General features: G+C 36.6%; 1 protein-coding gene across 1 annotated transcript; it reads left to right on the top strand.

Annotated features, from left to right (window-relative positions):
• The first annotated feature begins 29,141 nt into the window (after positions 1-29,141).
• On the top strand, positions 29,142-67,898 carry LOC145675448 (peptidyl-prolyl cis-trans isomerase B). Its single transcript, XM_081745875.1, has 5 exons — positions 29,142-29,487; positions 33,251-33,458; positions 53,749-53,933; positions 64,527-66,409; positions 66,440-67,898. The coding sequence occupies exons 1-4, from the start codon at positions 29,386-29,388 to the stop codon at positions 64,659-64,661; spliced, it is 630 nt and encodes a 209-aa protein (XP_081602001.1). The 5' UTR covers positions 29,142-29,385; the 3' UTR covers positions 64,662-66,409; positions 66,440-67,898.
• The last annotated feature ends 4,191 nt before the right edge of the window (positions 67,899-72,089 follow it).

Raw genomic sequence — 72,089 nt, 5'->3', positions numbered from 1 at the left:
CACGCAGTACCCAGGTGATTTACATGTAGGACAGAGATGATTTACACGTAGCACATAGATGATTTACATGTACGACAGAGGTTATTTACACGTAGCACACATGTGATTTACACGCAGTATCCAGATGACTTACATGTAGGACACAGGTGATTTTCTCGTAGTGCAAAGGTGATTTTAAAAGCATATTCGAGATGCAACGAAAAAAAGAGTTTATATATTGGGTGCCTTAAGCAGTAACACCATCTACAACACCAAAGACATTGCCTTCAAAGTATATCACAAGTAACTAAGAATTGTCAGTGAGAATTTTACTTTTGGAGTTTATTATTTGCAACGAGTAAAGCTTTAGGTGGTATCTTTGACATGCTTCTCAAGTAAGAAATAATGCAACATATTCTGCTGTAATCGTTCACGAAAATAATTCTGAAAACCTATGAACTGTCTGACAGTAGTTACATCAGTACAGTGCTGCCACCTGTTGACCTTGTATCCTAGCTCAGCGAAGGTTATGGAACTTTTACAATCATTCAGCTGTCATTCGTCGAAAAGTCTATAACACCGCCTGGAGGAAAAACGACACCTACCAAAAATGGAGGTTACTTTATATTGTTGATGAGAATGAAAGTAAAAGTATACACTTGCACGGTATTATGGACGTCTCATACACATGTGCAGTAGCCGTGTAAATGCACATGTGCACACAACGGCTTAAGCACCGGTAATTTAAATGTGCTTTATCCACGCAAATGCACATGTGCACATAACGGCTTAAGCACGGGTTACGTACGTGCACTGCATCCATGGAAATGCACGTGTACATTACGGCTTAAGCACGGGTTATATAAATGTGTGCTTCATCCATCCAAATGCACATGTGCACATAACGGCTTAAGCACGGGTTACGTACGTGCGCTGCATCCATGCAAATGCACATGTGTACACAACGGCTTAAGCACGGGTTATATAAATGTGTGCTTCATCCATGCACACATGTGCACATAACGGCTTAAGTACGGGTTCTGTACGTGCGTTGCATGTACGCAAATGCACATGTGTACACAACGGCTTAAGCACGGGTTACGTACGTGCGCTGCATCCACGCAAATGCACATGTGTATATAACGGCTTAAGCACGAGTTATATAAATGTGTGCTTCATCCATGCAAATACACATGTGAACATAACGGCTTAAGCACGGGTTCTGTACGTGTGCATAACCCACGCAAATGCACATGTGCACATACACGGGTTATGTATGTGTGCTTCATCCACGAAAATTCACGTGTACGGCTTATGCACGGGTTATGTATGTGTCCATCATCCACACAAATGCACATGTACACATGTATGGTTTATGCATTGATAGTGCACATGTGTCGTACACGTACGTGTTGTCTGGGAAGGAATTGCCATTCGAAACTAATGAACAGGTTCTGAAGCAGATATTAGAAGACTCGGTCGCCTCTTAACATCCAAGACGGAGAAAAATATGCAAGTGGTTCAGGAAATGTTCACTCTATATCCTCAGAAAGCACAAACTCCCTGTGACTTCTTCCTCTGGAGTGGGCGACAGAGGAAATTTAATGCACAAAACCAAAAACTCATGATAAATTGGAGAGGCGAAATCGCCAAGTTTTTGGAAACGTACCGCTGGAGTATCTGCAGAAGACTGTCGCAAATAATCCAAAGTGCTTACGAAAACTGGTGAATAATTGTGGTGCTTATGTGGAATTTTAGCAATACATAACAATTCTACCATTGTAAGGAACAAAATACCTTTTGTTTCATGAAAGTTATAAACAATTTTCAATAGGTAATTATTTCCATTACCCTGTAAATTTCATCAGGATATGGTTAGTCTTCAGGACTGTTATTAAATACTTCAATGAGTGCAGTAAACTCGATTAATAGTTTTTTTCTTTAAGTTTTCATTTCTGTAATATTTGTTTTGCGCATCAGAATTTAAAGAATGCCATAAAAGTTAAAACCGGGGCCGGATTTTTTGCGTGGGAATCCGGTTTTGCCGCCACTGCTGATGTGATTGCCCACCTCCCACATAGCACAAGTACGTCCACGGGATGTCCGAGACTGAGCCCGCAACGGACGACGGGACATCCACATGTGCTCCTAGACATCCACAGAATTTCCGCGGGAGACCCAGATGTCCGCTAATATCCCGGGATACGGGATATTCAACGGGACCACGAAGGGATGTCTATTGGTTTTCTCTCGGAACTTCTGTCCCATCTGGAACGTCTCGTGGACATCCTACATGGGAATCCTTCAGGACGTCCATGGGATGTATTCTCATTGTTCCGATAATCCCGGGAACCGAATGGGGTGATTGGGATCAAAATGGGACATCCCAGGGATGTAGTGTACTATGTGGGCTGTAGAACTCTGGAACTGCCACTAGCATTATATAATACTTGGCTGATAATAAATTTCCTATAAGGAATATTTAGTGAATTAGACAAAAATAAGTAGAGCTATTGTTCGTATACCGTGTGGTCATTTGTGATGAATTCAATGTGAGAACAATCTGCCTCGTGGCTAAGCGGTTAGCATGGGAGACTCAGATTCGATTCCTGGCAGGAGCTCATGTGGTTCGGATCCCACGTTAAACTGTAGGTCCACGTCTCATATAGCCTCGCTGATGAACGGGACACTAAACTACAAATCAAATCAAAACCAACGTTTGGACAGTAATGCATTCTAACTTTCCATGTTCATACCATCTTATTATGCATATGGGAGTGAGTTGAAAGCTATCCTAAGTAGGCTACCATATTTTAAAATGCCAAAGCGCAGACACACAACTACAGGCCCGATCTCTTAGAGAGAGTAGAAATTAATACTGAGAGGCAATGACGAACATCAAGGAACACTACAAGACTGTTTATTCATTTATCATATGGATCTGTAACAAAGCTGTTTAGCCTCATTTTAATTTATATTATACACGGCTTATTTTTTAACACACACCCTTCTTCTTCTTTTACACCTTCTAGACCTACCTTCTGAGGTCGGCTCTTCGGATCGCTGTACTCCACGTGTTTCCACAGAGTGACAAGAAGTAACCCAGACGAATGTTTGTTACCATACATTTATTAAACCGAAATAATTTAGCAAAACAACACGTAATACAAAGAGAATGGGTATTTAGGAACAGCATGTTCAGCCGCTTTCGAAGTGGCCGCCCTTGGCGGCGATAGAGAGGTCCAAACGTGCTTTGAAATGTTCGGCAATGGGCCGCAGTTCCTAGGGTGACATTCGATTCCACTTGCGATGTAGGGATTGCTTCAGCCACTCCAATCTTTTGTGGCTTCTAGTTCATGCCCTGGCCTCCAAAATCGATCATACACCGTAGTCTATGGGATTGAGATCCGGCGAGGAAAGCGGCCATTCCGCAGACCAGATGACTTTTTTTCTGCGGCTTTGACCCCTCTTTCAGATCCAGCACCTGAAACTTTTGACCGGAACGGGATATCAACATAGCCATTTATTTATTTTCTTATCTTTACTGGATATCCATGTTTGAAAGCAAAGGTAAAAAGGAAAAAGGAAAAAAGGAAAAAACAAAGGAACCACAGCACAAGAAAAAAAAACAACCAAAAAACAAATAACAATAAACTGTGAAAAATTAACAAAAAATTCCTTGGGAAATACTATTCATCTTAACTATTATCTGCACTTATCCTGAATTATACTACTTAATATTTCTATCCCTAATCCAAAACCTAGGCCTATAATAATATGAAAGACGGTATAAAATACTTAAATAATACATTCTATTGTTATTAATTCTTATCTACTAATCTATCTATAAGGATTATCTAACTAATCTACTCTTCTATTATGTTATTATTTATTTATTTTTATATGTTTCCATATGATTTTCAACCATTTAATTCCTAGTGATCTATTTCTTTTCTTAGTTATTGAGATCTTTTCTAAAGATTGTAGTCTTAATTATTATGTTTTGTTTTACCTAGTTTCTAATTCTTATTTATTTGATTGTACTTATAGTTTCCACCTTCTTATTTAATGGTTTGCTATATTATTTATTACCATATGCATTTATTAGTTAGGTTATTCCTTCTCTTGTTATTCCACATTAGTGTTTAATAATGTTAATTAATTAATTATTTGTTTTGGTTTAGTTTATTAATTAATTAGATGTTTATATTATTTAGTTAAGATTTATTTAGAATAATGTGTTGCTTCATCTTCTTTCTTCGGTTTTCACCGTATGACAATGGTTCCTTTCCTATATGCTGTATGATTGTTTATCAAACTGCACTCCTCCTCACTTTCCACCAGTGCCGTGCTGTGGAGAGGGCGAATGGGGCAACGGCCCCGGGCACCGAAGTAAGGGGGCGCAAAATTCGGGGGGAAGAAAAAAGAAGGAAACACATGTGAACATATATAAAATGGAAGGAGAAAAGTAATAAAAAGTGCTCAAAATCAAGGGAAAGCAGGGTTCATTTTAAAAAAAATTTCTTATGCTTCGTGCCAACCATGGTGTCTTTTCGCGGCTGGTCTGTTGACCTCACTCATATGTACGGGGGTGCCGTTGTATACTCTCGCCCCGGGCGCTGATTTTGCACAGTACGGCACTGATTTTCACAACAAAACAGATCACTACGGTTTTTCACTGTATGATTAGTTCTCTTCTGTGGTCACGGAACACATTTACACTAACATTTCACTTTACTAATAACATCCACTGTTATATGACCTAAATTTTAATGGTTATTCATGAAATATTCTGTGAGTGTTCTCAGTTTCATGTCCATGCCGTATCACAGTCTAGTATGTGCTGACTTGAGGCCCAAGACTCACTCAAAACACTTAGTGCAGGTTCTTGTCCGTAGTGTCCTTCCGCCCGCACACCCAGACTGGGACCGTCATTTCGGCCGAGGTCGACTGAAGCGGTCAGTAAGTTCACTAACTCTGAGACACTTCTCTTCACTTATCGTCCATGACGCAATGAGGTAATCCAAAAACCTAAACCCGGAAACCACGGACACACAAAAGCACACACCCTAGACCATACACATTCGGAGTTCCATCCGGTGTAAACCGGTTATGCGATGATCCACTCCCTCCTTTTCCCCGAGGGGCACGGAATACCAGTGCCGTCCTGAAGATTTTTCTTCGGTCCGGAAGATTTCATTCATTCAAAAATACATCCACTCTAATTCTATTTACATTTATGCAATAGTCCATTATTCATCTTCATTGTAATAAGTTCTTATTATTTCAGAATAGCTGTTTGCAATTCGCTTTAAGATGTTAAAATCATTTTCGTTTTCGATTATTTGTATTAGATTTTTACGTCTGATATTTCCTGTTTCTGGTATTACCGGTACATCTTCTGTCAGAGGACACCAAAAGATGTGGTGCTCTGTTGTTTCTATTTCATCGCATTCACAGATTATATTATTTTTGGCCTTTATTTTATACAAGTAAGTTCCATAAGGGTCATGCCCACTTAGAGAATGGATGACTCCTGGACTTGGATCTTGATGTTCTAACTTTTTCATTTTATAATTGTTGGAACAATATCCTATTCTTTTTGATTTACTTAAGTTTGTCCATTCTAATTTTTATATTTCTTCTATAGTTTCTCCGATCTCCTTTGTTGTTACAGACTTGCCTAGAAGATCCATTAATTTTTCGTTTTCTTTTTTAGCTAGTAGAATGCTGCTCTTTGTAGTATTACTATATGTAGTGGTTTTATATGTAGTAGTATACATAACGCTTCATTTGACACTGTGTTAAAGGCTCCACTTACTCTTATAAGTAAATTTCTTTGAAGTCTATTTATGGAATCCCTGATTTTTTTCTCGAAAATTCTATGTACATATAGATTTCAAGTATAGCTTTAATATTTTATCCGTTTGTTGGCAATTTTATAACTTCTTTCAACTATATACTGTACATATTTCCCAAAGTGTAAATTTTCATCTATTGTTACCCCTAAGTGTTTAAATTCTGCTACTTTCTTATTTTATATTTTTATTTGTAGCTCCCTAGTTTAGTTCCAAAAAGCATAAACTTAGTTTTTTCACTGATAGCATTAATTTATTTTCAAAACACCAAATATATAGACTTTCCACTACTTGGTTAATTTCTGTTTCAACCTTTGTATTTCTCTTCTAGAATTTACAATATCATCAGCAAAGGCTATAATTTTATCTATTGACTCATTCTTTGCCATTTCCTCCAGGAGTCAATCCATTCTAAGTGATCAAGCATGTGCCGCTCGACCATCTCCAAAACATCTAATTTTTTCATGAATATTTATCCTATATCAGGGTACTTCAAAACCACAATGAATTATTTTTTTACAACATCCTATGGCGAAGAAGCGGCTGCCGCCATTTTGCGGTTTTTCGATTTTAGGCGTTTATGTTGTTTTGAATATCTCAGCATGTATTTGTCCTACCAAATTGAAAATTCCTGGACGTCTCCAACTCGTGCAGAGCTAAAACTTTGATCTCTTAACACTTTTGCCTAAAACCTCTTGAAGGGGGTGAAATCAGGGCCCACACTGACATTTTCGGACATTGAAGACATGTTTGGGAAGAGGAGACAATTGACGTAGAGGTCAGAATTTGAGTGTGCATGTAGTCCGGGAACATAAGTTAATACACAAAAATTTACAGACCTATAGCTGCTCCCAAAGGCCTGAAAAAAAATCGTAAAGTTGGGGAATTATGTCAATTTGGCATGTTTCACTGTCCAATATCTCCAATGGGTCTGGATAAAAAAAAAATCTGAAATTTTCGCAATAGTTAGTCCTTTAGTATACCGTAACACACAACAAGCGCGTTTTGTGTTTTTAAGAGGGTCAAAATATTAAGGAATGACGTCAGTAGAGTGTTGTCACTTGGGGCTGTTTTTTTCCTACTGCGCATGCGCAAACCCTTGACGCTGATTGGCTGGTGCAGGTCACGTGACTCCGCCCCCTTGGCCACGCCCCTTGACGCTGATTGGCTGGCCACGCCCCTTGACGCTGATTGGTCAGTGCCAGCCACGCCCCTTCACGCCGATTGGTCACGCTCTTTTACGACCTCCATTTTAGGAGTATCTACTGCGCTGACTGGCTGGCAGCGGACACCCACCGATTGGCTGGCGCAGGACCACGCCGATTGGCTGGCACCGGACCCCGCCCCCTTAACGCCAATTGGCGGACCACGCGCACCGTCTTTTCGGAGTACCGCGCTGATCGGCCGGCGCCGGATCCCCGTCCACGCATATGTCACATAAGATTCGTTCCCTTTTATGAGCACTTTACGAACACATAGCAGATCGATAACACAGCAGAGCTAAAGCAGATATTACACAGAGACTACGAACACATAGCAGAAATTACATAAGACTAGCAGAGCTAATAAAAGACTATGGCTTATTTAACATAACATAGCAAAGATTCGTTCCCTTTTATGAGCACTCTTTTTAAACATAGCAGAGAATAATGGGGGTGTATTCGCCCTCCATTTTGAGACCAATTTTTGACCTACTGCGCATATGCGCAGAAACATAAAATAAGACATAACACCCCCGTTCTCTTTTACGAGCACTTTATAGCAACATAATAGAGCAGACCGCAGATTGTTCCAGTTTAGGAGCAGACTACGGCTATGCGCAGAAACATAAAATAAGACATAACACCCCCGTTTTCTTTTACGAGCACTTTATAGCAACATAATAGAGCAGAGAATAAAAAATAACAACACACACACACACACACACACACATACACACACACACTTGATTGCTTATGCGCAGTAAAATTAAATTTCCAATTACACATTGCACGCATGCGCAGAAAAATTACACTAGACTACAGACTGTTCCAGTTGCAGTGCTGGTTCCGGTTCAATAGAGCAGACTACGTACAACGAGCAGGTCATAAAAGACTATGACCTATTTTTCATCCCCTAAATAACATAGTATACACACACTTGGTTGCGTATGCCAAATCCGATTTAGTACAAATAACACGCATGCGCAGAAACATTTACATTTCCGATTCGACCATGCTGGTAAAGAATACCACACTTATTTCTACATGGGTCTTACAGTTTATGTGGGATACGCCCTTTCTATGACACTTAAAACCTAATAACTCAAAAACGAAGCAACATATTGAGGTGGTGTTTCCACATTTAGTAATGGGCCACCAGCAACTACACGTTCCAAAATAATGACCATCGAGGTCAAAGGTCAAAATACTTAAAACCTAATCACTCGAAAACGGAGCCAAATATTGAGGTCGTGTTTCCACATTTAGTAATCGGTCATCAGGTACTACAAGTTCCAAAATAATGACCATCGAAGTCAAAGGTCAACATACTTAAAACCTAATCACTCGAAAACAGACCCACATATTGAGATGGTGTTTCCACATTTAGGAATTGGTAATCAGGTACTACAAGTTCCAAAATAATGACCATCGAGGTCAAAGGTCAACATACTTAAAACCTAATCACTCGAAAACGGAGCCAAATATTGAGGTCCTGTTTCCACGTTTAGTAATTGGTCATCAGGTACTACAAGTTCCAAAATAATGACCATCGAGGTCAAAGGTCAACATACTTAAAACCTAATCACTCGAAAACGGAGCCACATATTGAGATGGTGTTTCCAAATCCAGTAATCGGTCATCAGATACTACAAGTTCCAAAATAATGACCATCGAGGTCAAAGGTCAAAATACTTAAAACCTAATAACTCGAAAACGGCACCACATATTGAGATGGTGTTTCCAAATCTAGTAATCGGTCATCAGGTACTACAAGTTCCAAAATAATGACCATCGATGTCAAAGGTCAACATACTTAAAACCTAATCACTCGAAAACGGAGCCAAATATTGAGGTCGTGTTTCCACGTTTAGTAATTGGTCATCAGGTACTACAAGTTCCAAAATAATGACCATCGAGGTGAAAGGTCAACATACTTAAAACCTAATCACTTGAAAACGGAGCCAAATATTGAGGTCGTGTTTCCACGTTTAGTAATTGGTCATCAGATACTACAAGTTCCAAAATAATGACCATCGAAGTCAAAAATCAACGTACTTAAAACCTAATCACTCGAAAACGGAGCCAAATATTGAGATGGTATTTCCAAATCTAGTAATCGGTCATCAGGTACTACAAGTTCCAAAATAATGACCATCGAGGTCAAAGGTCAAAATACTTAAAACATAATAACTCGAAAACGGCACCACATATTGAGATGGTGTTTCCAAATCTAGTAATCGGTCATCAGGTACTACAAGTTCCAAAATAATGACCATCGATGTCAAAGGTCAACATACTTAAAACCTAATCACTCGTAAACGGAGCTCATATTGAGATGGTGTTTCCACATTTAGTAATTCGTCATCAGGTACTACAAGTTCCAAAATAATGACTATCGAGGTCAAAGGTCAACATACTTAAAACCTAATCACTCGAAAACGGAGCCAAATATTGAGGTCGTGTTTCCACGTTTAGTAATTGGTCATCAGGTACTACAAGTTCCAAAATAATGACCATCGAGGTCAAAGGTCAACATACTTAAAAGCTAATCACTCGTAAACGGAGCTCATATTGAGATGGTGTTTCCACATTTAGTAATTGGTCATCAGGTACTACAAGTTCCAAAATAATGACCATCGAGGTCAAAGGTCAACATACTTAAAACCTAATCACTCGAAAACGGAGCCAAATATTGAGGTCGTGTTTCCACGTTTAGTAATTGGTCATCAGGTACTACAAGTTCCAAAATAATGACCATCGAAGTCAAAGGTCAACATACTTAAAACCTAATCACTCGAAAACGGAGCCAAATATTGAGATGGTGTTTCCAAATCTGGTAATCGGTCATCAGGTACTACAAGTTCCAAAATAATGACCATCGATGTCAAAGGTCAAAATACTTAAAACCTAATAACTCGAAAACGGCACCACATATTGAGATGGTGTTTCCAAATCTAGTAATCGGTCATCAGGTACTACAAGTTCCAAAATAATGACCATCGATGTCAAAGGTCAACATACTTAAAACCTAATCACTCGTAAACGGAGCTCATATTGAGATGGTGTTTCCACATTTAGGAATTGGTCATCAGGTACTACAAGTTCCAAAATAATGACCATCGAAGTCAAAGGTCAACATACTTAAAACCTAATCACTCGTAAACGGAGCCACATATTGAGATGGTGTTTCCACATTTAGTAATCGGTCATCAGGTACTACAAGTTCCAAAATAATGACCATCGAGGTCAAAGGTCAAAATACTTAAAACCTAATAACTCGAAAACGGAGCCAAATATTGAGATTGTGTTTCCAAATCTGGTAATCGGTCATCAGGTACTACAAGTTCCAAAATAATGACCATCGATGTCAAAGGTCAAAATACTTAAAACCTAATAACTCGAAAACGGCACCACATATTGAGATGGTGTTTCCAAATCTAGTAATCGGTCATCAGGTACTACAAGTTCCAAAATAATGACCATCGATGTCAAAGGTCAACATACTTAAAATCCTAATAACACGAAAACGGAGCCACATATTAAGATGGTGTTTCCAAATCTAGTAATCGGTCATCAGGTACTACAAGTTCCAAAATAATGACCATCGAAGTCAAAGGTCAACATACTTAAAACCTAATCACTCGAAAACGGACCCACATATTGAGATGGTGTTTCCAAATCTAGTAATTGGTCATCAGGTACTACAAGTTCCAAAATAATGACCATCGAAGTCAAAGGTCAACATACTTAAAACCTAATCACTCGAAAACGGACCCACATATTGAGATGGTGTTTCCAAATCTAGTAATTGGTCATCAGGTACTACAAGTTCCAAATAATGACCATCGAGGTCAAAGGTCAACATACTTAAAACCTAATAACTCGTAAACAGCCCCACATATTGAGGTGGTGTTTCCACATTTAGTAATTGGTCTCCAGGAACTACATGCCCCAAGAAAACGGGGAAGGGCCATTTTATTTAATTTTGTAGTACTCAAAATATACAAAGATATAAATCTGTGTGACCCATCCAGTTTTGTACTAAGCAGAAAATTTGTTGGCTTTTTTTCGAAAGACCATTTTATCTTTTGTATTCAGATTTTCCGGCTACTTTTTGTGCTCTACAAATAAACGGAGGAAAAGCAAAGAGAGACCATTTTATGTGCCTTTTGTAACGAAGAAACAAATTTGAAGGAGGTTCATTTTAACTAATCCTGCTGCGAGTAGATCAATTAGTACATAGTAAAAAATAAAACAATATGGTATTATTGGGACTTTCATTTTCGAATACATACGAATTAAGCCACTATGGCAAAAAATTCTACTCTCTCCTTATGCTTATTTGGAGCAGACTTAAGAGGACCAAGCATTAGAAACCCGCTAGTAGGGCGTCGATTCGGTAATCCATTTTGGAGTATACCTTTTATACAACAAACAAGCTTTTTAGTTCCACTCCAGAAATTAGAAAACAAATTCTTTCTTCTACGGTCTTCGGCACGCATTTTAGACCAAGGGCAGCAAGACACTATATTAAATAACACTTCTGCTGGATAGAAATTCGATTCTCTCGATCTTCTGCTTTATCCGGCAACTTTACTTGGAAATTATCCACATCTTAGAATTTATCAGGTTACATCTAGTAAAAGAAAACGAATAGATAATTTTGAGACAGTTCCATATGGGTAAATACAGTATTAGTAGAAACGATAGTTTTTAATTAAGTAGAGATAAGGAGAGAGTGAAAAAACGGAAAATTAAATTTTAAATCATTATTATTATTATTTTAGAGGTCAAAAGGAAGATTAAATGAATTTGAGTGGCATATGTACGGAATTTAGTTTTGTACCGGGCAAAAAAAGAAGTGAAGAATTAATAAAATTTGAATGGAATATTTTATTTTGTACCAGCTGGGAATTTAGTGTTGTACCATTGTATCAATTTAAGTATTTTGTACTATTTAGTACCACCGAGAAGGTGTAGAATATTTAGTTTTGTACCAAGCAGAAATTTGTTGGCTTCTTTATTTTGTATTAACGACTAAAACCTTTAACACATACTTGGTTGTGTGCATTACAATGTCCGCAGTTTTTCATTTCCCTGTGGTACAACGTAATGGTCGCCCCGCTTATTCTAGGTCTACAGTTAGATATTTTCGACTGGATAATGGTATACAGCCATGTTTTGTTGAGCACAATGCCCACTATAACGATGTGGTAGACAATTATTTGATGGATAGATATTTGTTTAATAGTCGCTATAACAAATGGTATATGGTAGAATTTGTTAAGAATTTATCGCAGGTAGATATTAAGACTTTTTGTCGTTGGTTACTCGTTTAACCGCACACAGTTCTCTTCTGCGAAGACCTTTATACGATCCAATTTCTCAGATTTAAACAAAGAAAGACCATATTCTGCTACTCAAACAAAGGAAGGAATAAGCTCAGAATTTCTATACCTTTTTGTGCTATTCAAATAAACGAAGGAATAAACCTATTCACTTTTATACCACCTTTTAGTTTTGTACCAACCACAAAAAAGGGAAGAAGGACCATTATAACAAGCTCACTATTTTTATACCATTTTGTATTTCTCTAATAAATTTGGGAGGTCTATTTCATTTTTGTAACGACCAGAAGAAAAGTGAAGATGATACATTTTATACCTTTGTGAGAGATTAAAAAAAACGAGTGGTTCATTTAGTTGTGGTGCTACATTTTGTATATTTTTTTGTCATCCAGAGAACAATTTAAATTGCCTCTCCCGTCACTATATGGGTATTGACGTGTGTTTAGCGAATTAGGCTTACAAAATACTAACGGCGACGCTAAAGTCCAAAGTTTCCCGGTCACTAACTAAATATTTGAGCATGAGATTTAACAAACCGGAGTTGCGTCATAATTCAATTATAACTTAATCCATAGCAATTAGCGTACTAAAGAAAACTGATGAAGGACGACGAATCATAACAGCATGCATGACCATTTTTGATCACAGTGGTGATAGAGGAAAAAAGCAGAAGGAATCATATCAAAGTAAGAATCAGCTCATCAAGGAAAACAAAAGTTTCATGCTCCACACCATCTATAAAGAGTGCGAAATTATTCATTCTGCTGCTGCAGATATTTAAGCAGCGTTACGAATGCGTTACCTAACACTTGTATTGCAAAGGTACTGCCTATTGCTCAACGATTCAATTATTTTTTTAAACTTTCTTTTCTCGTCTAAGTCCAAAAAGACAACTATATATTTTTGCATTTATGTATTTTATTATAATGGAATATAAGATTATGGAGTATATTTGGAAATAATAGAACATACATCATGACGTTATATTAATGAATTATTTTGCATTGCCTTGAAACATATTATTAAACACGGAGAATGCATAGAATGCTTTTATTGTAGGTATATAAGTAGATGTGTCACACTTGATTTGTTTTTGCGGAGGAGTAGAAAAATGACTAGCATGGAAATTGCTTATGTTTCACCTAGAGAAAAAGAAATTCAGCGTGAAAACGAGAAACCAATACTGTTAATCCAGCCGTCTGACCCCGATTTGCCAGATGAATTACGTGATAAAGTGAGAATCATATACCCAACACAGGAAATAGAAGAAGTGTATTATTTTAGACGGTATAATAGATATAATGATGAAATACTCCCGGAAAGTGATGATGACAGTATTTCAAATATTACCTGTTTTGAACTGGAAGCTAATGAGTGCGAGTGTACTAGTGAAAGTATTAGTGATACATGTGTTATACAATTATTTAATGAGTATACACCAAATTCAGTATTATTATGTGAAGCATGTTCTAAACATAATGAAAATGAAAAAGACCCCACTTGTTTGCTGCAGTATGATTACGAATTATTACAAAAGGTGTGGACGATCTTAATTAAACGTGAAATGAGAGAGAAAATCTATAAACTTTATTTAAAGAAGCATTTTAAAGGTTGCAAGATAAAGAACACTTATACTTTGGAGAAAAATTTAATCTGGTATATGAATACATTACAGAGTGTGATTATTATATCAACAAAATAGTAGAAATATTTTTAGAGAAAGATAAACAATTATTTAATTCTGTAAATGAACACTGAGCCCACTGTAGCATATGTATTTGATTGTGTAAGAATAGAAGAACATTTTAGGGCTAAAAGTACAAAGGGTTACTGAGAATTGAACTGTTAACTATATTATTTTATAAATGGATCAATTTGTACTATTGTAATATTAAGAATTTAATAGATTACAAACATTGGACACTGGCAACTGAATTGTCAGTGAAAGTAGTATATTGTTTTCTTTAAAAGAAATAAAGAAACTGATCTGGATGACAAAAAAATATACAAAATGTAGCACCACAACTAAATGAACCACTCGTTTTTTTTAATCTGTCACAAAGGTATAAAATGTATCATCGTCACTTTTCTTCTGGTCGTTACAGAAATGAAATAGACCTCCCAAATTTATTAGAGAAATACAAAATGGTATAAAAATAGTGAGCTTGTTATAATGGTCCTTCTTCCCTTTTTTGTGGTTGGTACAAAACTAAAAGGTGGTATAAAAGTGAATAGGTTTATTCCTTCGTTTATTTGAATAGCACAAAAAGGTATAGAATTCTGAGCTTATTCCTTCGTTTGTTTGAGTACCAGAATATGGTCTTTCTTTGTTTAAATCTCAGAAATTGGATCGTATAAATGTGTTCGCAGAATGGCGGTGTAATTGTTATCTTTACTTAATAACTCTCTTAGAGATCATTATTGCTGGTAGACTACAATACACCTTTAAAACCTACTCTCATTCGAAAAATAAACTGCACTATTACAGACTATTATAAGTACAGTGCAATACCGCTATTATTTGGAAATTCTTACACAATGTATCGTTCTTGTTATCGAAGTCTACTCCAACTAAGCATAAGGAGAAAGTAGTATTTTTTTGCCATAATGGATTATTCTGTATGTATAGCTTTATTGTGAGAAAAAACATTTGTTATTCTTTTTCACCAAGTTTCCAAATACCGCGAGGTCCAACAGATAGGTATTAGGAGATACCGCAAAAAGGCCAGTTTTACCACATTGTGTAAAGCAACCAAGTAAATCTGCAATCTGGATACTTGGCCTGAACTCGCACACATGATTCCAAAACTTTAATAACTCATCCAAAGTGTCCTGCGTTCCCCCATAGCAAAAGAAAGCTGTCACAGTATAACTATTACCCTTAGTTTTCATGGCAAAAAAGGTAGCTGATTGGAAAAGAGAACTGTGTGCGGTTAAACGAGTAACCAACGACAAAAAGTCTATCTTAATATCTACCTGCGATAAATGCTTAACAAATTCTACCATATACCATTTGTTATAGCGACTATTAAACAAATATCTATCCATCAAATAATTGTCTACCACATCGTTATAGTGGGCATTGTGCTCAACAAAACATGGCTGTATACCATTATCCAGTCGAAAATATCTAACTGTAGACCTAGAATAAGCGGGGCGACCATTACGTTGTACCACAGGGAAATGAAAAACTGCGGCCATTGTAATGCACACAACCAAGTATGTGTTAAAGGTTTTAGTCGTTAATACAAAATAAAGAAGCCAACAAATTTCTGCTTGGTACAAAACTAAATATTCTACACCTTCTCGGTGGTACTAAATAGTACAAAATACTTAAATTGATACAATGGTACAACACTAAATTCCCAGCTGGTACAAAATAAAATATTCCATTCAAATTTTATTAATTCTTCACTTCTTTTTTTGCCCGGTACAAAACTAAATTCCGTACATATGCCACTCAAATTCATTTAATCTTCCTTTTGACCTCTAAAATAATAATAATAATGATTTAAAATTTAATTTTCCGTTTTTTCACTCTCTCCTTATCTCTACTTAATTAAAAACTATCGTTTCTACTAATACTGTATTTACCCATATGGAACTGACTCAAAATTATCTATTCGTTTTCTTTTACTAGATGTAACCTGATAAATTCCAAGATGTGGATAATTTCCAAGTAAAGTTGCCGGATAAAGCAGAAGATCGAGAGAATCGAATTTCTATCCAGCAGAAGTGTTATTTAATATAGTGTCTTGCTGCCCTTGGTCTAAAATGCGTGCCGAAGACCGTAGAAGAAAGAATTTGTTTTCTAATTTCTGGAGTGGAACTAAAAAGCTTGTTTGTTGTATAAAAGGTATACTCCAATATGGATTACCGAATCGACGCCCTACTAGCGGGTTTCTAATGCTTGGTCCTCTTAAGTCTGCTCCAAATAAGCATAAGGAGAGAGTAGAATTTTTTGCCATAGTGGCTTAATTCGTATGCATTCGAAAATGAAAGTCGCAATAATGCCATATTGTTTTATTTTTTTACTATGTACTAATTGATCTACTCGCAGCAGGATTAGTTAAAATGAACCTCCTTCAAATTTGTTTCTTCGTTACAAAAGGCACATAAAATGGTCTCTCTTTGCTTTTCCTCCGTTTATTTGTAGAGCACAAAAAGTAGCCGGAAAATCTGAATACAAAAGATAAAATGGTCTTTCGAAAAAAAGCCAACAAATTTTCTGCTTAGTACAAAACTGGATGGGTCACACAGATTTATATCTTTGTATATTTTGAGTACTACAAAATTAAATAAAATGGCCCTTCCCCGTTTTCTTGGGGCATGTAGTTGCTGGTGACCAATTACTAAATGTGGAAACACCACCTCAATATGTGGGGCTGTTTACGAGTTATTAGGTTTTAAGTATGTTGACCTTTGACCTCGATGGTCATTATTTTGGAACTTGTAGTACCTGATGACCAATTACTAGATTTGGAAACACCATCTCAATATGTGGGTCCGTTTTCGAGTGATTAGGTTTTAAGTATGTTGACCTTTGACCTCGATGGTCATTATTTTGGAACTTGTAGTACCTGATGACCGATTACTAGATTTGGAAATACCATCTCAATATGTGGTGCCGTTGTCGAGTTATTAGGTTTTAAGTATTTTGACCTTTGACCTCGATGGTCATTATTTTAGAACTTGTAGTACCTGATGACCGATTACCAGATTTGGAAACACCATCTCAATATGTGGCTCCGTTTTCGAGTGATTAGGTTTTAAGTATGTTGACCTTTGACTTCGATGGTCATTATTTTGGAACTTGTAGTACCTGATGACCAATTACTAAACGTGGAAACACGACCTCAATATTTGGCTCCGTTTTCGAGTGATTAGGTTTTAAGTATGTTGACCTTTGACATCGATGGTCATTATTTTGGAACTTGTAGTACCTGATGACCGATTACTAGATTTGGAGACACCATCTCAATATGTGGGTCCCTTTTCGTGTTAATAGGTTTAAATATGTTGACCTTTGACATCGATGATCATTATTTTGGAACTTGTAGTACCTGATGACCGATTACTAGATTTGGAAACACCATCTCAATATGTGGTGCCGTTGTCGAGTTATTAGGTTTTAAGTATTTTGACCTTTGACCTCGATGGTCATTATTTTGGAACTTGTAGTACCTGATGACCGATTACTAGATTTGGAAACACCATCTCAATATGTGAGTCTGTTTTCGAGTGATTAGGTTTTAAGTATGTTGACCTTTGACCTCGATGGTCATTATTTTGGAACTTGTAGTACCTGATGACCAATTACTAAACGTGGAAACACGACCTCAATATTTGGCTCCGTTTCCGAGTGATTACGTTTTAAGTATGTTGACCTTTGACCTCGATGGTCATTATTTTGGAACTTGTAGTACCTGATGACGAATTACTAAATGTGGAAACACCATCTCAATATGTGGCTCCGCTTACGAGTGATTAGGTTTTAAGTATGTTGACCTTTGACATCGATGGTCATTATTTTGGAACTTGTAGTACCTGATGACCAATTCCTAAATGTGGAAACACCATCTCAATATGAGCTCCGTTTACGAGTGATTAGGTTTTAAGTATGTTGACCTTTGACCTCGATGGTCATTATTTTGGAACTTGTAGTACCTGATGACCGATTATCAGATTTGGAAACACCATCTCAATATTTGGCTCCGTTTTCGAGTGATTAGGTTTTAAGTATGTTGACCTTTGACTTCGATGGTCATTATTTTGGAACTTGTAGTACCTGATGACCAATTACTAAACGTGGAAACACGACCTCAATATTTGGCTTTGTTTTCGAGTTATTAGGTTTTAAGTATTTTGACCTTTGACCTCGATGGTCATTATTTTGGAACGTGTAGTTGCTGGTGGCCCATTACTAAATGTGGAAACACCACCTCAATATGTTGCTTCGTTTTTGAGTTATTAGGTTTTAAGTGTCATAGAAAGGGCGTATCCCACATAAACTATAAGACCCAGGTAGAAATAAGTGTGGTATTCTTTACCAGCATGGTCGAATCGGAAATGTAAATGTTTCTGCGCATGCGTGTTATTTGTACTAAATCGGATTTGGCATACGCAACCAAGTGTGTGTATACTATGTTATTTAGGGGATGAAAAATAGGTCATAGTCTTTTATGACCTGCTCGTTGTACGTAGTCTGCTCTATTGAACCGGAACCAGCACTGCAACTGGAACAGTCTGTAGTCTAGTGTAATTTTTCTGCGCATGCGTGCAATGTGTAATTGGAAATTTAATTTTACTGCGCATAAGCAATCAAGTGTGTGTGTGTATGTGTGTGTGTGTGTGTGTGTGTGTGTGTTGTTATTTTTTATTCTCTGCTCTATTATGTTGCTATAAAGTGCTCGTAAAAGAAAACGGGGGTGTTATGTCTTATTTTATGTTTCTGCGCATAGCCGTAGTCTGCTCCTAAACTGGAACAATCTGCGGTCTGCTCTATTATGTTGCTATAAAGTGCTCGTAAAAGAGAACGGGGGTGTTATGTCTTATTTTATGTTTCTGCGCATATGCGCAGTAGGTCAAAAATTGGTCTCAAAATGGAGGGCGAATACACCCCCATTATTCTCTGCTATGTTTAAAAAGAGTGCTCATAAAAGGGAACGAATCTTTGCTATGTTATGTTAAATAAGCCATAGTCTTTTATTAGCTCTGCTAGTCTTATGTAATTTCTGCTATGTGTTCGTAGTCTCTGTGTAATATCTGCTTTAGCTCTGCTGTGTTATCGATCTGCTATGTGTTCGTAAAGTGCTCATAAAAGGGAACGAATCTTATGTGACATGTGCGTGGACGGGGATCCGGCGCCGGCCGATCAGCGCGGTACTCCTAAAAGACCGTGCGCGTGGTCCGCCAATCGGCGTTAAGGGGGCGGGGTCCGGTGCCAGCCAATCGGCGTGGTCCTGCGCCAGCCAATCGGTGGATGTCTGCTTCCAGCCAGTCAGCGCAGTAGATACTCCTAAAATGGAGGTGGTAAAAGAGCGTGACCAATCGGCGTGAAGGGGCGTGGCTGGCACCGACCAATCAGCGTCAAGGGGCGTGGCCGGGGGCGTGGCCAAGGGGGCGGGGTCACGTGACCTGCGCCAGCCAATCAGCGTCAAGGGTTTGCGCATGCGCAATAGGAAAAAACAGCCCCAAGTGACAACACTCTACTGACGTCATATTCTACAGGTGTTTTTCTTCACAAATTCAACTGGAATTTCATTGTAGTGAAGTAAAATAAAGTAAGATGAATGGTTAGTCCAATCAATGCTTTAAAGCTCGTTTATTTCCTCTAGTTCTAACACCATAAAGTAATAATATATTATAAGAGATTTCAGCTGCTCTTCCCGCTGAAACTGTGGAGAGTGTGGCGCCGCCATTCAGGGAAGTTAGGTACTACGAATTACTAAAAGCAAGAACGAATCAAATCATTCAGAGGGCGTGAGTCTGGTAGAATTAGCCAATGATACACTTGGCTACTGCCAGTAGCAGACGATGCAGTTACAACTCTAGCCGGTAGTGTCGCAGAGTCACTTTTGTTGCATTGTGGGAACGATTTGAATTTATTTTAGGAATATAGGGAGTGGTTCATCAGAGTAATCAGTGTGTAACACTGTCTTATCACACCCACAGCATCACTGGTGAAGAATGCTGCTATCAGCAGATGGCGAGAAAAGTCAAAATGCATACTTGACAAAAAGTCCGTAAGTACTCATTGCTCTTGCTGTTTGCTATATCAATGATATTCAATCATGTTTATTCTTGTTTTAACTGTCAACTCATGCAGGAGATTGTTGTCCTTTCGTTTGATCTGCATTTTGCCGTCAGTGTTTACAGCGAGTAAGTGTTCACTGACTTGGGAATGCAGATCAAACGAAAGGACAACAATCTCCTGCATGAGTTGACAGTTAAAACAAGAATAAACATGATTGAATATCATTGATATAGCAAACAGCAAGAGCAATGAGTACTTACGGACTTTTTGTCAAGTATGCATTTTGACTTTTCTCGCCTTCTGCTGATAGCAGCATTCTTCACCAGTGCTGCTGTGTGTGTAATAAGACAGTGTTACAACTAGAGGAAATAAACGAACTTTAGAGCCTTGATTGGACTAACCATTCATCCTACTTTATTTTACTTCACAACAATGAAATTCCAGTTGAATTTGTGAAAAACAACACCTCCTAGAGTATGACTTCATTCCTTAATATTTTGACCCTCTTCTCCTCAAAAACACAAAACGCTCTTGTTGTGTTATGGTATACTAAAGGACTAATTATTGCGAAATTTCAGATTTTTTTATCCAGGCCTATTGCAGATATTGGACAGTGAAACATGCCGAATTGGCATAATTCCCCAACTTTACGATTTTTTTTCAGGCCTTTGGGAGCAGCTATAGGTCTGTAAATTTTTGTGTATTAACTTATGTTCCCGAACTACATGCACACACAAATTCAGACCTTTACGTCAATTGTTTCCTCTTGAGGCAAAAATGTTAAGAGATGAAAGTTTTAGCTCTGCACGAGTTGGAGACGTCCAGCAATTTTCAATTTGGTAGGACAAATACATGCTGATATATTCAAAATAACGTAAACACCTAAAATCGAAAAAACGCAAAATGGCGGCAGTTGCTTCTTCGCCATAGGATGTTGTAAAAAATAATTCATTGTGGTTTTGAATTACACTGGTATATGATAAACATTCATGAAAAAATATATATTTTTAAAAAGATCGAGCGGCAATTTTTCGTTTTTCTTGATCACTTTTCCTGGGTTGAACCCCACACAAGGCTGTAGATGTATGTCCCACATCAGGAGTAAGGGAAATAGGTTCGGTACAAGTCTTTCGTTTGTTTCGCCCTGTGGGCCAGAGCAGAGTCCTGTTGGAAAGTTCATTCCGTAGCGCCGAAGTGCCGCTTGGGACACGTAAATACCACGGTCTCGAGAATGTTGTGTCGGTACACTTTGTGGTTGATCTTGACCCTTGACCTACGAACACCATAAGAGTCTTGCCGCAAATTGCACCCCAGACCATGGCCGTCTGCGGATTTTGGCGGTGTTCGACTATGGCTGAGGTGTACGGAGCCTCTGCGAACTAGATTCCTGCCTTTTTGGTATTTATGCGCTTGCTCCACGGTGAAAAGAATGCGTTACCATCGCCGACCTACGGCCCGGCGCTTGAGAAGGCGGCATCGTTCGAGTTGCATGCACTTGCTTTTGTCCGTGAGCAGCTGAACTTTTTAGAGCTTGTAGCCTTGAGGTTGAAGTCCCTTTTCGCTATTTGTCGCACCAATTTGCAGTTGATCCCTGTCTCACGTGCGATTTTTCTCACGGAGACCCTCGGACTTCGTTCCACTTGCTTTTTGAAGATTAGCGGTTTTTGGACGTGTTGATGGTGCGCTTTGTTTCTCTTCCGGGACGGTCGCCTTCATGGCCGAGCTCCTGAAATCGCAAACTGCGTTTGAGACTGTCGTTCTTGGAACACAAGCAAACGAACAATTTCTCATTGACGCTTTCCTTGACGAAACAGTTCATACGTTGCCCTGCGTTTGGTTTCCATTTTGAAACAAAAAGTAAATTCCTCTTGCGGAAGCCGAAAAAAATGTAAAGGTACAAGAGAATCCAACAAAAGAACACTTATTTGGCTACAGGACACTACATTCCTGGCAGGATATGCCAAAGTTTGTACGGGTTATTTCTTGTCACCCTGTATCTTGCGACATATTCTCTGTGACACCACACTGCACCATATCGTTCTTAACACAATCTCCCCGTTCTTCTTTAGTCAACGCGCTTATTTCCCATTCAGTTCCATACCATCCACTCAGCGAGCTACGTATTCGAAGGTCTTCTTCTTACATAGGTATAAAAAAACCATCGAAGTCTACCTTCTTTCAGTTTTCTTACTACTAGTCTCACCTTTACTGTTCCTCAGATCACTTCAATCTTAATTTTGTCCTTTCGTGCCTCTCCACACATCCATACATCCATCACAGTACCTTCATCTCTACAAGTTGTAACGTTTATTTTTCTCTCCTTTTCGTCGTCAAACATTCCACTCTGTACAGTATGGCAGGTCTCACAACGGTTTTGTGAACTTTTCCTTTAAGGCGTATTAACATGCTAAGGTCACACAACACTCTTTCCGTTTCTCTCCATTTTGTTAAATTCTACTGTTTAAATCGTCTTCTATTCCTGCATTTTCCTGCAGTATTCATCCCAAGTACTTAAATTTCTTCGACATTACCGTCTCTTCTTCCTCCAGTCGTATTCTTGTATTCTCGATTACATTTTTCCTGAAAATATAATGGAAATATTCTATCTTACTTCTACTCATTCTAAGCCCTTTGCTCGCCAGGCATCTAATTTCTCTCGTAGTGCTGTCTTGGTCACTTATTAGCACGATGTCGTCCGCGAAATAATAACATATTCCAAGGTAGGGATGCGCACGAGACAAAATTTGTGGCTGTCTCGTCTCGAAAATGTGCTGTAAAAGTGATGTCTCGACTCGAAAAATGTATATTTCTCTATTGGAAGAGTCGTGTCTCGACTCGAATTTATTCAGGAAAATTCTGTCTTGACACGTCTCGTACGCATCCCTATTCCAAGGCACTAACTCCTGAACAGTAGCGTAGCCAGGATGTGTGTTTGGGGGGGGGGCACGTGCTGTTATAGGCACATATAGAAAAGTTACAAACAAAAAAATATATAAACATAAAAATATATAAAAAATTACAAACATCAAAGTACTAAAGTACATTGTCGGACCTCTTTGGGGGGGGGCCCGGCCCCTCCGCCCCCCCCTTCCCTACGCCACTGCTCCTGAATATCCTTTGTAAGTTCACCCACCACAATTGCAAAAATGTATGGGCTAAGGCTAGATCCTTGATGAAGTCCCATTTTAATTGTGAATTCTTTGTACTCCACACGCGACATTCAGTCCTGTCCTACATCTATTATACACATTTTGAATTATACATATATGTGTTCGGAACGCATTTCTTCTTCAGTGCCCATCAAATAAGATCTTGTGGCACTCTATAAGAGGATACGCTTTCTCTAGATCGATAAAGACCATATGGAGATCCTTCTGATATTCTCTGTACTTTTCCATTAGCATTCTAAGTTTAATACTGCATCCGTTATCGACCGTCCTAGCATGAAACCAAATTGATTCTATGTTACTTCGGGCTCTTCCCTCGATCGTGCTTCTATCATTCTTTTTCAGTGCTTTATGCATGGCTCACAAGTTTTGTTTCCTTGTAGTTGTCATATTCGTGCACATCTTCTTTGTTTTTACTTGTATAAATCAGCACGACGTAGCTGCTTCTTCGTTCTTTTGGCATAATTTCTGTTTCCAATATCCTATTGAAAATTCGAAAAAAACACTGCACTCCCTCTTCAACTAAACTTTACCATGCTTCGATAAGGATATTATCCGGTCCTTGGGCTGTGCCACTTTTCACTTTTTAATGACATTTTCCAACTCTACCACGGTCACAGGCCGAACTGGTTTCTGATTCATAGTTGAGTGTTCGCAAGTTTCCTTTAGGTTTTCTCTATTGAGAAGTTTCTACAAATATTTCTTCCACCGCTTATTTGTCTTCTTTTCACTTGTCAGAATCTCGTTATTTTCATTCTTGATGCAGCACATGTGCCAAATTTCTTTCTTTTTCTTTTCTTTTTTTTTTTTTTTTTTTTCAGGGAAGGGATGTCTCTTTGCCTTTACCTTCGAAACCTTGTAAATAATTTTTCTCCCTCTTTGGTTTCCAGGTTGTTGTACAACTCATCATAAGCCTTAGCTTTTGTTACACTCACTCTCTTCTTGGCGTTTTTCTTGGCTTTCTAGTAATCCTTCAGCCTTGCTGATTGCCAGAGTTCTATTTTTTGTATCGTTCCTCTTTTTATCATCACAGCTGACTGAACTTCATTCCACCACCACAATTCTTTATCAACGATGCCTCTTCCTATTGTTTCTTTCCGTTTTATCCCCGAACGCTACTGATACTCTATGTTCACTACTCTTCCACGTGCACTTCCCCTTCCTTCATTTGTAGTACTTGCGATGCGGTAATTTCCTTTCGAATCTTTTCAGCATTTGTCCCGTCTATTTTCGAAAATTTCATTCAAGTATGAACATTTTGTCGTTTTCTTACTTTTTCCTTGATGTAGATATCGAGCGGGAGTTACTCCGTTAGACTCTTACCTGGTATTACTTTGCACTCCATTCCATGGCGAAGGCTTTCTCTCCTCCATAAGATAGAGTCGATCTGAGATCTTGTGATGCTACTCTTACATGAAATAAGGTGTTCTTTCTTATAGAAGGTTTTCAGGATAGTAAGATTTTATACTTACAGGGCCGGTTCTGGACATTTCTTAAGTGTAAGCAAACAGTATTTAGGCGTCCCACCTAAGTGATAATAGAAGAGTAGAAAGTTGTATAAACGGCGAAATTATAACCAATTGCCTGTGGATGAATACTGAACAAAGTTCCAATTTTAATAATTAATAGCATTTTTTTTATTAAATAAGGACAAGATACAACTAAGCTATGTGCTAACTGTAAGATGTATTTTGACAAATACAATTGAAACGTAAGAATCGAAACAGATATGCGCTAGTGTCACTAGCAGCAAGAAAAGATTGAAAACAGTGCCAAAAGAACGAATGTCCTCTGTAGTCTCAGGGAAGCTAGGACAAAAATATTTTGAAAACAAAATAAACAAGAAGTTAGAGAAGGGAAGATTGAGAAAGCAAAAAGCAGTTGAAAGGGAAAAGAAGAAAAGAGAAAAGCAGTGGATGAGAAGAAAAGGAAGAGAGAATTTAAGCTTAAGCCAATAAAACGAAAAAGGTATGAAGACTGATTCCGAGTCTCCCATTTCTGTTCCTGAACTTTCTTAGTTTGACGATGATCTATGTAACCTTACCAGTGATTCGGAGGACAATTGGTATTTTGTTCATACTGATTCAAAACAGAAAACTACAAGAAACTTGGAAGAAGGTGACTTTGTAATAGTTGAGTATAACGGTAGTCATTTTCCTGGGAAAATCGTGGAAGTATTGGAGAATAGTTACGAGGTAACTACCATGATTCAAAGTGGAATTTGTACATTGAGATGGCCAGAGAGAGAAGATAAGCTCATCTACACCTCTGCACAAGTGAAAAGAAAACTTTGTACTCCAAAATTGTGTAATCGACGGGGTTCATACATGATACCTGAAATGAATCGCTATTCATTGTCAGCTTAGACGGAGAGTCACAACGTTTTCATAAACTATACTTGTCTTGTAGGTCATAACATAATTATAGTTACAATATATTTCACTAATATGAGTATTATTTTTACAAATTATTTATGTAGCGCCACTTTTATTGTATGGTCAACTACTGAAACAATTAGAGGTCAATTACTAAAAATTCAATTTCTGCGGCGGTCAATTACTAGAGTAAAATATATATTTTTTTAAATGTAGCATAAAGAATTCGGCTAGCATAAAGAATAAGGCGTTTGTGACAGTTTGGGATTTGATTTTTTATGTCTTGAGTGTTTCTTTTAGGCTTTAACAGCGATTCGGAGATTCTACCAAAACTTACCATATAACCACTGAACAATTTAGTTTAGAGTTCGTGTTACAACATTTTGGGAAATTGACATAAAGACTGATTTTAATCGTATTCTCAATGCCGATACAATTTAATAATGCGAAAATTATTAGTTTTATAGGCATTAATTGTTTATGCTGGAAAGAAAAAGTAGATTAAATTCTCTTAAACTATAAAACATAAATTTAAACCATGATAATTATTTTGGTAAAGGATATGCAGACTTTTACGTTTTCGTTAAATTAACAACACTGAAACTACACAAACACACATTAAATTACACTTTGGTTTAAATAATTGCATAATATGATAATGCAATTTTACACTCGGCCCAATTATTTTCACTGCGATCACGGAAGACGCGGGTTACCGGTTGAACTTCACTGCCACTTTACAATTGCTTCACTTTTGTCAGCTTCTTTGATAATTTGGGAGAGGAAGGGAAGGTTTCCTGGCAAGTCCATGAAGCGTGGCAGTTGCTTGTAGAAATCCTCATTTATGACATTCCATTTGATGCGATGTCAAATTTCTTCCTTTTGGGCTGGATCAGCTATCTTCTCTATTGCTGTTAGTTTCTTTAAGGTATGAAAACTTTACAGAGAACACTTCGCTAGCAAACATTTTAAAACTTTTCTTTTTGAAGCAACATTTTCATCATCATAGCATATTAGTTACTAATGTAGTGTAACGCACTGTATACCTAGTGTTTGTTACTATGTTCATTGCACAAACGACAATAATTAATTTCACTCGAAGCGTAGCAAAGTGTGCGTTTTATTTATCATGTTCAGATTTTAGTCAGATTGAAAACTATAGGTTACTGAGATTTAAACGTAAATTGGCTTGTTGTTCGTTTGCCCGTCCATAGCTAAACTGACTGGCTTTTTTCCTCATCTCCCCGTGCTTCTACCAAGCAGAGGGGCTCGCAATGCAACCTGTTGGTGTTAGAGCTAAAAATAACTATGGCAACCTATTAAAGGGAATGTTTGGAGACGAAGTTTGCTTTCTATGCTGGATTCTAGCACCTTATTTGGGGAAGCGAGAGGGTCCTACAAGACTTCCGTCGCAGTCGCGACGCACACACATATACCAGGGGTGCCCACAAGGGGGGGCTATGACGCAAACTGCGTCATTGAAATATTTGGGGGGGTTAAAAATCTATATAAATATGTTTGAGAGGGCGTAAAAATTAATCGAAAAGATATTTTTTCATGGAAAAACACCTACAGATAGACAATTGAGGGGGGGTGGGCACCACTGCATATACATGCATATTTGTCTGTTTGCTGAGAGAAGAATAATTATTAGAAGTGCTTTTATACGAGGTTCACTTAAAAGTTAAAATTTTCTTAAATAACATTCGATGAGTTGGACTATATGGTTATACTATCTAGTTCCATCCAAAATTCTTGTTTTATCTCTACATCACACCCAACTTGTGAGGCATAGGCGCTGACTATATTCAAGGCTTCTTTTTATTCTAGCATGAGCTTTATTATCGTAATTGTGTCACTTTCTCTTTAGGTTCAGCCTTTTTCCTTCAAATTCTTATCCAAGATAATTCCAATGTCATTCGTTCAGTTGTTATTTCTCGTATATATAACCCTATATCCATTTTTTCCTTTTATCTCGAACTTTCCCATTTAGTCTCCTTGATGTATGCTATGCTTACTCTTCTCCTTGCTAGCGTTTCTAATAACCCGTAGCTCCTACCTGTCAAAATCCCGACATTCCACTTACCACCCATGGTCAACTACTGCAAATATGAAAAATTGCAGTAATTGACCCCCTCCCTGTGACATAATCGGCACTATAAAAATAAATATTTTGTATCTTTTAATTACTCATACCTTTATATTTTATCTCCTTACAAATAAAAATGAAAAGGTAAGTCAGTTCTAGTTTTTGATTAGATATATATTCACAGTGTTCTTACCAAAATACCTAAGAAAACTATGAGAATCACATGAATGCGCTCACCTTGTCTGAAAAACTTTTCGCCATCAACATCCCATAATACAATTCGTGTGTCCAACTTACAGTTCTTCTCCAAAGAGGGCAGAAGCTTACATTCGCACTGAGTTTGCAAGTACAGGGCTTTTAGCCATCTTATTTTCTTGATTTTCCCACGAAACGGTCAATTAAGTGGCGGATCCAGGGGGCAATCCCTCCCCCCAAAAGAGGAAACTTTCTTATTTTATATATATAGATAAAAACCAACACATAGTTTGGAGCTCTTAAAAGTATCTCTAAGTAGCAGTATTACAACCCACCGTCACCTCAGAAGTCCGTCCTGGATCCGCCCCCTGGGTCAATTACTGGTGCCGTTACCTTACCTAAACCTTTATTTTCAGAAGATGGCTAAGACCGAGTGGTTTTCCATTCTCCTAAGGTTGTGAACTGAGAGACCAACCCCTACTTATTTCATAACCCGCCGTCCTTGCACTTGAACTTAGAAAATGCTTATAAATCAGGGAATTTCAGGAAATGTATTGCCGGGTGTTTTTACTTTCAAAATGCAGACATGTTTGTATAAACCTTTACGTATTATAACAAAGCGACATTTTTCATACTGTTTGATAGTATTATATTGGAGCAAATCGAATTTGTTTTAATTAGTTGTAGTACAAAAATGCTTTGCAAGTAGCTATGTTGGTGTGGAAGTTTTAATAATAACATTATAATAATACAAATCGACTTGAAAGTTGAAAAATTATCATTAGGTATTTTATTTGGAAGTAGCATGCTAGTTTGGAACTTTGGACACATATCACATCTAGGCTGCAGACGTCCACCAGTCCACAGACGAAATACAAACAGAAATAAATGTATTCTTGTCTGCATTAAGTTAGGACTCCTTAAGTTAGAACTTTTGATATAATACATACATCTTTCGTTGGTTTGCTATCGGAGGTTGTTGAAAATGCAACAAAATGTATAATAATAATAATAATAATAATAATAATAATAATAATAATAATAATAATAATAATAATAATAATAATAATAATAATAATAATAATAATAGGTGTCGCTGGAGCGATTACGAAAATCTATTCGCATTTCTACGTGGCAATACAAAACAGCATCTGGCAGTACTATTCTGTTTACATTAACCAATAGTGTGCTCCCACTTGGGGATACGCGTACTGGCGTAGATTATGAGAATGGTGCTTTTCGAGTGCATGTGAGAAGTGGAAGTGTGGGTTAAATGCTGCTGACGTGTAGGAACATTCGAATTACATCCTTCTGGAACTGAGCGTGTACAGTGTTAATAACTAATTTGTTGTTGAACTTGAGTGCTTTTACATTATAAAGTCAGAGGTTATTGACACTTAATGCACAGTTAACAAAATGCGTGCTCTGATCATTACACATTTTTTTCTATTTTTCTTGTGGATTTTAGCTATCCATGCTGAAGAAGATAAACCAAAGGGTCCAAAAGTTACCGACAAGGTGAGTTCGCAAAATTATGTGTATTATGTATTGCTCGTATTTTAATATTTACAATTCAGTTTGTAGAAGGAATGCCATCTAAAGTAAGGTACAGTGGTGCTAGTGAGTGTTTCTCTACGATATGCAATGCACATTTTCGTATCATTATTAGTTCTTCTTTGTAACGGCTAACCATAATAATTTTTATTTTTTTTTTCATTTTTAGAAAAACAAATCTCAAAAAGCGTGCAGGTAAAGTTTAGCCACACTACTCGAAGTAATTGTTGAAAAATTTAGTTCTTTCACAGGGGGCTCAGTGGTAGAGCGTTCACCTACGGTGCTTGGGGTCCCTCGTTCGATCCCAGCTTGCGCCGTGTGGATTTTGTGGTGGACAAACCGTGCTCGTGGATTTTCACGCGGTTCTCCCGTTTCCTCCCACTTTCTTCCAGAATTGGCTGGTTTAAACCAGCTGTTTTTTCTCGGTAGTAGTTAAGAACAGCTACTTCTCATCTCCCGTGCACGAGGATACTTCTTAGTGTTGCACTACCTACTGAAATGATTCTATATCATGTATAAGTGGTAATTGAACACACAACAAACCCACATCATGTATTCATACTCCAGCATGGAGTAAGAATACAGAGTGATCTGAGTTTCTTATATGTTCTATTACCACTTGTACACCAAATAGAATCATTTTTCTACGTAGTGCAACAGTAACAAGTATCCACGTGCACGGGACATGCGATATGTTTTAAAATCCCCCCCCCCACATAGTCATTAACTAAGTACAAGGGCACATTATTAATCTTTCCATACGATATAAAAACAGATATTCGTAGAAAAACACGTTTCAATAAAGTTTACTATTGATAAAATACAACGAAATGCCGTACTTTTTTTTGGTGTATATATATATATATATATATATATATATATATATATATATATATATATATATCATACAAACCCCACGAGAGGCATAGTGAAATGAGAAGTATCTTTGGTATCTATTTATGTATAAATGGTTCAGAAGAGCCAAAGTGGACTCAAATAATTCGTATCTTCATTTACTTTTCTTACTGATATGCAAATTAAATCGTTGAATTTCTTTAACTTGAATTAATAAAAGTCGTTGTTAACTAACTTGGACTAAATTAGTTCTTCTGTACTCTGTAGTACTTTGAAATTCTCCATATGTAATTCTGTATAATGGTTTCATTTGTGCAACTGTTTATCTTTGTCCTTCTGAAATGACTCGTGACAATTATATTAAGTCAGTACAACGTATGTTTATCAGGAGTCCTTCGTAAGTGAGTCGGCAGACGTATCGCATTTGTGGCCAATTAGTTCTGGTTCCGAGTTCAAATGGAGAACAATTTCTCTCGGATGTAAGTCGAGAAGCGGTTTGGATTCCGCTTTAAGCTTATGTGACCCCTTCCAGCATAACTCGGTTGTTACATAATTACACCAAGGCGAAACAAACTTATTTCTGTCCATATATGATATGAATACATAGAGCAAATTATTTAAACCAGAAAAACATGCTTTAAACCAAAAAATCCCGGTTTTTGCCAACCCTGCTTGCTTCATTCCACCTTTTCATTCAGGCAAGGTTCTAGGACACAGGTCCACCTTTCCATTTAGCTGTAATAAAGACAGGAAACAACGTGATCTGCGGGGCTCTAACCCTCCTTCACTCGCTGACGCTCCCTCTTGAATACTATGTGAATTAAATATTAAACTTTGGTACAGAAAGAAATCAACCTACTTACTAACCTATATGGGGGGAACCTGTGTTCTAGAACCTTCCCTTTCATTCATCGATCATCACCTTCTCCTTTAGCCTAACCGGCATAACCTTGGGACGTAAAACTTAAGAGATTTCATTTTAATTCTTTTACAAACTTCCTTGTGATACTTCTCTAATAAGTTTGTTTCGCGACATGACAATACTCCACTTTGAATAGATGAAGATCAATAGCCACAAGAAGAAATAGTTGAAAAATTAAAGATCTTTCAAGAATTGCGTATATATACGGTATCTAATAGGTTTTTTAAGTGCAAACCTGGCTAGGTGGCTACTAAAAAGCACGAATTCTATTTAGCCAAGTGAGGGCAGCGCAAAGCTGTTGAGCCAACGCTTGAGCGTCAGAAACAGGCATGTCAGCGCGGTGGGTGTGTTCATAAGCGAAGGTGGTGAAAACATTTGGGTTCCCGCAGTGATAAGAGTTCTTAGAGCACTTGTGATTATTTCAAACTAGTAACGCTACACTTATAAACTTAAAGTACTTCTTTTGCACACTGTACTTTCAGGATGTGGAGGTGAAATTGAATGCCAGTACTATGCATGAAACGGCAAATTTGTACGGGACAAAGTTTTGCGTTCGACAGAATAAAATTGTAATTATACGGTGTGCAGGTTCACTTTATAAGGACCTCCGCTTACAAGTATAGATACACGTCTGGACGTATACCATAAAAACGAATGTGCAGAGAACACGAACTAATGTTATCTGAGTCAGGCAGAAGCGCAATAGGTTGGCCGGCGCGGTTGCGTCCTCAGAAACTAGCACATCAGCGACAGGTGGTGTTGGCTAAAATCGAAAATGCAATCTAATACAGTCAGGACAGGAGTGCAGCAGACTCGCACGGTTTTGCGTCCACAAGGAGGTACATTAGCGATGGAGGGTATGTGCATGAACGAGGATGGTAAAAGCACTTGATATCACATTAAAACACTTAAGATGGTTTCACATTTGTAACTATACTTGTATACATAAGATATAAATTTCTTACATCACCTTGAAATACTCCATTGGTAGAAATTAGTATGTTTCACAGTCGTCTTTGTTATGCATTCATTCATTTTAATTCTAGTATAGTTCTTGTAATGGCGTAACATTACACTTTTATATGAAATACTGGTTTCTTGCATTGCGAAGAATTCTTCCGATAGTGGAATTCAATAATTTACAAATCCTCTTTCATATGCATTGACTCATTTTAATTGTAAAATAACCATTTTTATGACTAACCATTGTGAAATTTTTGGGAAGGTTCTAGATTACTGGTCCCCCATGTAGGTTAGTAGCTGGGTTGGTTTCTGTAATAAAGTTTATACATTTAATTTACACAGTATTGCCGAGCGAGCGTTAGCGAGTGTAGGCGGGTTAGAGCCCCGCAGGGCACGTTATTACTTCAATGTCTGTCTTTATTACTGTTCAATGGGAGGGGGACCAGTAATCTAGAACCTTGCCAAATTTTTTCATGCTCTCTCATCGAGAGTTGAACCCGATACGACATGCAATAAACTCGCATACGCTACCCAGTAGACCAGGGGAGAGCAATCATCCTTCATGAATTTGATTAATGTACTTGAGCAGTTTTATTTAAAATAAAACTCAAACTTTCATACTTCTTGTGTATGAAGGTCTGAATACTATACTAAAAGGTCTGAACATAAATTGAAAAATATGACCTTTAGGTGCTATCGTAGTTGAGTAAACAGAGTGTAGACTTGGTCAGTTCTTTGTCGAAACGTAACTCCCAATAAATGTATTAAGCTTGTAATGGATAGCAGCTCCACACGATGTGCTGACAAAATTGATAATTGAACTCCTGTTGAGGCTAGTGGATGAAACCCAATGTCTATGTTATCAAAATATATATTTTTATATCAGCACTCACGTGAACTTTTTAGTACTAATGACAAGGTAATTACAGTATTTTGTATTTCATGTAATGGAAGTATTGTTCACTAAAAATGGGAAAATATTTTCAGGTATGGTTCGATATAACGATTGGAGATGAGCCAGCGGGAAGGATAGAAATCGGTTTGTTTGGAAAGACAGTACCAAAAACTGTAAAGAATTTCGTCGAGTTGGCTAAGAAGCCAGAAGGAGAAGGCTACAAGAAGAGCGTGTTCCACAGGGTTATTAAAGACTTTATGATCCAAGGTGGGGACTTCACAAAGGGTGATGGGACTGGAGGTAAGTTGTGAACTAAGTCTCAGTAAAATACTGTTATGTGAATTTATTTTCTATTATTATTAATCGATATGATGTGACAACTTGAAGATAGTAATTAGTTATTTTTTACATGCTAGTATACATTACTGCTATAACATGAATAAAGGTTTGATAACACATTCTTCGTAAGCCATTTTATAGAACTGTTTTAAATTTTACAATTAACAACCACTATCTTTAAAGCTTTTTTTTTTTTATTGTTTTTGGCCCATTAAAATTATGTAATAAAATATACTTAGTTATTTACCTTATTGTTCATAGTTACTTTTGCTCCTTTCTTTCTTTATTTGTTTTTCTATAGCTTCTGAAGATTTCGTCGAAGGGCATATTTTCTAAGGAGTTCAAACTGATGTTGTATCACATTCCTACTTGTTTTTCTTAATGCAAGTGTGTTAGAAAACTGATATTTATACCTAAATATTTAAAAACTTCATGTTTGAGTATGTTTCTTTATTTAGGGTTTTTGCAAGTGTTATATTCATCTGTTTAGTCACATATAACAAATAGTTTTTCCAGGAATAAGAACATCTCGAAAATAAATCAAAGATCTTGGATGGTATCGCCAATTATAACACTCCTCTTTTCAGGAATGAGAGAAATAAAAAAAAAATAAATGAAAATTATGAAGCGGAAGTCGCTAATTATAACAACACCATCTCAGGGTATTGGGAAAAAAAAATCAAGGTTATATTAGACTTAATGTTCAGGTTGCGTTAGCTTTAGCAAAAGAGAAGGAAGACAATATAATAAAGTTATTATCTATCATCAGAAGATTTCCAAATTCTTGTTTTGTGGCCAACCAAGAAATAAGAGTTAACATTGTCCAGCTTAATTAGTATATATAAAGAAAATAAGCAATTAGAACTGTCTAAGTTCAAGTTTATAAATTGCATTTGAAATCATAAAGTCAAATTCTCAAGACTAGTTTATTTGTGCCATTAGTTAACGATTACATTATAATAGATTTTTTAAAAAAAAATTTGTGTCATTAAACATTTGCCTCCATCATGGTATCTCAAAGATACTTTATCGACATTTTATATGGAAATATGTTATCATAGTAGTTTAACATATTCGGATTATCAAACATGATTCTCAACGTTGATACATATAGGAAATTCTTAATACTAAAACAAAATTGGCGATCCATCCTCTCTACTTCTATATTTCTAAATAGACATCTTAATTGAGCGTTCATTCTTTATAGTATCCCTGTCGTATATCAAATGAAATACAAACATAGGCCATATCATTACTAATACAACGTCATTCTTTTAACTTAAAGTGAATAAGTAGCATTATTACTTCACATTAGCCTATTCATCATTTTCATAATACATATAACGTGGAAAACACTGCTATCAATGAAGAATGAAATATTTACAAATGTATAGTGAGTGAAAAAAAAAAAAACTACTCGACAGGTTCAAATATTAGAACGCCTTTCCAACTATTATTATTTTAACTTATTATTGTTTCTGTTCATAATCAGTTAAGCTTGAAGAGGGATGGATACGCGTAAGGAATCATATTCTAATTGGGTGAAGCAAGTTGAGACATATTCCAACGTTACTAGTCCCGATGAGGCAAAATATATGTTTAATGGATTGGATAGGCACGTAATTATAATCATGGCACGTTCAAAGTAAACATCTACCTACAGAAGGAAAAAAAAAAAAAAACGTTGCACGAAGTGATAGTTTTAGAAATAATGATATTAAATCCAAAGGTATGTCCAAATAAAATTTCACCGGATCAGCACAGACCGATATCAACATCAAAGAATACGTTAATTTTCTCTTAAATTTTTCCTAACCTACAATACTAAATATATGTTGCGAAAACAATGTGACAAGACACATGAAAGAGAATTTTAAATTACGAGCATATTACGAGATACTATGAAAAGGGCACATCACTAAATAATAAAACACGTTCAAAGTACAATTTTTCCGATTTCACACATATTGCGCATGTAGAAATGTATTACAAATCAATATTAAAGAGCACACGATGAAATATGGAAAGCGCACATACAAACTATATTACGAAATAATATCAAAAGGACACACGGCAAAATATGGAAAACACGTTCAAAGTACAATTGTTACCGGCTCTACACTTAGGATATACTTTTCCCTAACCTACACAAATGTATTTTAAAAAGGACACAGTAGTATATATATAAATGAAAACACTCTCAAAGAAATTTCATCATCATTAACACTTACCAATGACATACGTTACGGAGCATTTAATATTCTAACATAAACCGTCAAGTTATCACAAGTGCGTTCAAAGTGAAGTTCACCCCGGCAAAACAAAATATATCACATGACAAAATAAAAGGCACATATTAGATTTGAAATCACAGGCAAAATTAAATTCTCTAACCTAACCAAAATATTATAGGACACATCTTCTTTAAATTCAGATTTAACCTACCTACAGGCACATATTAGATTCGAAAGCACGGACAAAATTTAATTTCCTAACCTAGCCGACATAAATATTATGATTCACACATTTAAGTTTGACCTAACCTAACCTACCGCAAATATTTCACGAAACAAAACACCATTATGGGACATAATGTATCAATGTATTTAGACTAAGCCTACCTAACCTAAACATTAAAAAAAAAAAAAATCTCAAAGTACATTACTATGGAGGAGTGCGTGCAAAGTAAAGTTTATCGTGTCAACACACAAAATTTTCAGGTTCACGTATCAAGTACATAAGATTTAATACTTCGATCATACATGCTTATAGCATGCAATTATAAGTACATGAGTGGACTATGATAATGAGCTTGAAAGACGCGTAACGCTTTTCGATTTAACTACACATAGCGATCTTGAAGCACTTCATGACTGAACAAGAAAAACAGAGAAAAGATATTACCAGTTAGGAAGGTTCCACAGGTTATGCAAGTCCAATCTTTCAGTTCAATAGGCAGGTTTCGTATACCCACTTCTTAAACTCCAAAAATTGATGCCACTGGATCACCAGTTCGATACCCTACAGTCGTAGGAGACCGTCCGTGTGGCCCATTGTCGTCAACTTTGAAAAACTACATCCCCCTTGCCATCACTATACCTCACCAGTAATGGCGGAGATGGTATTTGGCGGCCTTGGGCCTAAAGGTATTTAAATTAATTTTGAAGTCAGGCTCCTCGGTTGCTTTCTTCACTTTCTAATTGTCTAGGTTGACCAAAAGATTAAAATTTAGACAAGGTTAACTTCCCAGATATCTACTTTAGCTATCAAATTTCCAAATTTAAAGGAGCCTAACTCAGACCGCCTTCTATATTCTTTACATCATGGTGGTAAACTACGTCATTTTAGTCGCGTCACCAGACCTTAATAAGCGCGGTTTTAATATTACATAATCGACTACGAACTAAAATAAATTTATGTCTTCTGTTACTATACAAAACCCTATTCAAATAAGCAGTCATTCTATCTATTAAATGACATTTCCTAATTATCGGAAATAACCACATAACATAAATTTCAAACTCACCTAACCACGTCTTGAAAATAATTCCCGTTGTTATGACGACCGCTGTTCTCACTGTTTAAGCGGGTCGTCATTTGCAGAATAGATGCCCGCATAGCGATTCAAACGCCCTCTTGTAGTGATAGCCAGAATGAGTAACAAATGAACATCAGAATGAGTAACAAATGAACATCAGAGTGCATAACGAATGAACAATGGGTAGTATCACGTGAATAATTGACAGAAATACGTATATGAGGTAAAGTAAAAGTATAAATTAATTTTTTTTTTTTTACTATATTAGCTATGAATGGAATTATTACAGTAACGCGAACAGTTGCAGAAAAGACAGTTCGAAATTTTGGTGGTAAGTTATTGGTGTGTTTGCGTATTTCATATAAAACTAATCACCCTTTGCATCATTTATTTCATTGGCAACGAAACAAATTAACATCAAAACAAATCTTCGGAGGCACTCAGGTGCAGTATTACAATACACGAACCAACTTTAATACTGTATAAACAACCGGTACGTATTACAATACGGGTAAACATTACAATCCGGGAGCCAACTCGAATAGAATTTAAACAACCGTTAATCGGTCTGTTACACACAAACAGTTCTAATTTTTTTAATATCTGGAGTAAATATCAATTTTCTTATACACCGGGTCTAAGAAAAGCAAATAGGGATGTGATGCGGGAGTAGCTCAAATTTTCTTCTCAGGAAATACGTCCCGTGACTAAGTTCTCAGAAGAGGACAATATCTAAGAGGAAAAAAAGCACACTAGATAAATAACTTCTGTTATATTTTATTCCATAATCTCTAAGTTTATTTGTTCTAACCGGACGATTCATTTTCTGGCGTCATTTCGGTAACCATTTTTTCTTTGAAATCTTTCAAATGTTTCAGATACAGATTAATGTCCATTTTACACTGAAACAAAGTAACAACGTATATAAGAAATAACAAAAAAGAAAGAAAAGAATTAAAAATACAAAAACACACACACACACACAATATATATATATATAATATAATATGTACCATATTTACAGAGACTTTAACTTGTTACATGATTTTGAGTCAAAAATATCTGATAATAAACTATTATACAGTGATGCCAGCCTGAAGTATAAGGAACGTTGTATAATTGATTATGTGGGCGTTGCGTATGTAAGTAATGCATGACTGCGAGTAAGACGGACAGGTACGCAAAAATTGATAACAGAGACCAACAATTTGGAGTTAATTTTCCCATTGATAATTTTATGGAGAAACGGCAAGTCCACCACCATACGGCACTGAAGGAACTCTTTGTTTGACAATGGTAAGAAAGAAATTAAGGACAGAATCAAAACGGGATAAGTTTGAAGCACAGGCCATATTCCATATCGGTGAGCAATATTCGATTTTAGGAGATACAAAAGCTTTGAAGGAAATACTAAGTGATTTGAGATCGCGAATTTTAGCAATCTGTAAAGAATGCCCAGCATTCTTAATAGCACTCTTACCAGTAAAGGTGATGTGATCAGCAAATGTAAGTCTATCATCGAACAATATTCCGAGATCTTTGTGTTTCGATTCTTTCGATAGGATTGTTATTAATACAATAATTGTGATAAATTTTCAAAGAAATACTAAGAGTACAACATTTTTGAGGGTTTAGTTTTAAATTCCGAGTCGTACACCAGTCCGTAAGTTTAGTAGGAATTTGTTGAAGTAATAGGGCATCATCTATGGTGGAGATTTTATGGAAAAATTTTACAATCAGCAAAGAGAAGAATGTTCGTAGATGGTAAAGACAGGAAGGAAGAGGAACCATCCATGTAAAGAAGAAAAAGCAGTGGTCCTAGAACACTACCCTGGGGAACTCCAGAAAGAACTGGGACAAATTTGGATGAAGTATCTGGCATAATCTGTTGCATACGATTAGTAAAATAATATTTTAGTAAAGACAGGAATCTATCATAAAGGTTAAATCTGTTGGATAGCTTGTAAAGAAGCATAAGGGTGTCAACTTTGTATGCTTGGAGCGTTGGAGAACTCTATAGAACTACAGTTTATAGCATGAATAAGAAATTCTGCTAGATTGGTGAGGCATGATTTCTGTTGCAGGAAGCCATGCTGTGCAATATTCAAATAAGGGGTTGTGAACTTGTAAAGTCTGTCCTTAATGATTTTCTCGCAAAGAATTGACAACGGAGAGAGAAGGGAAATGTGTCTATAGGAACATACATCAGTTTTAGTGCCAATTTCCAAAGAAAACAGTAACATCAATAGTTTCCTTTTTTTAACTGTTGGTGTTAATAAGTTGTTGTGTGGCGGTTACATACACTAGCACAAAATTTGAAGGTGACACTTAAAGGAGCAGTTCGACTTAGAAATGCATTTTTTACAATTTATTACGATTTATAGAGTTGAAAATTCTAAAAGGAATGGTGTTTGTTTGATCGCGATACGTTCAGTCGTTAGCCAGTAACAGAGGAAGAAAGATTTTGTGATTACGTCATTGGTGGGCAAGGAGCGAGAGCAGGCTTACATACTACACAGTGCCAAGCATTTCGTTTGTGAGAGGTGCGGTGGCACGTTCTAAGTTCGGTTTCCTTTTCCAGAACTGATCGCAAAGACTTACAAATATCATCTGCATGTAGAAAATGATATCTGATGGTGGGCTGTACAAACGTTCTTATATTATAAAACGTATCCTATAAAGCATGAGTTCAGAGTTTCAAAAAAAAAAAAAAAAAAAAAAAAAAAAAAAAAAAAAAAAAAAAAACGAAACCAATATATAAATAGATGGCGGATGAGATTGCTGCAACACCTAAGTACAAGGTGACCAGAACTTTCACTTTCAAAAACGGGACGCATACGAATCTGCGATGGGAGGGGTGACTTCCACATTGCATTTTGGGACTCAGCAGTGTTTTCAATTTACAAAATACACAAGTAAGAATAACACAGCCTTTCTAACTTAAGTACTACCCAACAATACTTTTAACTACTTCAACACTCAGAATTCCCACTCAATTCCCACTTGAACCACAAAACACCCAATGAGTGTTGGTACGGAAGAGTGTACAATTAGCATTGCCCATTTATATTTTGAATAAAAATTACGGGACACCTGGGTCCTGTTTGCTTAAAAACGGGACATTTAGGCGTCAGAACCCAGACTATGATATGTATATCATGTTTACTAAAAACTTTCAAAAATATCTAAATAATAGCTTAAATCAATTTTGTCACTCAAAGAAACTGGGGGGCCTAGGCCCCCGGCCCCAGCCTAGATCCGCCACTGGCATTAACTTTTCTTTCAGTAAACTTGACTTCTCGAAGGCAGGCTCTTCAAGATGTTTGGAACACGAGTGATTTTATTTGGTACATTTTTTCCCATTGAGTTTCTTGGGCCATAATTTATATCGATCTGGTGATTTCTCACGACTTAGAAACGTAAGAAAAGATACTTTACGTCCTCAGCTTCAATTGCACAAGATTTACAACCGAAAACACAGCAAGTGTTAGGCATTTCTACTTCACTTCACAGACACAGCACGTGCTGTACTAACACGTGTTTTCTACTTCACACTAGTGTTTCTTTCAGAAAAAAATCCGGGGGGGGGGGAGGGACACTTAGTATTCGAAGAGGCACATTATTTTTACACAGTACTATTATATTTATTACATTATAGACGTATTATTTTGGTCTCCTCCGGATGAATCTCTGAGCTCCAGGAGGCAGTGCCACCCCAAAAACATGTCTGGAAGAAACACTGTTTCGCACAACAAACGTAATTACTGCTCTCTCTCTACTCTTTTTTTATACTAATGCTATAGGAAAAACAATTAACAAAAACTTCCCTCAAGAATTCAACACAGAGCAAGACTGCTAACAAATCCAAAACACAATCTATTAAATCCAATGCACTATTAAAGGTTATCAGCTACGTACAAGGGAGTGGTTGCTGACTCACATTGCGTTTCTCGCGTATCCCACCCATGACGTCACCATTTACGATTCATCAAAAACAAATGCCTGTAGAAGCTGAACGAGACGGCCTATCAAGATATAAAAAAATACGGGTCTCTTATTTTTTGTTTCTCTTTCTATTGCACCAAACTTGTTTTTAACTCGAACTGCTCCTTTAAAGTAATAATAATAAACGCAACTATCTACATACGCGTGTGAAATATTGCTCTCAAGCTTTGAGCTAATGTGTATGGATGCCTACCAATAATTCAAAAAAGTGATTGTTGATATTAGTGTTTTCTTTAAAAAAGAAAAATGTATTAAATTTAATAACATTTAAAAATATTTGTAAACCCTATGTTCTTCAATTCCTGTTTGGCAGTCGATGGCAGAATTATCGATTGCAAAATTGTACCAGGAAATCAGTCATCCGATTATGACTCTAAGGCCTGTAAGTAAGGTTAATGATCGTTAATCTTAACGAAAATGTGGGACAAAGTGTTTTAAACATTATTGGTATTTTCTGTTTTGTTGATGTTAGTAAGGATATTGAGATCTGGTATCGTAGTTGGTTCTTATCATGGATATTAACGAGTAGTATAGTACCCGAAGTGTACAGTTAAGCAATATATGTGAACTACTTAATGAAGTACATCACGCATGGTCGTTAGTGTAATGAGTAAAACGAACTTAGATGAAGTGTCTTCCTTCCGGAGAGGAATTACATGAGTATTCATTTAAAGGCAGTTACTTTTCAGTGAGTTACTGTACTGACAGTTCCTTTTTGCAAATTACTTACTCCTCATGGTACTTTTGTGTGAATTGTGGTCTGGGTTTGAGTGGGGATGATGGACTTCAAAGTGATAAAACGTTTGAACAATTTAAAAAATAAGTTACTGGTAGTTTGTGTGTGAAAAAAATTAATTATATGCAGTGTCGAACTGGCCAAGTTGATATATATACAGTATATATATATATATATATATGTCTGTAACAAAACTGCACTACTTAACCCAACGTAAGAAATACTGTGTCTTTCATGATTCACAGCAAATAATACCGTTCATATTAAACGTTACATCTATCAGAGGCCTTAGTTGGTATGTATGATAATAACTTACAAAGTAATTGTTCACATAATGCCATAATTTGTCTATATGATACAAATGATCTCGGTATATTGCTTTTGAAGTTATACTGTTAACATATTGCAAAATATGGTATTACAGTAATGATTGTGAGCAAAACTTAATATATCAGTACAAATAAAATACCTAATGAATATTAAGAGAAGCAAAAAAGTTCATTTTCCTATAAATGTCTCTCAGAACATATGCCATCCCTTAGCCACCTTCAGTGCTGCCAACCTCTGTGACATGCTGTACACCAATTCTTGGCACACATCAACTTATATTTCTTGGTACCGTACGGTAACAATGGCTTAAAAGAGCTCTTTCCTGGTCTTAAAGATTTTTCCCAGAAACCGACGGGACATGAGGTGCCATACATTCTCAATGGGATTCATATCTGGGGAGCTCGGTGGTAACCACAATCGGTTAATGCACATTTCAGTACACCACATACTAACTGCTCGTGCTCTGTGACAGGGAGCTTTATCGTCTTGGAAGTTAAGTACTGTAAATTTTCACACGAAAAGTAATCGCTAGCAGTTGGCAATAAACTTTTCGATAGTATTGTGGTGTATTGTTCGGCAGAAGCAGTTCCAGTTCAGATTTGCAGTCTGCCCATACCTCTCGAGGTGAAACAGCCCGACATCATAACATTTGCAATGAACTTTTGTGTTATCAAAACGCAATCACTCTTCAGTTCCTTACCTTTCCTTATCCAGAGCCCGCTACCATTCCCAGGCAGCATAAATTTCATTTCGTCAGAAAATATTACGTGTTTCCATTGGTCAACACCTCAGGTATCGTACATGTCACAAAACTGTTTCCTCGCTTTGATGTGCGTTTTCGAAACGCAAGTTTTTTTCAAGGGCCTCTTGGAAATTTCTTCTTTCTTCAGTTCCCTGACAATAGTCATGTGGAACACAGTGACAACACCATCATCAGAAACAGTTCGAGCAATTTTTCTTGAGATAGAGAATCGATCGTTTAACACTACAACCTTTATTTTCCGCACAATATGTGGACTTATTCTTGGTTTTCTCCCACAATTTCTAGTCTGGGATGACGTGGCAAGATTACTTTGCTTCCTAAGAACTCTTCCTACTGTTGTGTGATCCATACGAACTTTTGCAGCTATCTGCTGCTGCGAAAAGTCCGCTATTTCAGAGCATGTATCATCCCTTGTTTGCACGGTGACGTATCGCGTATTATTTTATCCATGAGATATACAAGTCTCAATTACTGCACAAACTTGCTACGATAATGCACAGTATAACTCAGAAAACTCTTGGAAAACTGAATAAATCTGGAACAACGATTTTCCACACAATTTCCACCTGTAACCAGACTATATCTAATTAATAGGCATCAGCCATTTCCACAAAGATATCAGTGCCACCTGTTCGGAGAAAGCAAATTAAAAACAGCGTTGAAAATAGTACAAAAAAGCATTAAACAACAATTCGAGACTCGATTCGACATTGTAGGGTACATAATTATTGATATTGAAACATATTTCAATGTTTCTGTAAATTTCTTGAGTGGTGCAGTTTTGTTACAGACTATATATATATATAATCTGAACACGTAAGTTGCAACTTATATGACAAAACCATATATTTCGTATTGAATAAATAAGTAAAAACAGATCGCATTAACAGTTACAATGATACTGAGACAATCAAACGTAATCGTAAAGTTTTTCGGTTTGACTATTTCGGTTTGACTTTGACTATTTTTTACGCAGTTCTCCACTTGATGAGGCAATCAAATTAATTACTTTTTCTTTGTCATTATGAAATATTTTTTTTCTGTAAACATAAAAAGTAAAGGTGTGGTCGCCGGCTCTTACCTTACCTTACCACTTGGCGCTACAGCCCTGGGTGGGCTTTGGCCTCTTCCACTATTTGCCTCCACTCTTCCCGATCTTTGCATTTTTCTTTCCATCCTCGAACCTTCAATTTTTCCAAATCACTTTCCACCCCGTCCAGCCATCTGGTTTTTGGCCTTCCTTTTCTTTTGCTGGAGTAGAGTCTTTCTTTCATGATTTTGTATGGCATCCTGTCGCTGTCCATTCTTATTACATGTCCCAGCCACCTTAGTCGATTCGATTTTATAAACCTGACTATATCCTGATTCTCTATTATGTCGTTGATCTCTTCGTTAGTTCTGATTCGCCAGGTTTCTTGTTCTTTGATTGGTCCGTAAATTTGCCTTACTATTCTCCTTTCGAAAGTTCTGAGTTTTTTCTCGATTTCTTTTGTCAGTGGCCATGTTTCGGAGCCGTATGTTACTACTGGTCTTATTAAAGTTTTGTATATTCTCATTTTTGTTCCCCTACTTGTGTTTTTACTTTTTAGTAACTTCATATTTGCGCAATATGCTTTGTTGCCTAGTTGTATTCTTTCCTTTACAGTATCTTTTATGGAGTTTTTATCTGTGATTGTTAGGCCTAAATATTTAAACTTGTGTAGTTTTTCAAATTCTTTACCTTCTATTATGATTGATTTTTGATTTCTTTCTGTTGCGTACGCTGTTATTACCATGTACTTTGTTTTCTTTATATTAGTTCGCAGTCCTATTTTGTTAACCTCTTTCTCTAGCTGTGTGTATGTTTTCCTCATGTCTCTCTCTGTGCGTGTTACTATGGCTATATCATCGGCATAGGCGCATATTTGTGTGGTTTTCGTGAATATTGTTCCTCCTTTATATATGTTGCAGATCGCGGCGTGCAGTGCTATTATGAACAATGTTGTGGATAAGCTGTCACCCTGTTTCACTCCTTTATAGTACTTGAATTCTTCGCTTAGACTGTCTTCTATTTTTGCTTTTGCTGAGGTTTCCTCTAATGTCATGTGTGTGAGTTTTATCAGTTTCCCAGGTATCTTGAATTCCTTCATGGCTTTTATTAGTTGCTTTCTGTTCACGCTGTCAAATGCTTTCTCATAATCTACAAAGAGGATATGCAATTTTACTCCGTGTTCATAGTGTTTTTCAATGATCTGCTGCAATGTGAATAATTGGTCTGTTGTACTTTTATTAGGTCTAAACCCGCATTGATATTCTCCTAGTATCTTTTCAGTGTATTTCTTTATTCTTTCATTGATTATCCCTGTCAGAACTTTATAAGTTGTGTTTAACAGCATGATTCCTCTGTAATTGGAGCATTCAGTTTTATCTCCTTTTTTGTGTAATGGTATGATTATTCCTGTTTTCCATTTTTCTGGTATCCTTTCTTCTTCCCATATTTGTTCTATCAGCCTATGTATTTCTTCTTTCATTCGGGTTCCGGAGTGTTTTAGCATTTCCGCTACTATTTCGTCTTCACCTGGTGATCTGTTGTTTCGTAATTTTCTGATGGCTTTATCCACTTCTTCTTTTGTAGGTTTATTCTCATTGTCATCACTGTCTGTATTATCTGTCTCTTGCTGAGTTCCTTCTTCATTGGAGTTGTTCTGTTCAATTTCACCATATTGTGTTTGGAAATATTCTACCCATCTCTGTAGTATCTTCTGTTCATCTCCTATCAGTTCTCCACTTTTATCCCTGAATCCTATGTTTCTTGGTAAGTAGTCTTTGTTTATTCTCTTTATTGCTGCATAACACTTTCTTGCTTCATTTTGTGTGCTCAGTGCTTCTATTTCTTGTATTTCACGTTTCATTTTTTCCCTCTTCTTTCTTCTGCATATTTTATTAGCTTCTTTTCTTAGCTCTCGGTATCTTTCATAGTTGCCTCGTGTTTCTCTCTGTAGCAGTTTTTGTCTTGCTTTATTCTTTCTGTCTATTATATCCTTACATTCTTCGTCGTACCAGTCTCTAGTCTCTTCCTTGTGTTTCTGTCCGATTGTACTATCTGCTGCTTCTTTCAGCGCCGACTCTACCCTTTCCCATTTTTCTTCTATTGTTGTTCTCTCGTTTGTTTCCCAATTTTGCACTATTTTGTTTATTTCTTTTTCATATGCTTGTATGTTCTCTTTTGTTTCAAATTTATCTACGTTCCACTTTTTTCTTACTTTCTTTTGAGTGTTTTGCATCTTGCTTATTTTTTCTTTGAGTTTGACTTTAACTAGAAAGTGATCAGAGTCGCAGTTATATCCTCTGTGTGATCTTACGTCCGTTATCGATGTAGCATGTCTTTGGTTGGTGATGACGTGATCTATCTGGTTTATAGTATTGTTATCTGGCGATTTCCATGTTCCAAGGTGTATTCTCTTGTGCGGGAAGTAGGTGCTTTTTATGGTCATTCTGTTTCGTATTGCAAATTCTTTTAGTAGGTTTCCATTTTCGTTACTTTCATCGTGGAGTGAATATTTTCCAGTAACTTTGTCAACCGTGTCTTTGTTTCCTATTTTCGCATTGAGGTCTCCTAGAATTATCACCATGTCGTATTTGGCTATCTTGTCACATGTTCTCTCCAGTAAACCATAAAATTCTTCTTTTTCTTTTTCACCTTTTTCTTCTGTTGGAGCGTGTACTGATATTAAGGTTATATTTCTGAATTTTCCTTTGATCCTTAATGTGCATATGCGTTCATTTACTGGATTGAATTGCAATACGCTTTTTCTTATTTCTTTCCGTATTATGAAGCCTGTACCATATTGTCCTGTTCTTGTGGGTGTGCCACTGAAGTAGACTGTGTAGTTCTTCTTATCTATTCTTCCATGGTTGTGCCACCTTATCTCTTGAATTGCGGTGATGTCTATTTTGTGCTCTGTGACTTCGTTTGCTATTTCTTCCATTTTTCCAGGTAGTAACATTGTTTGTACATTCCAGGTTGCCAGTATCAGGTCCGTTTTCTTTCTCCCGTCGTCTTCATTCTTCTGTCCTATCCGAGGCAATGGTGTAGTTTTCTGAACATCTTGTTTTTCCGAGACAAGGTTGTTAGCCCTGCGCCCAACCCCCAACCTGGAGGACCAGGAGTTTTCTGTCAGGGTCGTCTTCCCTTAGCCTTTGTAGGTCCTCCTACCAACTGCAAGGCAGCAGTGCTGATTTGGTCCGCCCCGAATTTTTCGGTACCTGCTATATCTAGCAGGCCTTCCCCAATCCGCCACCTGGGGAGGCGCCTGGTGGGAGTTCAGCTTCTCCCCCAGGGGTCGCCGGCTCATTTAATTAAAATAATTTTGAAGAGATATTCACATTAAATGATCCGGGGACCCATAAACCCTCACAACAAGTGAAAATTTCACCGTTGTCGGCCAAGGCAGCTAACAGCAGGAATACGCTTCCTAATTACTTACTTAAAACGCAGGTAAAACACATGTAAGAAAAGCTACAGCTAAAGGCATGCGATTCAAGCAGGTGGATGGACGAAAACAATTGAATATAAACAATTTTTATTAGGCTGATGGCCTCAATATTTAAATATACAATTTAAAATGTTTTATATTTCAAAGTATTTAACTAAATATTTGTCCACTGTTCAGATATAGTAGGATACTTATGAAGTTTAGTCTGCCGTCCAGCAACCGTCCTATTCTTCTTTCTTGATTAGGGGCTCACTACTTGCTCCTGCCTGCTCCAGCAAACGTCCTATTCTTCTTTCTTGATTAGGAGCTCACTACTTGCTCCTGCCTGCTCCAGCAACCGTCGAGTTCGAAGTGGACGAGCCTCTCTCGCTGCCTTCCGAGTATGTCCGCTTCGTAGGCTCGCCGACTGGACATCAGTGTTGCTAACCCTTTGTGTGACGTCACCCACAAAGGAGACTACCACAAAGGAGACAAATGGTTTTGCTTTATTGTAGATCTTAGTCGAATTTCAACTTTTTTTCAATTTAGAAAATGCCCTCTCACATGTGGCTCGAGTACATAGGAGGGTAAGAACAAATTTGATAAGGTATAGGTCAGGGCCTATTTAGTAGGTACCATCCCGGCATTGGCTTGGTAGGACTGAGGAAAACCATAGTCAGGATGGTCGGCTGTGGAAATCGAATCCATGAACTCCCGAATGCAAAGCGAACGCTCTACCACTTCAGCTAATTCACTCGGTAAATCTGTCAGTCGTTTATGTAGTGTGTATACAATGTGGCGCTGAAGTTTCCAGATTGGTTTCATAAGTTCAAAAATATAACCTACAGGAAAATGATTCCCTCTTCACTTTATGTAGTCACTTCTGTCGATACACAACTTTGTTGGTTTAGAGATGAGAAGCTGTTGGAGAAATAATCCTTCATTTCCCGTACAACGACCGTCGTTGTGGTCTCCACATCTTTGAACATGTTGTCCTTGAAATAGAGTTTCAACTTTTCTGGAATAGTAAGTAGTCCGATAAAGCCAAATGTGGCGTACGGTGGATGTCCGTCGACACTTATAGTTTTTGGTCGAAAGTTGCCTCACGATGTTGAAGTTGCGTAAGGTAGCATTGTGGGGAAGACTCCAATTGCCAAAGCTGATTGTGACAGACTGGAGATGAAATCGCTTCATGACTTCTTGATAGAAGTTGCCATTGATGGTGTAGCATTCTGGAACGAAATCGGGCTGAATAAGACATTTGGTACATATACAGGATATTTCAAAACAACACCGACAACGTTTGGGAGGTGATTCCTGATACCAAGATAAGACGAACAGTATAGACTAACATGGGTGCACAAATACTTCCTTTCGGAGTTATAGGCTGCCGAAAACATGAAAAAATTAACTTTAAAGGTCCATAGCTCCAAAGCTATGGGACTTACCGTAGTCGGATCAAGACTTTATTCAGGAACTTGTATGTGCCTTATCCAAATATTCATGTTTCAGAATCCTGTAGTACTTCGGCAACAATTTTTATAGAGGTAGTTAGTGAGTACTTAAGATTATATTCCCGTAGCCAAACTCTGTATAAAAATCGTTGCGTGAGTACTGCAGAATTCTGAAACATGTATTTTTGGATAGCACACATATTAGTTCCTAAGTGAAGTCTTGACCCGACTACGGTAGGTCCCATAGTTTTGGAGCTATAGAACTTTAAAGTTAATTTTTTCATGTTTTTGGCAGCCTATAACTCCGAAAGGAAGCATTTGTGCACCCAGGTTGGTCTACAGTTTTCGTCTTATGTTGGTGTCAGGAATCAATTCCCAAATGTTATCGGTGTTGTTTTGAAATACCCTGTATACAAGGTGTTAATAAACTACACCGACAAACTGTAGTGTTTCCTAACATCAAAATAAGAAAAAAAAAATCCTATGGACCTCTAGGGAAAGATGTTTAGTTTCAGAGCTAAAGGTGTCCAAAGCCGTTGAAAAGCTAAATTTCAACACGCGCAAGTTCGAATTCGAGAAACCGTGGAGTGGAGGTCTATATCAGTGCAGTGGGTGTGCAAGGGATTCGCTACACGGTATAATTACCGGACATGTTCTCAACATAATTCTCAGGTATACTCAGATTTCAAGATGAGTCCAAAGAAGGCAAAAAGAGAAAGGCTTGGCAAAAGTGGACGCAAAATACCTCGTGCTGCAATGTGTTACTAGGTATTTGACGTTTTTCCACGTATAGACGTGAAATAAAACATGGCAGCACGCATTATTCCGAACACGACGGACTGTAGTGCTGGCATTCCCTAATACTTCCTACTTATCGCCTAAGCGTTCCATATTCATTAATGTTCACCACAGTTCATCGAATTCGAAATAGCGCGTGCTTTGAAATTGAGCTTTTCGAGCCCTAACTCTGTAACTAAGCACTTTTCCTTCAGATCTCTCTCTCTCTCTCTCTCTCGCTCTCTCTCTCGCTCTCCCTATATATATATATATATATATATATATATATATATATATAGATAGATAGATAGATAGATAGATAGATAAATGTGTTCAAATTATTCGACTCAACATTCACTTTCTGAATATTTTACTGTTCTTACAATATTGCGTGAGAAAATACGTTTGAACTTAGTTCAAATTACTACTTTGTAACTCTGTCCTAATTTCTAGTGGGTGTGGCATATGCTTTTCAATATCAATAAAACAAATGCGTACGTAACATTCGAATATAATTACTATGTGTATATCCAAATTGGAAACAAAATATGAAATGGAATACTTAAAAGAAAATTCTCTCTCACACAGAGATTAATATTGCTTATGAAATCCCTTATTCTCTATTAAGTCTTTTATCCTTTGTGGCATCCTATGTACGAGTTTAGCACATTTTACCTTCAAGTCAGCATCGTGATACCACAAATTGTTGATCTCCTTGATCAATTGAAGTTTGATTCTAATGTTCTTCTTCTCTAGCCTTTCTTTCATGAAGCTCTAAAAGTTTTCAATTAAGTTCATATCAGGACTAGTGCCTGGCCACGGAAGAACACTAATTTCGTTGTCCTCGAAGAATTTTGTCACAGCTTTGGTCCGGTGGTATGGGGCTCTACCATGCATGAAGATGAATTGTACGTCATCAAACCAGAGTGCAGTCTGGGAAAGCAGTTCTTCTTGAAGAACTTGTAGGTATTTCTTCATTGTCCTCTCTACTATATACAGTCTTCCAGGTCCGAAGACAGAGAACACGTCCCAGACCATGACTGAAGTAAGATGCTTCACGGTTTATTAAAGACATTCCAACTTGAATTCCTCCCACGTCAACGTTGCACATATTGTGAACATTCATCAGAGACAAAGATACATGATTCATCACTGAAACAAACTATTCTCCATTCGTCAGCAGTCCAATATTCTAGGCCTCGTGTCCATTCGAGGCGCTTCCTTGCCATGATTAGAGTAGACTAACTTTTGTTTTCTTTCTTGACCTGTGCTTTTATTCCCTCGGCACAAAGAATCCTTCGAACACTTTCAGGACAAATGTTTGCGCCATACTCGGCCATTTTTATGCTTAAGTCTATTAGAAGTTGCATTTGTGTTTCCCAGGGCCAGTCTTTTTAGTTTTTTGATACCTCTTAGCGATAGCTTTGGTTTTCGCCCACACTTCCCAACCCTATTTTGGCTCTTGTTCATTTCAACAGAGATTCTACTCAGATTTTTGTTTTATCCCAACACTACTAGCAATGTATTGCCGTGCATATCTTATTTGCACCAGAAGTATTTTGTTAACGTCCATTTTACGCGGAGAAAGGTCTTTTGCTTTTCCCTTTATGCTGCAATTACAGGACTACACAGAATAGAAGATTGGTACACGAAACACGTCACGATCATTTTAAACTGACCCTTTGAACTGTTGAACACTTAATGTCGTTAACTTCTTACGAAGTAACCACAATACTTCAGACTGTAACTTATTGATAGGAACCACAATAGCTATCCACAACTGAAACACCACTTCCAGAATTTCCCTCCCACACTAATACCATCTGCTGTTCAGCGGTGATATCACCACTTCAACTGTACAGTAAACAAATGAAGGATCCTATATTGGTGGTTTAACCATTAAATTAAATGTTCTAGAACTCTGAAATTAGGACTTCTACATCAAGTTTGCATTTTTCGAGCGTGAATCTAATAATTTGAACATGTCTGTATATTCTTATTTTGATGTGAGGAATCACCTCTTACGTGAACCTTGGCTAGTCTTGTAACTGACCAATGCCGACTACTGTCATTTGGTAAGAAAATCATACTTTAAGCACCATATTTCATCCTCGGTGACATTTAATATGATGATCTGACGAGGAGCCCGATTTGTGACGAATCGCTGCCTCTTCGTTCAACATTGAGAGTGTGTGGTACAGTCCGCAGCAAAAAACCTGCAACATGAGCATGTAAGTTTATTGTGAAACGACGAAATCTTTTGCTCCAAAATAAGTGTGCACGGGAGGACGCCGAGGTTTCTTTTGGTGTGATTCGTACCACTTAGACGTTATGTTAATTCCCTGCGCTGTTAGGCGTAGTTTCACAATCAACTTACATGCTCATGTTGCAGGTTTTTTGCTGCGGACTGTACGTACAAAACGGGCACAGCTTCCTTTTCCTCATGTCTTCATAGATAATAGGCATAATGTCTTTCTGTTCATGGAGAGAATACTGCTTATTTTTGGAGGTTGTGATAATTGTACTCAGCAAGAAGGTTTTTGTTACCTCTTGATGTGCTTATTTTGTTGTTTCTTCGTCCTCCAGATTCCCTTCTCCCCAAAAGCATTTGTGCCATTCAAAAGTCCATATTCTATAGAATGGTTATGGTTATATGTATTCTATATTAAGCATAGGTTTTACACAAACTTATTCCAGCCTGTTCTTCTATGCTGAAAACAGCCGACTTGCTGCTCATTTTACCTTTATTAAACTTAACTGCTGGCCGGAGGTGTTATTTGTGTGTTAAACTACCTCCTCTCATAAAAAAAAAATAAAAATTAACTTAAAAAAATCCGAGAACTGCTCGTGAACATTGTTTTACTAATTTTCGGCTGAGTATTTTAGTATAGCGGAGTCTGTGTAAAGTTCATAGCTGCCACTGCAACTTCGAATTACATCATATCACGAATCGATTAGATTTGATTTGCGTGCATCTGTACTATGTACAGAAAAAAAATAGTCGTATTAAAGCAGTACCGAAGATCAAACCAGGAATTTTCAAATTTAGGGGCTGCATAGTATCATGTTTCACTAGTTGGTACAGAGAAAGTAGTCTTGGAACACAAAGTGAATAATAATTGCTGGATCTGCAGCTGTGAGGCGTGTCTTTCTACGTATTAGTTAGCATAATACACGAGGATCTTGAATAGTAATCCAATTTTCCATCTTAAGTGAACCGCTAAAGCCGTGCTGTCGGTGTGCATGTTTCCCGGGTACGATTCCTGATGGAAACACAAGTAGTCTTACGTAAGTCTGAGTGGTATTTCGGATTCCACTATATAGTTTTGCTGCTGGAATGGAGGTTGAAAACGAAATAATTTCTTTCAAAACAAGTAATCTTAGATAGATTGCTGCAAAAAGGGGCGAGGAGCATTTGTTCTTGCAATAAATCGGGATGTGTATTCTTACAATAGTTGTCAGTTTTATATTGTAATGTCCTAATTTCAGTAATTTTAAAAATAAAAACTATTTGCTCTTGCAAGTGGATTTAGCAGTTGTATAAGGTCGATGCATAAGTTCGTGCGGTTTTCTTTTGAGTTGGCAACAATGCGGCGTGAAGCGATTGTTTATCGTTATTCCGTTGTTTTACCATAGTTTGGAGTTTGTGATGTGAAAACAGGTTTTCTTGATTGTGAACGTATTGTATATATTTCAGACAAACTAATATGGATTGTCAAATTGAGAAAAATGATCATTTCCGTCACATTTTACTCTGAGTTTAACCAAGGATCCAGTGCAGCAGAAGCTGCGAGAACAATTTGTGCAGTGTACGAAAATGAAGTAATTGCTGAAAGAACAGCATAGAAGAGCTTCTCTTGACCAATGGCTAACAGATTTCTTCCACTCAAAACCAAAACGGTTATACAAGCGAGGCATTGAACTTATACCTGAACGTTGACGGAAGGTCATAGATAGTGGAGGTGAATACATCACTGAGTGATTGTGAGTTAATGTAAGTGACAGTAAAATGTATGCAATGTATTGTTACACTCGTAGAATATGTTAATGTTATGTCTATGTTGTATATGTATTTGAATTAACAGAACACCAGAATAAAAATAAAATACAAAATGTAAGAACCGCACGAACTTACGCATCGATCCAATAGTAGTGGTACGTTCGTAATCATTACAGTACTTTTATTTATTTCAGGGAAGAGCATTTATGGTGATAGATTTAATGATGAGAACTTCAAGTTGAAACACTATGGTGCTGGATGGGTTTCGATGGCAAACGCCGGTAAGGATACAAATGGATCCCAGTTCTTCATCACTACAAAACAAACTCCATGGTTAGATGGGCGACATGTTGTATTTGGAAAAGTAATCAAAGGAATGGTACGTGTATTTTAATCTCGTATGCATGCTTTGGAAGGAAGGATTGATACCTTGTTAGGTAACATGGATGATTCCGGGAAGTAAAATAGAAAAATGTTATAAACATCGGCCAATTCTCAATCGCGTCATATAGTAGGAATGAGAGATTTGTATGCTAAAGACTAGACTTCTATGATTCTTAATGCATACAAGTAACAAATAAGAATCTATCTATCTAGTAAATTTTATATATATATATATATATATATATATATATATATATATATATATATATATATATATATATATTTCTCATCCGTAAACGTACGTTTAGTTTATATGTATATACATTCATCGTTTGCTTTTACGGACTTCGGAAGCAGGGGAAAAAATCTGGAGCAGTCGATTCAATGTGGAAGCCCTTATTTTAAACTAGAACTGTTTAATTTACTGTTAAAGTGTATAATTACAATGTACTAGATATTTTACAATATCAGATTGAATAGTGTACTTGATTGAAAGTACACTACTGTATTTTTCTCTTAATTTCGTTATGTAATTGGCTATATTATTTCGTTTAACGTCCCACGTTTATGCACCGAGGATAGACAATGATAAGATATGGAATGATGAAAATTGGAGGAAACTGGAAAATCCACTCTCACTGTATTTGTCCTCCACAAGTCCCACTTGTCGAAAGCTCAGATGGATCCTTGAACCCCACGCATCATAGGTGAGCACTTTCATGATTCTTGTGGATATTAGCTGTTGATGCTGAAGGATGTCATCTCTCATACGTAACGGGCTTAAGGCCATATGTAGAAAGAAGTAGGGTGTCACTAAAATTATTAGGAAATATATTTTGAGTAACAATTCTGCTTTGGGCATATAATTCGCATAATGCAGTTAATTTGGGTTCACCAAGATCTGAATAAATAAGTACGTATATTATTTTTGTATTCGAAATTTTTCTGGAGTAATCTCGGACTCCTATTTATGTGAGGTTGCTCGAGAATAGACCTTGGAAATCTAAAGTTACCTGCATGAGGCTCAAACTTTAGGTCTCCAAATCTAACATTTTTACTGCGAAAACCGAAAAGGTAAAAGAAAATAACCACAGCATTGATAATATTTTTAAAAAATAAATAAAAAATAAAATAAAATAATATAAACTGTTCTCCAAATCGGTTTTAATTGTGTATAAAAATGATTGTTTGTCCAGTATACAAATCCACACGGTTGACTTGGCATACTTCAAGGTAGTTGTATCGAAGAGAGCCTAGTCTGGAAGAGGCAGTAGGCTATATAGAACTGTTTGGTTCATGTTCTGAGGGTGGGGGGGGGAAGGAGAGGAAGAAGAGGCCACATTGGGAAAGAGATAGTTTAAAATTTATGTAAAAAAGCGTGTCTCACGATTCCTCGCGTTATGTGAAACTTGGCACGTAAACTTATTTCTAAATACAGGTTGACTATACATATGAGTTACAATATGAAATAAAGCACTGTGGGGGTAAGGCACCTCTGGCGGGATGGAGAGTAAAAATCATAAAAATAGTCGAAAATTATAGAATTAGTTTCGAATAGTGACATCCTCGATGCCGTCTAAGTTCAGGTTCAGTCCTCATAGGCATAGGGGAGATGGAAAATAAAATGGACAAAATAACCAAGAATAGTGTCAAATCTATAGTTTCCGGGGTCGCTAAGGTGATTGGTGACAGAGCGGATGACAGTTATGCCCAAGTTAAGTCAAGAACGTGTGTCAGCTAGCCCGAAAATAGACAGGACCAACTGCTAAGGTATTGCTCGTAGTTACTTACTCAGTTCTTTCCTTTTGACATATTGTGGTCGTTATTTTCGTTATTTATTTTGCTAGGTTCCTTATTTTATTATGGCAACGCCGAGAACATTTGCTCTTCGTTATTTATTTTATTCAGTTCATCATTTTCAAATATGTACCTACTTTTCTCGTGCAACCCCAGGAATTTTAGCTAGTGTATATATATATGTATATATATATATATATAGAGTGAATCAAAAGTCTGGACACGGTGGAATAAATCGAGAACTTAACTTCGGATCGAAAAATCAAAAAACACGTGTTTAGTAATATTAAAAAATCTATCTGATGAAACCAAACTTGACCTTCTAGACCCACCCCCTGGGGGTTGGAGTGGGGTCAATTTTGAAATTTCTAATGGAAACCCCAATTTTTGATTGCAGATTTGGATTCTATGGCCCAAACTATGTAAAGTTTCATTAACACTTTTCCGTCGATGCATAACATGGCGCAGTAATCGGGGAAAATAAATGACCCCTAAATACTCTCATTTCGTTCATGAGCTTGGTAGTATTTCCGACCTCTGTTCTCGTTCAGTGTCACTAGTTCACTTCTCTGTTCCTTCTCGTCACTGGATAGAAGCACACTACACACAGACAGAAGACACAGAGAAAGGCACACCTTCTTCATTCGGGCTTCGGACAGTATCAGTATTGCAAACCAGAAAATTCAAAAGCGGCGAGTAGAGGACAAAAAATAAAACAATTAAACAAAGGAAAAGGAAAATTGAAGAAAAGTATAGCTATTGAAGTATCTGCTTATTGCACTATGGTGTTTTTTGACTTCTGTGTCTAAGATGAAAATGTATTGATATAACTGTTTTCTAATCGCTAAAATATGACATTCATTAGGGTCGATTGTACCATTCTCTGATAAAGATAAATTATCGGAATGATCCAACCTTGTCGCGGTAGTAGATCTCATCTTACACAAAATAACACATGACCACTGCGTCCACTGCGACCAGTGTTATCTTATCTGACGATTAAAAGATATCAGGATAGTGTAGAACTGGCCCTATAACGTGCAAATGTTCGAATGGTGTGAAATTATCAAAAATAGCCTGTAACTGTCAAGCTAATTTATGTTTGAAATAACGGGTGAACCAAAAGTTTGGCCACGGTAGAGTAACTGGAGAAATACACTTCTGATCATAAAAGCGCAAAAAAACGTATTTAATATGTTTCAAGAAGCTATCCGATGATATCAAACGCAACACTCCGCCCCCACCTTCTGAAAAGGAGTTGGGGCGGGGGGCATTGATTTTTCAAATGGGAACTCCAATGTTTTATTGAAGATTCGGAGACTGCATCCCAAATAATGTAAGGTATAATCAAAACTTTTTCGTCGATGTGTGATATCATGCTGTAATCGGCGAAATTAGATGCTCCCCTCTTCGTTTATGAGCTTGATATTAGCTCCGATCGTCTGTGCAAGGTGCAGTATTTTGAGAAATACGTGTCGGATCAACCAAGTTATTCAATGGTACCAAACACGATTCCGCACCCTACCGCTAGGTGGGGTTAGCTGAAAGATTTGAAATGGAAGCTTTTATTTTTTATTGCAGAGTCGGATTCTGCGCACAAACCTGGATAAGATTTAGTCGAAACATAGTTGTCGCTGTGTGACGTGGCGCTGTAATGGCGAAATCAGGAGAACTTCCTATATGAACTTTAATTAGCTTCAATGCTGTAGACGTGATGAAAGAAGTATACATGTGATCAAAAAAAGAAAAGAAAACGTGTAACTATTGGGTTTGTTAGGGTGTTTATCGTTCCTTTTCCGCAGTGGGACGAGAGAGTCGGGACCTACAGTTGAAAGTGAGATCCGAACCTCTATTAGGTTTGGGAACCGAGACGTTCCCCATGAATAATTGCCGACGAACTTTGTCCGACCATCGTCGATTATTGGGTGACAGCAGCGAAAAGGGTGTGCTAGTGCTGGTTCAAAGGCGGCTGCCTATTTGTCGGCTTGGCAGCGAACACCGTGACGGCCCCGCCGCTGTTCAGGAACGGCAGCTATGAGACAGACGGTTGTCTTGGCCCAGCAGTGGCACGACGTCGTCCCCCGAAGCGACGGCATCATGATTTTCGCCATCATTTCGCCTGATTTGTGCGAATAGTCGGACTGCGACTCACGAGACTGCTCGCAGTCTCGCATAGTTTTAGATGGGTGAAATTATTATTGAATTCTTTCTTTACTTCTTCTTCTTCTTCTTCTTCTTCTTCTTCTTCTTATTATTATTATTATTATTATTATTATTATTATTATTATTATTATTATTATTATTATTATTATTATAGTATATTATATTATTATCTGCTAGTAGTTGTTGTAGTAGTAGCAGTAGTAGTAATAGGAATTGTAGCATTAGTTGTAGTAGTAGTAATTGTAGCATTAGTAGTAGTAGTAGTTGTAGTAGTAGTACTAGTAGTCTGTAAAGGGTAGTAGTCTGTAAAGGGTAGTAGTCTGTAGTAGTATGTTTTATTTTTATTTTTAATCCTTTCATCCTTTAATTTTTAAATGTCTATAATGTGCAGTGGCGTATTTAGGGGGGTGGCTTCCGGGCTTAAGCCCCCCCGAAATCTTACTTAGTATAGTAAACTAAATGAAAATCTTGCAGAATTTTCACATTTCCAGGCAAAGTCCCCCCGAAAGTTAGCAAAGCCCCTCCCGAAACAAAATCGTAAATACGAAATTATTAATGTGTCATCAATAAATTGATCACATCGGACCTTAGACAAGATTAGATTCTGTCGTTCCAATATAATTTCAAAACTAAAGGAGTTACCACTAAAGAGCATTGTGTGAACAGTGCACACATTTCAATACATATGTACAGTACCACCTTAATTTCATGGCATGGATGGGGCCACGGTGGCTCAGTGGTAGTGCGTTCACCTCTGGTGCTTGGGGTCCTGGGTTCAAAACCTGCTCGCGCCAAATGAACTTTGTGGTGGACAAACACCGTGTGCGTGGGTTTTCTCGGGGATCTCCCGTTTCCTCCCACTTTCTTAATTCCACCATTTCATTCATCTCTCTCATAATCACCGTCTCCTTTACCCTAACCGGCAAAATCGTGGGACCTAAAACTCAAAAATTTGATTTCATTTTCGTGGCATGGAGTCCTCTTAAGTACGTTGATCGAACTTTCGTTCGGGATAGACATGACGAAGGTTATAGGCGTAACCTGTAATTTGGGCATTATAGTGAAGCATTTGTACAAGAAGTGATACCTGTGTGTGTGTGTGTGTGTGTGTGTGTTATTCGTTTCATTATTGTTTTCTCTTCTCACATGCAACATATGAATGTGTGAATTATAACACGTTTAGTGGCACGTGACATGGGATTGCAACATTGGGATGGCATTGCTCGTTCGTTCATTCACATGTTAAAGCGACGTTCACCTGAGCGATTCGTTTATAAGTGGCAGGTCGTTACCGGTGACGGATCTGTTGGTAACGATTCTCGGTCTAACAGCAAAATGTCTTTCTTTTTCACCCCAAACAGTTAATTTAGTTTCGCCGATTATGGCGCCATATAGTGCACCGACGGAAAAGTGTTGATGAAACCTTACATAGTTTGGGCCGTAGAATCCAAATCTGCAATCAAAAATTGGAGTTTCCATTTGAAATTTCAAAGTTGACCCCACCCCAGCCCCCAGGGGGTGGGTCTAGAGGGTCGAGTTTGGTTTCATCAGATAGTTTTTTTAATATTACTAAACACGTGTTTTTTGGTTTTTCGATTCGAAGTTAAGTTCTCGATTTATTCCACCGTGTCCAGACTTTTGATTCACTCTGTATGTGTGTGTGTGTGTGACTTCGTACCTCTTGAACCTCCCGACAAATCTCGATCGAGTTTTCGACATAGGTGAGGTTCGGGTCTGGAATGTTTTGTATCATTTACTTTGATGGTACCACTTAGAGGGGAGGGGGGATTTTAAAAATGATCGAAAATAACCGATATTAGTGTCAAATCTATAGTTTTCTGGATCGCCGAGATGAACAATGACACTTTCGATGCCGTTCAAATCCAAATTATCCCCGCAGCTTGGGGGAGATATATAAAGATGATCGAAAAAATCGACAACAGAGAGTGCTCCAGTAATAGCAAAAAGTGACTAACTGAACATATTACGAATCTCTCTCTCTCTCTCTCTCTATATATATATATATATATATATATATATATATATATATATATATATATATATATATATATATATAAATATAAAATAATAATGTCCTTCCAAAAAGATACTCACTGGGGCTAACAATGGGAACAGTAGAACAAATAATTACAAACTGGGCTTAAGAAAAATTTCTCCTCCCTGGGTTCCTCAAATGTTCAATGACGATCGAGAGGAGGCATAGATTCGATCAAGTGTTGCAAATTTGACACGCTTCAGAAAAGAGGGACGCAGTGTCTTGGAGAGTGTTCTAACAATGGATGTATCACAGATTTCATTATTCAACCTAGAAATAAAAATGCAGTCGATACAGTGAAAACACACACATTCACCACCCCTGAAAATTTCGTCAGGTGGAATCCTGTGAGAAGGTGCTGTACGTTATCTTCTGGGATTCTCGGAAAGTGATATTATCCCACTCTGTTCCGCAAGGTCAAGGTCATACAATTACGGATTAGTATTTTTGTACACTTTCGGATACATAATTTTTTGCCAAAATTGAGAAACAATCACAAATGGCAATTTCATTTTTTACATGGACAATGCACCGTCACACCGAGCTAATGTTGTGACTTCATTCTTGAGTGAGCATGGTATTAAATTTCTGCCTCATTCACTTTACAAAACAGATTTAGCTGAAGCGACTTCTGGTTGTACCTAAACCTGAAGGATTCTCGTCGTGGACACCATTTTGCCAGTAGATCATCCCTGGAAAGTACTATTTTCCAGTATCAGAAACATACCCCGATAGATAAACTAAGCTACATTCTACACAAGGATGGACGATAGCAACTGTGTATCAATAAAGAGGGAGAGTTAGATGAGAAATTCACGGGTTATTTCCCTGTATTTACTTCTTGGAAATTAGAACGAAACGGCACGTACTTTTGGTGTGCACATCGTAGGTTATAGTAATAAAATTGTTATTCAAAGTAAATTAATAAGGTAGTAAACAGAATTATTGTAGGTCAAACAAAACAAATTGTCAAAGGGAGTATTTTTCTAAAATCTACAATAAATTTAGATTTTAAAAAAACTTTGATTGTGTTAATCAAAATTTTTTGCTTAAAGTCTACTAGATTACGTGTTTTAATGTAGATCATAACCGTTACCCTGGTGTTTTTTTCATTAGCGAAATTGAATTGATTTGACTTTTACATTGCGTCTGGAAAAATCTTTACTCATTACGCTTGATAGTGAACAGTTGTTTTACTTCAAACCATTATTTACGTATGATTGGATATAGTTACCCAATAAGCAAAGTGATAAATAAATAATCAAGGCAGAAAAACAACTTGCTTATTAAGAGGTATTTGTAAGTATCGATTAATTTGTCATGACTTGCTAACAAAGGGATGGGTGAATGATTGAATGATTGAATAGATAGCTGATGATAGGAAAGATGCACTTAGGATCCATATATACAATAATTTCGCATAATCACAAGAAAACATGAAATCATTGAATAGGCGCAGAAAAATAGATCTTTTTAGCACGTCTGTCTTGCACTAATTTATTATTCTTCAGTAGCTGTTCTCTTTGACTGAACTTCGCAAGTGATGCACCATAAAGGGATAGGGATGTTTTCCTTTGTTTAAAATAAAATAAATTAAAAAAAAATTCGCTGAGTGAAGTTTATATACTATTATGCTCTGCATATAATTTAATTATGTAAAATAATTCGTTTCAAGTACGTATATCACATATAACTGCCGGGAATGCCCCGGAATACGTATTATATAGAAGTTGTTTTCAACCTTTCGATGCACGGGGACTGGCAAAGGAAAAATGAAATTAAATGGAGGGAACCGCTAAAGTAGAAAGTATCACACTTTAATTTAATCTTTAATTGTAGTATTTATTATCATTTTTATTTATTACTAAATTAATTAATTAGAAATTACAAATTTTTAGTCAGAATTATTTATTTTCTCTGGAAAGTTATTTTTATGAACTCATTGCGGCATTTGCTACTATTTATTTGCTGAAATTTTGTCGATTTATGGACCCAATGTTAAACTGCAAGCTTAGCAGAATCAATATCTAGCTGTTTTTTTATATATATATATATATATATATATATATATATATATATTGTCTTAATTGCGCTCAGAAAGTTGATTCACATAAATACGTAGTTGAAAAAAGGCACTTTTTAACAGCTTTCTGCTGAATTGTGGTATTCTTCACTCACAAATGATCAAAACTGGTTTTTGATCTGGAGTTGTAGTTACACCAGAAAACGGAACCACTGAAGGTATTGCAAGAGCCAGTGTGTATGATGTAGATGACGTGTGCATACACTACAATAAGTGTCACCATGGCTTGCGGACATGGCTTTGAGGAGCTACCTGGCGTCTAATGTTAGAAATTGAGTGTGTTAGAAGTACTGTGTTACATGTCTTATTAGCAACTATTAACAAAATTATACTGCAGTTCAAACGGGATGTAAATATACATGCACGCGCAAAATCAGGTCGACTGGAACCAATGGCTCCAGAGCCCAAGGATCCAAATATCCAAATCTGTCAATTACTTTTCATCCAATGTTGACAGATGTGTACGAAGAATCCTGAGATATTTACTTACTACAGTTTTGTACTAACAGAGAAAAAAAAAATGCAAAACCAACTCCATTTCCTAAGCCCTGACGAAGTGTCCGTGGGAAGCACTTGAAATATAGGGTAAATAAAAAGTACGGACCACCACACTAAACTCTCAGTCCACATAATCATGCCCGTGGGTTTTCTCGGTGTTCTCCCGTTTTCTCCCAGCTTTCATTCCACCAATTCTTCCATCATTCATTTGCTTTAATCATCTCCTCCCTTAGCCTATCAGCCATAAACGTAGGACGTTAAACCCAAAGATTTCATTTCATTTTCTCCCACTCTAATAACATTAAACTAAATCATGTTATGCTGCAGTTGTTAATGAAACATTTTATTGTAAAATATGAAGAAAATTGTATGGTGTTTTCGGAAAACTTGGCCCTCAAGAATAAATTAGGCTTTGCGGATATTTTCGTTGCAAGTAACTTGTTCAACATTACGGAGTTATTTTTGAAATATAGAGAAAATTATCCGAATTAGTTTTTAAAGAAATCGTCCGAAGAAAAAGGCCTTCCCCAAGAATAAACTACGTCATTTATTTTTTCAGAACAAATAAATTATTCCATATTGTTAGATTATCAATGAAATATAAACACCGTTAGAGCAGTTTTCGAGAAAAATCGATTTTTTAAAAATGTTCACCTCTCAGTAAATTACCATAATTTTGGGGGTATGTTAAAAAAAAAATGTAGGATCTGATGAAAACTTTTAAGATTGGTGCAGATATGTTGAACGATATGCTTCTAGGCAAATGAACATTTACATCGGAACGAATAAACTGGCAGGCATCTAGAAGTCACATTTCTGGCTTGTAGGGGCCGTGAAGCGTGTAAATCAGTTGAAATCTCGAATTCAATTTCTTTCACGACCATAATACTTGGTCGTTATCGTTGCTCGAAAGTTCTTAAATAAATAAATATAAAAACTTTATACAGGTTAGTTTTAATTATAATTCACAAGTTTCGGAAACCTGTTCCGATGAAAGCCAATTTGCCCATTCTCGAACAGCGATTGACAATAGGTATTTAAGTGATCAACATAGCACGATTCACCATAATTTCACGGTGGTTTAATAGTTATAGTATGGAGTGCAATTTGGAAAGTTGGTTAGATCATAAAAATCTCCTTTCTTGCAGTGAGCACATTAATGCTCCGAAATACACCGAGGTATTGCAAGTATATATTGCTATCCTTCTTTCAAGCTTACTGCCATTTGACGGCGCAAAGTTTATTGATGACAGCACCATGTCATAGAACAAAGTTAACTTCCTATGGAAAAGGGCAAAGGGGTTTCAAACTCCGCTGTGGCTTGGATATTCCCAGGTTGTAAATCCTGTAGAAAATGTTTGTTTATAAAATGTGAAAATGTAATTCCACAGACTCACACGCATACGGGGGAAACAAATAGTAGTTATTTGACACATTATAAGACGAATATCATCTATCACATGCTATCAGTGATTTACCGAATACCATGTCATGTAGGATTGAATAAATGCTGCCAAAGGTGGGTTTACTAAGTACTAACTCAAAGACCATGTATTGCTTCTTTCCTGCACAGGTACATACCAATGATCAGGGTGCATTTTTGGAGGATCTATTTACATATGTCGAGGTGGTGTAATTGAAATTATAAGTTTTCTAATGCGGAATGCAAACCAATGTCGATTGTTGTAGGAGCACATTAAATGCAATATGCATATAAGAACTGCGATTTTTCTTTAAATTTGAAAAGTTGTTTGAGCGAAGACAGTGTAATAATTAGATTTTGTTTGTTATAATATAACTCCGTTGAAGAGCAACCATGTCAATGAACTCAACTCTGCCACGAAAACCTTTAAGTGTATCTTGGCTGCGGATAATTCTCAGGTTAAATTCGTTCTTAACATGTTTGAGCTTAACTAACAGGCTACAGAAGAACAAAGCGAGTACTTTTTGAATTTATTCAATTCTAATTTATTTTATTATAATTTTTACAGGATGTTGTAAGGAAGATTGAATCTACGGCGACAGATAACAGAGATAGACCAACAAAGGACGTCCGGATTAGTGATTGCGGAGCAGAAGTTGTAGAGAAACCATTTGCAGTTTCCAAAGGTGATGCAGAAGAATAAATAAGTAAATAAAAAAGGACAGTTTTGTTTTGCTGGTTGTGTTTGCTAAAAAAAGACAAAACCGCGTTTTCTTTCCTGAATATACTGTTTGTAGTACAAGAATGTGAGATGATTGATTGTTAAAGTACTGTAATAACCTGCATTAATTCGGAAAGCTAATTGTATAATTTGTTCCTTGTTAAGATCTAAGTCATGCTGCTTCCTGCCAATAGTGGTTACCTAAGAGTAATAATAATAATTAAAATAATTAAAAAAAATCATTCGTACTACCGTATTTGTCTTCTGGATTATATTTACGATAGCCATAATAAATTGGTGGACTTCATTATTTTAACAATTTTCCAACTTTATAACACAATCTCTTAAAGTTCTTTTCGGGTTGAGAAGTTGATTTGAATAAATAAGCTAAAACTCGTGCATTCCATAATAACAGGGCTCTTTTGATGAATATTTTTATTTAATAGTACATAAGTAGCGTTTGAGTTTACAAAAGTATTAGATGACAGGTTGCTTTCTTTTTCTGCGAAGTATTGCAGATCGATGTGGATGATGTGTGGTTTTGTAGTTCTAAGTTACATATTGTGTTGCTACATTGCAAGTTGAATTATTATGCAATTACTTGATACTAGATAAACGTTCCAGAGCGCACAGTTGTATGAGTTTTGGATGATTGAAATTGCAAAATTCACAAGGAGACAGAATTAATACAAATATGAATTTCAGAATGTAATATAGAGCGTATTAAATATCTTCATGTTGAGTACTAGCGCCATCGTTATTTTGTTAGGTTATTAATTTACCTGTGGAAGTGTTCTTTTGTAAGTTTAATGGTTTGATTGGATCACGTCAAGTCTAGTTAGATGTCCTTTGCTTCGTCAAAATTAATTTGCATTGTATATAAATGTAATATTACTTAATAATACTTCGAGTTTTAAATATTACAATTATATATCAGAAAATCCAATTTTACACATAGTAAAAAACATTTTAAAGTCAGTTCAATCGAACCATTAAAATCCTTGTGAATTTCCAAGAAAGAAAGAAAGTAAGTTTCCTCGTATAAATCAGTAAGTTAAAACACTTAGATGGTGCAAGTCATCAGCCTTAAGTGAGTCACGGGTTATTGATAATTACAACTAATTATAGTTCATTGTATTTAGTTTTCTCCTTCTTAAATACTGTACTTAAATCCTTCCTAAATGAGCGTACGTGATTCGTTAGTTTATAAAATGTGCAATTATTTTTGTATCAAAACACCAATGGAATGCGAAACAGTATATGAAAGGTACCTTTGAGAAGCAACATTCATGAATTCCATCGAAATAGTATTTTGTTTTGTGAAATAGTTTAGAAGGCAAATTGGGGAGTACTTTCGTAGGAACATCACCTATTAATTCGGCCAGTTAGTATGTTAATATTTTAAATATAGCAATAATTAATGGGTTTTCTAAGGAAAAAGAAAATGTTAATTTATTACGAGAAAATGAAGTGGAAGTGTGTTGACTACTATTAGAGTATTTGATCTAATAATGGATTGAAGTTTGACATTAATTATTTTTATTATTCATTACTAGGCTCTAATTACCATTACAGTATTTAGTAAATTATGTTGTCCTTATATTTAGAGGACGGATCTACCTCCGTGTTTCGGAGTCGAAAACTAAATATTAGGAAAGTATGATGTTAGTGATACCCAATATTGAATAGTTCTGCCCTGTATAAGTGAAATTTCTGTGCACAGTGAAAATGTCCTATGTATTCATGCGCACAATGTTTAGTGCCCTGTATGCAGATTCGAGAAAGAAAGAAATTACATGCGGAAGAAGTCCTTAAGTTTATTTCATTTACTATTTAAATTTTTCTTTCGAAGTGTTCGTGTGTATATTTTCATCTTCACTTGCAAGGAAACAGTAAAAATTTGCCAGTAAAAATCGTAAGATCGGAATTTGAAGTTTCATTAATCAGGAATGAATGTAGATGGAAAATATTGTGAGTTAATATAAAATTAAAGTATATGTATCATTAATCGAGGGTATATATCCGTTACTTGCGAACTGTATGCGAGTTGTCTTCGTATTTTCAATTGAGTAATCAGTTTTTAATTTTGTAATATGATGAAAGATGAAATCAACCTTTTTAAATTTACCTAATTAAACCTGGAAAAAACATGTAGTAAGATACATTTAATATCGTATCGTCCAATGAAAGTTTCGTGTAAAAGAGTGGAGATAAAGAATATGTACAGTGCAGCCCACTTATAACGAATTCGGAATTAGCGAATTATTGGATATTACGAACATGAATCCCCGTCACACCTCCTATTTAAAACATAAAAGAAATGATCGTATATTACGAATAATATTTTCCGTAAAGACCGCTTATAGCGAAGTTTTCAGGACGGAATCATGTTTTCTTCTGCTCGTGGATATCTCAGGTACCGCAAAAATGTTTTTCATAGCTGTTGTCGCTGTGCAAGCCAGGCATGTCTCACTCCTCCCCCTTCCACTCGGATGACAGCAGAAATCGACCTGAGTGTAGTTATTTCCAGCAACGCTCGTCCACAATCCTTTTTTTTTTTCTTTCTTTCATAATTTGGAAAAATACAAGAGTTTGATTATAACGAAGTTCGGATATAAAGAACTCATTGTGTTCGTCCCTTGAAATTCGTTATAAATGGGCTGCACTGTGTATATATTAATTTTTTTTTAAAAGATTCTCTACAACCTAAGCTTGTGAACCAATTTTGTTATGTGTAATTGTAGAAATTAAGGGAACTTACGAGCGAATAGTGCTTCTATGAGTGTACAACCTATGTGATCAGTACTTTGTTGATGTTCATCGCTCATAAGCATGTGACAAGAAATCGCGTATATGTAGAATACCAAAATAATTATTGTTTAATTTCAAGATCCATTAAAAAGAAAAACATCTAATAAGACACTGTTACCTGAGACAATGGGTAATTTGAATTTTTTTAATTTTTTTTTTATTTTATTTTTATTATTTTTTTAAACTAATATGTAGTCACCGCCCTTCCATCTTGAATAAGGTTAATTATTGTGATCTTTAAATTACGGAGCGTAAGTAAGTTTTCAATTCGCCACATTAACTTACTCTCAAGACTGTGTTATTGATTTATTAATATTGAATAATGTGATTTATACTTAAAATGCTTGAATTTTGATTTTCTGATTGTAAAAAAATAGGAATAAATATTTTTTTCTGTGATAAAGTGCATATCGGTAATTGAGAATTAGTTCTTCATAATCATTTGTAATAACGTGAAGTGAATCGCCTTTGAAGATTCCTTACACAATTTTATCCGTATTAGTAAATGTGCATAGGTGTGATTGAGTACGTGTACGTCTATTTTCAACACTTAAACTATATGAATTTACACGTGCTGCCTAGATTGGAATCGAAACCACGTCTTGGGTTTCTGTGAGGTTTAGTAACTCATCTCCCCAGAGACTGAATCTAGGTCAATACTGTGGGGAAAGCAAGCGAATTAGCAAGTTGGCAGCAAAGAAACAAAATAGTAATACTTCCTGGTGTTATAATTTACGGGACATTGTAACTAACCAGATTGTGTCATGTGTGGTCAGCAGTGATGATAATGTACCGAATAAGACAACAGTTATTACGTTAATCAAGTAGCTCAAGGCGGTCTTATTGCAGCCGGTGTTTTCATAACATCACTGTTATGCGTGACAATCCAACAAAACCCTTAATCGTTGACAATACTGTAATTGAGCATTAAGAGAAGCTTCTCCAAGCGAATTCTTTCGAAGGCTATCCAGATGCTTGATTATAAAGTATAGTTTTGTAATGTCAGCCAGCTCAGTGAACACAACACAACACTACACTACAACGTATTCTAGATAGTTTTTTACTAGAGTGATACTTACATGTATATTGATCTATCCAAGGTTCAGTGTCTGCCTCCTCTCACAGCTGGATCTAGGGTTCAAAGGAGTCTTGCATAATTTACGCCTTTTTTTTTTTTTTTTGTTTGTTTGTTTGTTTTGGTAAAAAAAAAATCTCTGGTTTTGTTCAATCTTTCCTCTTCGTAGAATAGTGGTAACCTCTTAAAATGGTAATAAACAAATCTGCTAGTATCAATCGAAAACCCTTGGTTCTCTCTCAAGTTTAAATAGATCAATTTTCAGGGACATGAAGCGTTCTCGTTATGAGATTTATTGGGAAAAAAAATGTAAAGAAGGGTTCAAGTTACGGAAGATTTGTAAGATTAAATTATTCGTAATCATTAACGGAGAATCATATGAGCTAATTATTAGAAAATATTTTCTTTCTGCTTGAAAGCAATCTTTTATGTTAATTACTGTTACCTGTTTCATTTGTTGTACCTGAAAAAGACAAGGACTCAACGAGGAATAACGTGACATTCGATATTTGAAATTTTCTGAAAATACCTGTTCGAAATACATAGGATTTTATTTCCTTTTTAGCTTGCAAATAGTACCCATATTCCTGATTAAAGTGCAATATGTGCATAGCAATGTTTCTAATCAGTAATTAAATTTTGTGACAATGAAACGTAAGTAGTTTTCTAAATCTCTGGCATCGTGCAGAGTTGCATATCTAAAAATACCGGTCCCATTCTATCATTGGAACCGAGGAGAAATATCAGAAGGAGACTTTCATATTAAAGGGAAAGAACGCTAACCACAAATGAGCTGTTTAATACAAAAGTAATGCAAGTAAATTATCACTTATTTGTATTAGAACTAAATTTTGGAAAGTATAGTGCTTTGTGTACCGTAATCCAGTTGCTTCATTAATTTCTCTTATTACTTTCACATGTACAGTAGTTTCATCTCTATTTGACATATATTTTACATTAACTTTCAATAAAAAAAATGAAGGTACAATATTATTTAACTTACGTTAAGTTCCTATTCAAAATATAAGTGTTCATTAAAATATACCGTACAATCCTTACACAATTTTTAAAATCTATGATAGGCATGTGTTGATGATAGCAGTAATGCTTGAGTTTAGTCTTTCCCAGAGTGTATTATTATTATTAATTTGAACCACCACTATAATCACTTTCTACACAAATTCTGTGACAGAGAATTCCGTTAAAAATGGAGAGAAATGCGAATGCGATGAAGGTAACAAAAACACGCATCGTTATTAATTTATAGGCGTGGAAAAGTGAAGATGGCAGCGTAAATTACTAATAATTTAGTGAATAATGTAGAGTATAGTTATCACTTTTCACGAGATTTGTTAGAAAAGTAATGAAAGTGGGAAGATTGCACAAGCCAACAAAGCTTCCACCGAGGAACGAACCCAAGACCCCGTGCACAACAGGCGCATGCTCTAACCACTAGACCAGCGATAAGGAAGTTAGGAAAATAAACAGTAGGTTAACATTAGTATTGGTTAAAGTTGAACTAACAATTGATTTTATTTCTATACGGGAATGGTAAAACATTATGTATACCGTATAGATACTTTGCACCAGAATTAAGAAATTTTAAAGGAAATCGCATGTAACTTACAAACTTAATGATTTAGAACGCTGTAGTTTAAACATATAATAGTTAGATATATATAAGGAAAACATTTGCGCAAGTGCATTAGTAAACATTTAGTATGACCATAATTATTAAAATAGAAACTGGTGCAAAGTAACCCCATAGGTGGGGGTACTTTGTACAACATACAAAAAAGAATGTTCAACGTACGAACATAATGTTTTTGTGCAGTGTTTTTCCTTCAGTATTTATACACTTCACTTCCTACACAAAATTGCATGCAGTCTACAAATATTGATATGAGAATGATGGTACTGGTACGTGTACTTAGAATGAATTATCGATATTTGTAAAGAAAATTGTATTTTCTGGTACCGGCACAGGAATCACATTCTGATAGTTTAGCATATGCCCCACAAAAATGCTAACTCAGGAACAGAAAAAATGCCCGTGAACTGATTTGCCTTGGTTGCTCTTTGTCCGAGAATATCCCTAACGTAATCAGTGGAATATTTACGGGGTTTGGGACTTTCAGGCCGAAGCCCACACAAATTACAGGAGTTCTCTTTTTTTAAAAAAGAATGTAATGTTAGTCAGACCTATGCATAGGCTTCAAGCTCCCCCCCCCCCCTCCAAAAAAAAGTAGCGATTTCTAAAAAGAAAAACAGCTTTTCTGAGTGAAGCCCTTCTCAAACTAATTTTCTGCATCCGCTACTGTTCGTAATTTATTTTCCAAGAAATCCATTCCGGCATCTACCTAAATAGGAAACTTACCTAAAATAAGAAGGCAGGAGGTACCAGCAGTAATACTTTCCTATTTAAGGGGTTACTTTAGACCGGTGCAAAGTAATCTTGATTAGAGGTTGAAACCACCACCTTCCAGTTTTATCTTTTCTTATGGCTTTAAAATTTTTCATACTTCAATTTCAGTTATTGTTTCAAAGTCCCATTATGCACAGTAGTTTTCTACGAAACTGACTTAACTTTGACGGATAATCTCGTACGTGATATCTTCCAAATTGTGTCGGCCTTTACAGTGACTGCTTTCCATATCTCTACAACAACAAACCCTCCCGGTAATTAGAACCGAGGTTAACCGCCAATGTTATAGGCAAAATACAGTTAGATGTTCTATTTTACGGTGGCAGTTGAAACTTCCTCTTTACAGTTTATGGTTTTACCGATAGATGACTGTGCAATTCTTTTCATATTTTGTGCAAAGTAACCCCGTCTTACGGTATATATATATATAATATACAGGCAAGCAAATTTCAACTTTGAGTTAAAATACTTTCAGTTCACTGAACTAAAATAAAATATTGCCAAACAAGGATAGGTCTATACACTCAAACACTATTGATACCCTCACCCTCAATGCATTCCTTCACACTCACTCGCCCTCACATTCAAATATTGGTGATGCCCTCATCCTCATCTACCGAAATGAGGGTTAGGGCAGCCATCATAAGGGCAAAATGAGTGAGGGTGCCTATCTCTGTAAAGAACGTAGTAGCTTGCTAGTTTTTCTTTCTTGTTTTTATTTATTACTTTCGAGCAGCGACAGAAGAGAAGAAACTATTGTGGTAATGGAAAAAATAATTTGAGATTTCGACGGATTTACATTTTCATGGCTCCTAAATGCCATTACTGGACACCACACGTTGTTTTCTCCCATTTCTCTAATTGAGTCATGTCATGCTACAGTTATTAATGAAACATTTATTTACAAAATATGAACAAAATTGTAATAAGTGTTTTCGGAAAATTTTGTCGAAGAAAACTTCCCAAGAGCAAAATACCACATATTGAGTTTCATTGGAAATTATTTATGTCATATTGTATTTTTTTTTATTATTATTATGAAATAACTAAACCTTTAAAAAGAAAACTATCTGGAAAGAACTCACCCCCTGAGAGTAAA

Source organism: Thermobia domestica, chromosome 2 (assembly GCF_964235325.1).
Source record: "Thermobia domestica chromosome 2, izTheDome1.hap1.1, whole genome shotgun sequence".
In the NCBI taxonomy this organism is placed as follows: domain Eukaryota; kingdom Metazoa; phylum Arthropoda; class Insecta; order Zygentoma; family Lepismatidae; genus Thermobia; species Thermobia domestica.
Note: the sequence above shows the minus strand (reverse complement) of the source record. Positions and strands in the feature narration are given on the sequence as shown.

Coding starts and splice junctions, on each gene's coding strand:
- LOC145675448 (XM_081745875.1), top strand. CDS start 29,386: ATGCGTGCTCTGATCATTACACATTTTTTTCTATTTTTCTTGTGGATT. Junction 33,459..53,748: donor AAAGGGTGATGGGACTGGAG/GTAAGTTGTGAA, acceptor TATTTATTTCAG/GGAAGAGCATTTATGGTGAT. Junction 53,934..64,526: donor GAAAAGTAATCAAAGGAATG/GTACGTGTATTT, acceptor TAATTTTTACAG/GATGTTGTAAGGAAGATTGA.